Source organism: Apium graveolens, chromosome 4, assembly GCF_009905375.1.
Source record: "Apium graveolens cultivar Ventura chromosome 4, ASM990537v1, whole genome shotgun sequence".
NCBI lineage: Eukaryota > Viridiplantae > Streptophyta > Magnoliopsida > Apiales > Apiaceae > Apium > Apium graveolens.
Genome location: NC_133650.1, coordinates 16,566,229 through 16,638,317, shown reverse-complemented (window position 1 = coordinate 16,638,317; position 72,089 = coordinate 16,566,229). Strand labels below are relative to the sequence as shown.

At 33.4% G+C, this 72,089-nt stretch overlaps 5 protein-coding genes across 9 annotated transcripts; 4 read left to right on the top strand and 1 right to left on the bottom strand.

Moving 5' to 3' along the window:
• The first annotated feature begins 26,749 nt into the window (after window positions 1-26,749).
• On the top strand, window positions 26,750-27,765 carry LOC141716682 (major strawberry allergen Fra a 1-2-like). Its single transcript, XM_074518879.1, has 2 exons — window positions 26,750-27,036; window positions 27,149-27,765. The coding sequence occupies exons 1-2, from the start codon at window positions 26,853-26,855 to the stop codon at window positions 27,445-27,447; spliced, it is 483 nt and encodes a 160-aa protein (XP_074374980.1). The 5' UTR covers window positions 26,750-26,852; the 3' UTR covers window positions 27,448-27,765.
• Window positions 27,766-35,099: 7,334 nt separating this feature from the next.
• LOC141718371 (major strawberry allergen Fra a 1.07-like) lies at window positions 35,100-35,695 on the top strand. The gene is made up of 2 exons (XM_074520754.1): window positions 35,100-35,283; window positions 35,418-35,695. The coding sequence occupies exons 1-2, from the start codon at window positions 35,100-35,102 to the stop codon at window positions 35,693-35,695; spliced, it is 462 nt and encodes a 153-aa protein (XP_074376855.1).
• Window positions 35,696-40,232: 4,537 nt separating this feature from the next.
• LOC141717835 (zinc finger protein GAI-ASSOCIATED FACTOR 1-like) lies at window positions 40,233-43,708 on the top strand. Of its 2 annotated transcripts, none has more exons than XM_074520042.1 (5): window positions 40,233-40,590; window positions 40,691-40,844; window positions 41,054-41,450; window positions 41,535-41,740; window positions 42,122-43,708. In XM_074520042.1, the coding sequence occupies exons 2-5, from the start codon at window positions 40,709-40,711 to the stop codon at window positions 42,895-42,897; spliced, it is 1,515 nt and encodes a 504-aa protein (XP_074376143.1). In that variant the 5' UTR covers window positions 40,233-40,590; window positions 40,691-40,708; the 3' UTR covers window positions 42,898-43,708. The 2 variants fall into 2 exon arrangements, with proteins under 2 accessions (XP_074376143.1, XP_074376144.1); XM_074520043.1 differs by having other exon boundaries at window positions 40,235-40,590; window positions 42,137-43,708.
• Window positions 43,709-49,386: 5,678 nt separating this feature from the next.
• LOC141717834 (putative protein phosphatase 2C 55) lies at window positions 49,387-54,390 on the top strand. Of its 4 annotated transcripts, none has more exons than XM_074520038.1 (5): window positions 49,387-49,537; window positions 50,503-50,995; window positions 51,991-52,315; window positions 53,062-53,211; window positions 53,946-54,390. In XM_074520038.1, exons 2-5 carry the CDS (start codon window positions 50,619-50,621, stop codon window positions 54,237-54,239), a joined length of 1,146 nt encoding a protein of 381 aa, XP_074376139.1. In that variant the 5' UTR covers window positions 49,387-49,537; window positions 50,503-50,618; the 3' UTR covers window positions 54,240-54,390. The 4 variants fall into 4 exon arrangements, with proteins under 4 accessions (XP_074376139.1, XP_074376140.1, XP_074376141.1 ...); XM_074520039.1 differs by having other exon boundaries at window positions 49,452-49,537; window positions 50,446-50,995; XM_074520040.1 differs by lacking the exon at window positions 49,387-49,537 and having other exon boundaries at window positions 50,679-50,815; window positions 50,917-50,995.
• An 870-nt stretch (window positions 54,391-55,260) lies between these two features.
• On the bottom strand, window positions 55,261-65,703 carry LOC141716681 (transcription initiation factor IIB-2-like). The gene is made up of 7 exons (XM_074518878.1): window positions 65,272-65,703; window positions 58,294-58,318; window positions 56,766-56,895; window positions 56,543-56,673; window positions 56,355-56,443; window positions 56,132-56,208; window positions 55,261-55,910 (listed from the first exon to the last, which is right to left on the bottom strand). The coding sequence occupies exons 1-7, from the start codon at window positions 65,280-65,282 to the stop codon at window positions 55,777-55,779; spliced, it is 597 nt and encodes a 198-aa protein (XP_074374979.1). The 5' UTR covers window positions 65,283-65,703; the 3' UTR covers window positions 55,261-55,776.
• Window positions 65,704-72,089: the final 6,386 nt, after the last annotated feature.

Sequence of the window (72,089 nt, the reverse complement as noted above, 5' to 3'; positions counted from 1 at the left end):
TTTAGTATATTAGAGACTACTAGGTCTGCATCTAGCACAGTTATCCTCATTGGATTGAATAGTCACAGAAACATTCATATCACTATCAGAGTTTAGAAATTCACATCAGACAACAATCAACACTTAGGTAAATTTCAATTTAAGCACAGATTATATAAAGATAGTAATATCTGTTAATACTGATCATAAAGTCTGATGTATCATAACATAAACTAAATAGATTTAGAGAAAAAACCTGAAACCATTCCAAGTTCATTTACCAATCTTGTAAAAGTAGCTTCACATAGTGGTTTTGTGAAGATATCTGCTAGTTGTTGATCTGTTTGAACAAAATACAATTCCACTGTACCTTCCATCACATGTTCCCTTATGAAGTGGTACCTAATGCTGATGTGCTTTGTCATTGAGTGCTGAACTGGATTACCTGTCATAGCAATAACACTTTGATTATCACAGTAAATAGGGATTTTAGAAAATTCTAACCCATAATACAGTAACTGATTCTTCATCCAAAGAATTTATGCACAACAGCGTTCTGCAGCAATGTACTCTGCCTCTGCAGTTGATGTGGAAATTGACTTTTGTTTCTTGCTAAACCAAGAAACTAATATGCCTCCAAGAAATTGGCAGCTTCCACTTGTGCTTTTCCTGTCAATTTTGCACCCTGCAAAATCTGCATCTGAGTAACCTATTAACTTGAAGTCTGATTCCCTAGGATACCATAATCCTAGATCAGATGTACCCTTAAGGTACTTGAAAATTCATTTCACAGCTGTTAAGTGAGGTTCTCTTGGATCTGCTTGAAATCTTGTACAAAGACAGGTGGCATACATAATATCATGTCTACTTGCAGTTAGATAGAGTAGTGAGCCAATCATACCTCTATAATCAGTAATATCTACTGATGTACCAGTATCCTTATCCAATTTTGTTGCAGTGGCCGTAGAAACTCTGGGATATGGCAATATCAATCTTGGGAATGTCATCATTGAAAAAGTAGCTCTAGTCTCAGGACTTAAACACAACCTGCTGAGTGTTAGTCAAATCTGTGACAGAGGTTATCATGTGGATTTTTTTGAAGAACACTGTAAAGTTGTAAGCAAATCTACAGGCAAAGTTGTTCTAAAGGGATACAGGCATGGTAACATTTATGAAGCCAAGCTTTCAACAAGTTCTGATGGTTCCGCAATCTGTCTGTTAAGTAGAGCATCAATTGAAGAAAGCTGGGATTGGCACAAGAAACTCTCTCATTTAAATTTTAACAATATAAATGAACTAGTCAAGAAAGATCTTGTGAGAGGACTGCCAAAATCAATATTTACTCCTGATGGCCTTTGTGATTCATGTCAAAAGGCAAAACAAAGAAAATTTTCATTCAAGAGCAAAACTGAATCTTCAATTCTTGAGCTTTATCACCTACTACGTGTTGATCTATTTGGTCCAGTGAATGTCATGTCTATTGTAAAGAAGAAATATGTTATGGTCATAGTAGATGAGTTTACCAGATATACATGGGTGTATTTCTTGCACACAAAAAGTGAAACTCCATCTATCTTGATTGACCATGTCAAACAACTGGATAAATTGGTCAAAGATTCTGTGAAAATCATAAGAAGTGATAATGGCACTGAGTTCAAGAATATGATTATGGTAGAGTTCTGCAAAGACCATGGAATAAAGCAGGAATTCTCTACTCCTGGAACTCCACAGCAAAATGGAGTTGTTGAAAGAAAGAATAGAACTCTTATTGAAGCTGCACGAACTATGCTTGATGAACTAAAGTTACCAACCTACTTTTGGGCTGAAGCTGTGCAGACTGCTTGTTTTACTCAGAATGCAACACTTATCAACAAGCATGGAAAGACACCATATGAGATGATGAAGAAAAATAAGCCAAATCTGAAGTACTTTCATGTATTTGGATGCAAGTGTTTTGTTCTTAAGATTCATCCTGAACGGCTATCCAAATTTGATCTAAAAGCTGATGGAGGAATTTTTGTTGGATATCCACTTTCCACAAAAGCCTTCAGAGTCTACAATTTAAGAACAAGGGTTGTCATGGAATCTATCAATGTCTCTTTTGATGATAAGAAGATTACTGGACTTGAAGATTTCAATGATCATGATCAGCTGAGATTTGAGAATGAAGTTTTAAATTCTGATTCTGTAAATTCTGATAGTCTAAATCCTGATGCTACAAACTTTGATGGGTTAAACTCTGATGTTATTAAAACTGTGGTGATTACGCCAAAGGAAAATGCACCTATGCAGGGGGAGCATATTGAAGATCTAACCATATCTCAAGAAGCATCAGAACCTAGAACAGGCTCTTCAAGTTCTGATTCATCAAGTTCTGATGGGCCAAGTTCTGATAATTCTGGAAACTCAAATTCTGATTCATCAAGTTCTGATGGGCCAAATTCTGAAGGATCCAACTCAAAGAGCATAATTTCAGGGGGAGTATCAGAAAATGTTGATGGACATAGCATGGATCATGGGGGAGCATCCAGTTCTAGAGATAACCTTCCATCTGCAAGGAAGTGGACTAAAGCACATACACCTGACTTGATTATTGGAGATCCTGAAGCAGGTATTAGAACTAGAACAGCAACATCAAATGAATGTCTCTATCATTCTTTTCTTTCTCAGGCTAAACCAAAGAAAGTGGAAGAAGCTCTTCAAGATGCTGATTGGGTGCAAGCAATGCAGGAAGAGTTAAATGAATTTGAAAGAAATAAAGTCTGGACCCTAGTGCCAAGATCAAAGAACAGTTCAGTTGTTGGTACAAAATGGGTGTTCAGAAATAAAACTGATAGTGATGGCATAATTACAAGAAATAAAGCAAGGCTGATTGCAAAAGGATATTCTCAACATGAGGGAATTGATTATGATGAAACATTTGCACCAGTTGCTAGATTAAAATCCATAAGGATATTTCTGACTTATGCTGCTCACAAAAAGTTTACAGTCTTTCAAATGGATGTAAAAAGTGCTTTTCTTAATGGAGAATTGGAAGAAGAAGTATATGTTGAACAATCTCCGGGTTTTGTAGATTGAAAATTTCCTAATCATGTCTGCAGACTTGATAAAGCACTTTATGGCCTTAAGCAAGCTTCAAGAGTATAGTATGAGACATTAGCTCAGTTTCTTCTGGAAAGTGGATTTAATAGAGGGACTATTGACAAAACTTTATTCTATCTCAACCATGGAAAAGACTTACTTTTGGTGCAGATATATGTTGATGATATCATTTTTGGTTCTACAAATGACAGACTTTGTAAAAGGTTTTCCAAGCTAATGCAGTCAAGATATCAAATGTGAAAGAGATATGTCCTAAGTCCAATCATGTATGAGGATTTAGGAATAACTTTTATGTAATCTGTTTTGATTTCATTGATATTAATAAAAGACTTGTTTTGTTTTTATTGCGGGCTCTATCTATTTTAAGTGTTTAAATAAGATGCATCACAGTTTAGAGTAAAGCTTTTTATGGATTATGATGAGATCATAATAATGAGACCTAAAAGATGATAACTCTAAACTTAAATAGTTCCTGGTCATAGGATTATTAACTGGTAATTAGTAATCTGCAAAGATCGGTACATACTATGCTTGCTTCATTATGAAGGATGTTTGTTCTCATAGACATTTATGTGGTGACACTATAGCTAGTATGTAGGTGCTTATTATAGAATAAGTTCACTGAGCATGACTCACACAGCTGAACAACTGATGGAGTTCACTCACGTGTCAGCAGTTGTTCACATAGTGATAGTTGTACAAGTATCCTTAGACTTGAGGTCATCATAGTCATCTTGTGTACACCGAACTATGCTTTGGTTTAGTTCTTAGTCTCCAGGGACAATTATAAGGGCTCTACTAGGTATAAGAATTTGTACACGAAGATAGTATATGATCAATAAAGGATCTACCCCTTCCAGTGAAGGAAGAGAATGTTCAATGCTGATCCACTTATGCTAGTTCAGGAATCTCTAGCCAGAGTGAATGAAATTAGAAAGGAGTTTCTAATTTACATTAAATAGAACTAAGCATAGTGAATGGGAAAGCAAGTGATTAAATAAGATAGGCTTGACACAAGTTCCATGCCTTGTATTTAATCATGATATTGCAGGGTAGAAGGAATTAATTGTACGATAACTATTCACTGAATAGGTTCTTGGTATTCTAAGCAGTGAATTCGTATTATCCAGATAGTCGCGATATGCTGAGAAGTATCCCTCACGATGTAGAATAAATATGATTAATTAGTTAATCATATTTAATGAATTAGAGAATTTATATAAATAATGATAAAATAGTTTTATTATTATTTATTTCTGCTATCGGCTTAATATTGAACCTACAGGGTCACACCATAAAAGAGAATGATTTAATGGTGGAGGAATTAATTAATAATGGCTGATAATTATTTATTTATGAAATAATTAATTAATTGGAAAATTTAATAATTGATTAAATGAGATTTAATTGATTATAAATTAATTAAGAAAAGTTCTTAATATTATTAATTAAGAATTTAATTTTTGGAAATTAAATCAAGAGAGAGAATTATTTCTAAAGTGTTTAGAAAAAGAATTAATAATTAAAAGGTATTTTAATTATTAGTGAGAATAATAAAGGGTTAATAATAATAATATTTTATGGGAAATTTTCAGCTGAAAATTTTGCCTATAAATATACCATTATAAACCCTATTTTTGCCTTAACCCAAAAAGATTTACAAAACCCTAATTCTCTCCACCTCCTCATACTTCATTACATCGTTTTCTTGGTGGATATCGGTGGAGTGCTTCACACTTGAGGAGCAGCTGCTAAGGATCTCCGCTCGTGGTTCTTGGATCGCTTTTAAAGGTTAGAAATCGATCCCTCGATTTTAATCACGATTTATATGCTTTTATTTGGATTTTATATGTGTAAAATTGTTTTACCATGCTTCCGTGATAGATAAAATCCTACAATGGTATCAGAGCATAGGTTGTATGCATATAGATCTGTGGTAAAAATTTTAGAATTTTATGTGCTTGTATGAATTAATTATGATTTTTACAAGTTATATCATAGATTAATTATGACTGATTAGAAATCGTTTCTCAGAATTATTTTGACTATAGATCTGGGTTCTACAAGTGTTGTAGATCGTCTGGTTATTTTTTTCATAATTTTATGATGTATAGATTAATTGTTATGAATTTTTGAAGTTGTTTCAATTAAATTCGTAATTAAATATATGTATATGTATAATCTGTTGTATATATATATATATATATATTATATACTCTGTTGTGGCACTGCTGTAATCAGTAAAGGTCTGCTGTACTGAAGTTGAGGGCGGCACGGTTTTCCGTGCAAGAGACTGCGGCGGCTGCTGTTTCAATTAAAAAAATAGGGTGTCACGCATTCCGGGAATGCGTTGCACCCTGTGGCGCATTCATGGACTGCGTTACACCTTTTAATGGCTTAAAAGGGTTGTAACGCATTACCGGAATGCGTTACAGGGCTTGTAACGCGTTCATGTAATGCGTACAGCCCATCTGTTTTATTTTAATTTGATTTCTGGGAGTTTCGTAACTCCGTTTTGGGCGTACAATATATCATTGGATTCGTTTTTCTGAGACGGATCTAATGGAGTTGTCGAATATTTTTTATATAATAGTTTTGAACTATTTATATTCCCGATAGTGTTTTAAAGCATGTTTTAATTGTTTTAATTGCTTTTAAATGCTATAATAAATTAGTACATCATTATATCAATGTGTGACATGACAATTGCTTGCATGCTTACTTGTTTATTTATTTTTATATATGAGATATATGCCTATGTTTACCATGCGATGATAGATTTAGGTGAACTTAAATCAATATAAGGCGTGCTCTAGAAAATCTAGAATAGGAATCGTTTCTTGCCTTAATATAAATATTATGAATACGATCATGAGATTCTTGTGTTTATGAAACACGTAATTGAATATGAATTTTCAATATTGAGAGAAAGGATGATTCTGTCAACAACAGATATCTATCTGTAAGAAAGGGTTATTAAGTGACGCCTCTTGACAATGCTCCACCCGATCTGGCAATCATCTGATTATCGATTATTGATTTGAAATATTTAATTTAAAAGGAAGAATCTCTTTATAATATGATTATGATTGTAACGTAATATAATCCCTCTAAAATTAAATAATATCAAGTAGTAATTGGCCAATGACACAACGGGCTTGTATCGGTCATAGCCTTCCAACATGATAGAAAGTGGTTCTTATTTTTAAATCATTGTCGTTTCGTGCCACAGACGAGGGCTTTGATTTCAAAATAAGAAATACTTGTCTATTACATAGAGATGTGTACATTGAATTAGAATCTAAAGGTCGTTACGTGCCACAGTCGTGGGCCGTTGGAGCCTGATTCAATTGTACGAAATGTTGGGTTAGACTTGACTTAGAATATTGAGTTTGTCGTGCCACAGCCGTGACTTAATTATTCAAGAGGCAAAAGTTATATTAGGGAATAACATAAGATGTAATTGACAAGAGTTGTCTGCCTATTGAACATCACATGACGTTTCGTGCTACAGCCGAGGTTGTGTGATGGAATGTAGGATCCCTATTCCCACTAGCATTATGAATGCTTAATTTTCACTTAGGGGGTTGAATAAATTAGATGAACTAGTGGGAGACACTTATGAATAAAGACCCGATTCATATAGTGTTTTGAAATGAAATTGAATATTTGCTAAGTGTTGTTTATCATTTACAGATTTACTATATTCGTCATGTCTTCTACACTATCACTCCGGAGCATGCTAGATGCTCACAAGTTGACTGGTCTTAATTTAGTTGTTTGTTTTCACTGTAACAAGTTGGGGCACTAGAAGAGGAACTGCAAGGTTTACCTTGCAGAATTGAAGAAGAAGAAGGGTAGTAAGACTACCGCTTCTGATTCAGGCATGTTCATGATCGAAGTTAATATGTCACTAGGTCAAATTTCAACTTGGGTATTAGATACCGCCTGTGGTTCTCATATTTGCAATTCGTTGCAAGGACTAAATGGAAGTAGGACTCTTGAAAAAGATGAGGTGATTCTACGTATGGGCAATGGAGCAAGGGTCGCGGCCATATTTGTAGGATCATTTAGTTTACATATGCCTACGGGCAAGACTATTATTTTGAATAATTGTTATTACGTTCCCTCTATTGTGAGGAATATTGTTTCTATTTCTATGTTGGATTTGGATGGTTTTTCATTTATTATTAAGAATAATGAATGTTCTATCCTTAGAGATAATGTTCTTTATGGACGTGGTATTTTAAATAATGGTCTGTATGTATGTGACGTAGAGCATGATTTACTTCAGATTGAACAAACTCACAAAAGAAAATGAGATGATGAAAATCTGACCTATTTATGGCATTGTAGGCTAGGTCATATTAGTGAAAATAGACTGCGGACATTGCATAAGGAAGGGTTACTTGACCCCTTTGATTTTGAATCATATCCTACATGCGAGTCTTGTCTATTGGGTAAAATGACCAAATCTCCATTTAGTGGACATGGAGAGAGGGCTGCAGATTTGCTAGGATTGGTACACACGGATGTATGTGGACCAATGTCTACGCAAGCCATGGGTGGATTTTTGTACTTCTTTACTTTCATAGATGATAGATCTAGATTCGGATATGTGTATTTGATGAAACACAAGTCTGAAGCCTTTGAAAAGTTCAAAGAATATAAATATGAAGTGGAGAAACTAACCAAACACAGTATTATAACTCTTCGATCAGATCGAGGTGGTGAATACTTGAATAGAGAGTTTCTAGATTATCTCAAAGAAAATGGTATAGTCTCCCAGTGGACTCCTCCATATACTCCACAGTTAAATGGGGTATCTGAAAGGAGAAATCGAACTTTGTTAAACATGGTTCGGTCCATGATGAGCTATGCGAATCTTCCAGTATTCTTATGGGGTTATGCATCGGAAACCTCGGCATATTTACTGAATAAGGTGCCTTCCAAATCTGTTCCTCAAGCTCCATATGAGATATGGAAAGAAAGGAAACCGAGTTTTAAACACGTTAAGATTTGGGGATGTCCAGCTTATGTCAAGAAAGTTGACCCAGATAAGCTGGAATCTCGATCCATAAAATATAATTTTGTGGGATATCCTAAAGAGACTTTGGGGTATTACTTTTACACCGATCATCGGGTGTTTGTCTCCAGACATGCTACCTTCTTGGAAAAGGAGTTTATCCTTGAAGGAAACAGTGGGAGCAAAATTAAACTTGATGAAGTTCAAGAAGCATAAACTACTATGGATCAAGTGGAAACACCTGTTCAGACTGAACAACCTTCTGTGGAACAGCCCATTCGTAGGACAGTGAGAGTGTCTCGCCAACCTGAGAGGTATTATGGCCTTGTCATTGAGAATGGCAATGAGTTGCCAATCATTGATGATGACGACCCTGTGACCTATAATGAGGCTATAAGTAGTGTTGACTCAGAGAAATGGCATAGTGCCATGAAATCCGAAATGGAATCTATGTATACCAACCAAGTATGGACTCTGGTTGAGGCGCCTGAAGGTGTTAAGCCTATTGGGTGCAAGTGGGTATGCAAAAGAAAGATTGGAGCAGATGGCCAGGTGGAGACCTATAAGGCCAGGCTCGTGGCAAAAGGATTCAAACAAAGGCAAGGGATTAACTTTGATGAAACTTTTTTGCCTGTAGCCCTGTTAAAATCAATTCGGATTTTGCTTGCGATTGCTGCTTACTACGACTATGAGATCTGGAAAATGGACGTGAAAACGGCCTTCCTCAATGGGGAACTTGAGGAGGAAGTTTATATGACACAGCCAGAGGGTTTTCTTTCCAAGAGAAATGAACACCTAGTGTGTAAGCTGCTGCGAACCATATATGGTTTAAGGCAAGCTTCTCGTAGATGGAACATCCGTTTTGATGAGACAATCAAAGAGTTTGGTTTTATCAAAAACATAGATGAACCATGTGTCTACAAGAAGGTTAGTGGGAGCGCGGTAACATTTCTTGTATTGTATGTGGATGACATACTTCTTATAGGAAATGATATACCGATGCTACAATCAGTCAAAGTATGGCTATCAAAGAACTTCACCATGAAGGACTTGGGAGAAGCATCCTACATTCTCGATATGAAGATCTATAGAGATAGATCTAGAAGAATGATAGGTCTTACCCAAGGTACATACATCCAGAAAGTGCTTAAAAGGTTTAGCATGGAAAACTCCAAAAGAGGTCTCATACCGATGAGCCATGGAGTGTCCCTTTCCGAAAAAATGTCTCCTAAGACACCTGAGGAAAGAGAGCTTGTAACACCCCCAAATCCGGGGTCGGGGATTCGGGTTGTCACGAGTTCCATTTCCCTTAATAATACTTAACCTTAACAATCAACCAATTGCTGCGTACAATGACCCCACAATATACACACACACCACAAGTTATAGCCTCAGAGATGAATACCAAAAATAACACAAGTCATTTTACTCCACAATTATAAACCATTTCACCTTAAAAGGGTTTCTGAATAATTTACATATTCTTTTCCATTATTAAAATTCATAATATACATAAGTCTGGTTCATCAATAGTTGAAAGCCTAGCCTATTGGTAGTTCCTACCTCAGCTACGGCGGTATCAACGCTTCCAAAAAAACTGCGGAACGTTTCCTAACCGCTTGCGAATTGGAAGCTTGGTCATGTTCATCTTTTCTATCTGTTGTTGTGTGATGAAAGAAGAAAGCAAGGGTGAGCAACAAGCCCCCCGAAATAATATGTATAATAATTAACAATATATGAGCATTCTCATAGTACTCATGAAAGTCTTGGTCAAGAAGAATTGAACCAAGTTGATATCTTAACGCGACCAAGTCGCAAAATATTCAGTATATATATACATATATACTTTTCACAATCTTTGAAATCCTCTGACATGTATAATATACACAGAGTTCCAGTTTATAACTGTATAAAAATATCGTTGCAAGGTGATCTCATATATCTAACCTTGTCTCAACATTTTTCTGAAAACCTTTGTCATTCATAAGATAATCATTAAAGCGAACCACATATCAAAACGAAGCTTAGGAGATAATCTAACTAAACATGTAAAAGTCACAGATTCAATAGTTAGCTCTCTGTCCCGAACACTAAGAACAAGCAGTTGTATGAAATTGGCCATTACGACGGTTATGTTTACGCGATTACCAAGTTTTAAACCACTCCAAACAACCACCATTCAACTCACAACCAACAATACAACCAACCCTCATCCAAACCTTACTACATCAGTCCCCAAACCTCAAGATTTTCCAATTTATACAACCCCACACATGAACTACTAGCTATACTTAAGTTTCATTAACTATAAACAAGATTTTAACATCCAAATCACTACAAATCCAATCCAAACTCTAAACACACAAGCATCATGCTTCTCATTTACTATAACCATCAAAACCATCTTAATAATCAAAGTAAAGTTAGGGTTTGGAGGTGTTATACCTTTCTTGGAGAGATTAGAGTATCTAGGAAGTCTTAGGGAGCCTCCTACAAGCTTGATATTTCCAAAGAAATCAAGAACACAAAGTTAGGCTTTGAAGTTTCTAAAAGTCCGATTTAAAGAACTGTAAAAATAAGGGTCTTACCATGCTTATTTGGAAGAGACTTTTGAACAAGAGTTGTAGGCCATCTCAATACCTTTCCAAAGAGCTATAGAACATACCATTTGAGTGAGAAATGAAGGAGATACAGCAGTTTTAATGTGCTGGTTCTGTTTTGGCCGAGAGCAATGGAAATGGGGGAGGAAGATGAGAGCTTGTGTTGACTTGAACTTGTGGTGGAAATGAAATGATTTTAGGATATTTACTTGACTAGTTGTTTTGTTTAAATTAGTGGAAAGTGACATAAGCATGGTGATGTCATCAAGCTTACATAATTCTTGCCACTTGTCTCATCCTTATGGTGGAAGCATCTTTTTAAGCTTAATCCTTATATTAAGATGTTAACTAAGTGCATTAATCTTGCACTAATTGACCCTCCTCCTTGCCTCTTGCATTACTTAGTCGTTTAATTATTTTACGACTCGTTTATTGTTCATTCTCGTTGATCATTTGAGGGATCATATCCGGGATCTCATTACTTGGGTTCCCCTAAACCTTTCTCAATATTTCATATTCCTTTTATGGTCCTCTCTTATAATCCTTGAATTTAAATCATTTTAATCATGTTACCTTATACTCAATTCTTTCGGTATCTGGTGGATTTTCGGGAAAAATCAAAGTGTTCGAATTTGGATTCTGACGATCTTTACATACACTTATATACCATATGGAGTACTAATAAGATCTCAGAATATCAATAAAAGAACTCCTACATAGTGTGGCATGAAAAGTTTTCTTAATCAGCAAAATCACTATTCATCAGTGTTTCAAAGATTCCAAAAATTGGGGTTATTACAGAGCTTATGAGTAAGATTCCTTATGCTTCAGCAATAGGATCTATCATGTATGTGATTTTGTGTACTAGGCCTGATGTTGCTTATTCAATTAGTGTGACGAGCAGATATCAGTCCAATCCAGGTGAAGACCACTGGAAAGCAGTGAAAAACATCCTTAAGTACTTGCGAAGGACTCAGGACATTTTTCTTGTTTTTGGTGGTGAATCTGAGTTAAAAATAGAGGGTCATACTGACTCTAGTTTTCAATCAGAGAGTGATAGCAAATCCATATCAGGGTACGTGTTTACTCTGAATGGTGGTGCGATTAGTTGGAAGAGTTCCAAACAGTCTACAACGGCTGACTCCACAACGGAAGCAGAATATATAGTTGCAAGTGAGGCTGCAAAAGAAGCCGTTTGGATGAGGAAATTTGTTTCTGAGTTGGGAGTTCTTCCTAGAGTTGAAGAGCCTATTGTGTTGTATTGTGATAACAACGCAGCAATAGCACAAGCCAAGGAACCTAGGTCTCATAAAAATTCCAAACATGTCCTGCGGCGCTTTCATCTGATTAGGGAGATTGTTGAAAGAGGAGATGTCAACGTCGAGAGAGTTGACACACATAACAACTTAGCAGACCCACTCACAAAGCCACTTTCTCAAAGTCACTTTGATCGTCATTAAGACAAGATGGGTATTAGATACTAGAGTGATTGGCTTTAGTACAAGTGGGAGATTGAAAGAGATATGTCCTAAGTCCAATCATGTATAAGGATTTAGGAATAACTTTTATGTAATCTGTTTTGATTTCATTGATATTAATAAAAGACTTATTTTGTTTTTATTGCGGGCTCTATCTATTTTAAGTGTTTAAATAAGATGTACCACAGTTTAGAGTAAAGCTTTTTATGGATTGTGATGAGATCATAATAATGAGACCTAAAAGATGATAACTCTAAACTTAAATAGTTCCTGGTCTTAGGATTACTAACTGGTAATTAGTAATCCGCAAAGATCGGTACATACTATGCTTGCTTCATTATGAAGGATGTTTGTTCTCGTAGACATTTGTGTGGTGACACTATAGCTAGTATGTAGGTACTTATTATAGAATAAGTTCACTGAACATGACTCACACAGTTGAACAACTGATGGAGTTCACTCACGTGTCAGCAGTTGTTCACATACTGATAGTTGTACAAGTATCCTTAGACTTGAGGTCATCATAGTCATCTTGTGTACACTGAACTATGCTTTGGTTTAGTTCTTAGTCTCCAGGGACAATTATAAGGGCTCTACTGGGTATAGGAATTTGTACACGAAGATAGTGTATGATCAATAAAGGATCTACCCCTTCCCGTGAAGGAAGAGAATGTTCAATGCTGATCCACTTATGCTAGTTCAGGAATCTCTGGTCAGAGTGAATGAAATTAGAAAGGAGTTTCTAATTTACATTAAAAAATAACTAAGCATAGTGAATGGGAAAGCAAGTGATTAAATAAGATAGGCTTGACACAAGTTCCATGCCTTGTATTTAATCGTGACATTGCAGGGTAGAAGGAATTAATTGTACGGTAACTATTCACTGAATAGGTTCTTGGTATTCTAAGCAGTGAATTCATATTATCCGGATAACCGCGATATGCTGAGAAGTATCCCTCATGATGTAGAATAAATATGATTAATTAGTTAATCATATTTAATGAATTAGAGAATTTATATAAATAATGATAAAATAGTTTTATTATTATTTATTTCTACTACCGGCTTAATATTGAACCTACAGGGTCACACCATAAAAGAGAATGATTTAATGGTGGAGGAATTAATTAATAATGGCTGATAATTATTTATTTATGAAATAAATAATTAATTGGCAAATTTAATAATTGATTAAATGAGATTTAATTGATTATAAATTAATTAAGAAAAGTTCTTAATATTATTAATTAAGAATTTAATTTTTGGAAATTAAATCAAGAGAGAGAATTATTTCTAAAGTGTTTAGAAAAAGAATTAATAATTAAAAGGTGTTTTAATTATTAGTGATAATAATAAAGGGTTAATAATAATAATATTTTATGGGAAATTTTCAGCTGAAAATTTTGCCTATAAATATACCATTATAAACCCTATTTTTGCCTCAACCCAAAAAGATTTACAAAACCCTAATTCTCTCCACCTCCTCCTACTTCATTACATCGTTTTCTTGGTGGATACCGATGGAGTGCTTCACACTTGAGGAGCAGCTGCTAAGGATCTCCGCTCGTGGTTCTTGGATCGCTTTTAAAGGTTAGAAATCGATCCCTCGATTTTAATCACAATTTATATGCTTTTATTTGGATTTTATATGTGTAAAATTGTTTTACCATGCTTCCGTGATAGATAAAATCCTACAAAATGAGTATGATAGGAGAACTTAGCTATTTTTTGAGCCTTCAAGTCAAGCAGAATGAAGAAGGAACTTTTATTTGTCAATCTAAGTACACCAGAAATTTGTTGAAGAAATTTGGAATGCAAGACTGTTCAAGTGCATCCACCCCTATGGCCACTGCAACAAAATTGGATAAGGATACTGGTACATCAGTAGATATTACTGATTACAGAGGTATGATTGGCTCACTACTCTATTTAACTGCAAGTAAAACTGATATTATGTATACTACCTGTCTTTGTGCAAGATTTTAAGCAGATCCAAGAGAGCCTCACTTAACAGCTGTGAAAAGAATTTTCAAGTACCTTAAGGGTACAACTGATCTGGGATTGTGGTATCGTAGGGAATCAGACTTTAAGCTAATAGGTTACTCAGATGCAGATTTTGCAGGATGCAAAATTGACAGGAAAAGCACAAGTGGAAGCTGCCAATTTCTTGGAGGCAGATTAGTTTCTTAGTTTAGCAAGAAACAAAAGTTAATTTCCACATCAACTGCAGAGGCAGAGTACATTGCTGCAGGAAGCTATTGTGCACAAATTCTTTGGATGAAGAATCAGTTACTGGATTATGGGTTAGAATTTTCTAAAATCCCTATTTACTGTGATAATCAAAGTGCTATTGCTATGACAGGTAATCCAGTTCAGCACTCAATGACAAAGCACATCAGCATTAGGTACCACTTCATAAGGGAACATGTGATGGAAGGTACAGTGGAATTGCATTTTGTTCCAACAGATCAATAACTAGAAGATATCTTCACAAAACCACTGTGTGAAGTTACTTTTACAAGATTGGTAAATGAACTTGGAATGGTTTCAGGTTCTTTCTCTAAATCTGTTTAGTTTATGTTCTGATACATCAGACTTTATAATCAGTATTTACAGATAATTACTATTTTTATGTAATTTGTGCTTAAATTGAAATTTAACTAAGTGATGATTGTTGTCTGATGTGAATTTCTAAACTCTGATAGTGATATGAATGTTTCTGTGACCATTTAATCCAATGAGGATAACTGTGCTAGATGTTGACCTAGTAGTCTCTAATATACTAAAGATCCCATGTTTGAAGTAATTGTTTATGTGGAAATATTTTAACACAAGCAAATTCTGATATTGAGCTTGGTTAGGTTTACTTTGTGTATCTTATTACTAAGTCAAAAACTAGAATAGTGCTTCTTATCTGTTAAGTTCTGATGTTGGTAAATCTTATGGATGTACTAAGTGTTGATAAGCCTCACTTATCAAAAGAAAAAGTAAAGAAAAGAATTAAATATCAGGTACTCCTTTGAGATCTAGAGAAAAATGTATGTGGAAGGGAAGACCCAAGTGCATTGCTGGTATTAAGTAAAATGCATTAGAAAAGCAAAATAAAATTTTCTTGGTAACTTTTCCCATTCTCTGATTACTGGAGAAATACTCTGATAACAGCATAAATTCTGATAAGCAGTCGTGACTCACTTACACTGAGAAGCCACTGTAAAAAGGAATTTCAAAAGATGCATAAAATGAGCACAAAACAGTTGATGTGGACTCATGCATGAACTCATTCTATAGTAGACTTCAGACTAATGACAGATTTTGAGCAAAGTTCTTAGTTATGCCTTATTTCTAAGATATACCGAAGTGAATTAGACTTTTCTCTTTATCTGATATTTAGCTTAACGTACACACTTACACTCCATATGAATGATGAAAATTATTGTGGTGACCAATGTTGTTTTAGATGAACAGTTTAAGTGTTTGTTGCATAAATTCTGAGGACAAGTTCTGATGGAAGTTCTGATGATTAAGTTCTGAGGAAACCATATCAGTATTTGTGTGAGGAATTACAGAAATAAACATTCACTTTTTGAGTACATAAGCCATATTTTGATGACCTTTAAATTCTGATAATAATCAAGTTCTGATGCTGACGTGGCAGTATTTATTTACTTGATTTATTTTTGGTCAATACTTGAACGGTTATATTTTATCAGAATATTGGTTTAAGTGAGATAAAGACAGTAATAATTATTTATTTAGTGGGAACGGTTTTTTTTGAAAGCTGCATGTGCATAGTAATCATTACTTATTTCCCGTGTCCATTAACTTATGTCTTAACTACTGCATGGCTGATAGGTGTAACGTCTGTTCTACTTCTCAATAACTATTGTCAAGTAAAGTGTATAAGTAAAAGAGATTAAAGATTTTAAAATCTTTTATTTATATTTCTTTCTATCCTCTCTTTCTTTTCTCTTAATCTCTCTCTGAAGGTTTTCTATACAAACATTTTATCAAACACCTTTCAGGCACTCTTCTTTCTCACTTATTTCTCAATGGCACCCAAGGATATAATCTTTAATGGAGCAAATTTCATCCCCAACAACTATGCTGCCATTCTCACTAAGAGTGAAGCTCCTTCGGAACTTCATTTTATACATGATTTCTTATCTAATAGTGAAATTGGGTTCGCTTTTACGCAGCCATCGTCTTTATCTGGAACTCAAGTTCTGACGTTTTGGCATACAGGACTTTATGATGATGGTGGTAAGAATGGGACTCCACGCATCATGTTTACAAAAAAGGAGGTTGAGTATGTTGTTACTCCGGCAACAGTTCGAAAAGCTTTACACCTACCTGAAAACTGTCAATTCAGTTCTGCTGTTGAGGAGCCATTGTTATAGCAAATGATGGCTAATCTTGGGTATGAACAGAGTTTGGCTAAGTTGGGTCAACTCAAACACCCATATATTTGAAAGGAATGGAGCTTCTTCTTCTGACATAACAAATTGGGTATGCACTCCTAAACCAGTCTCATTTTGATTATGCAAAGACTGTGTTATGTTTTATAGGAGATAGAATGAAAGAGGACAGGAATGTAGTTTACTTTGCTAGGTTCTGTCAGTTAATTTATAGCTACTGTACATCTGATGAACCACAACCAGCAAGTGAACAAATAGAACCTTTTAGGTTAGCTAAGAGGGCTTTTACTGATCTTTTAACTGCTGACAACAAGAAGGGAGTTTTGAGACCCCTTAGGATTCCTTTATCAGTAAAGCAAGCTCTGGTAAATGATGATTATAATACCTATTCATGGCTATATCCTGATGTCTAACCCACCAACACACAACAGCCATCAGAACCAATCATTAATCAAACACGGCAACCACAACCATCAGCACATAATCAAGTGAAGCCTTCTCCTTCTAGAGCAAAGAGGACTAAGATAGTACCTCAGTCACAACAGAAAAGAAGGAAGATGATTTTAAGAGATGAGTCTGATGATGAGGTACAGGTTCAATCATCAGAACCTGTTACTGAAGCAGCTGAGGAAGTGTCTCCTCAGAAAACAAAGGAAACTGGGAGTTCTAGGCCCCTCAAAAGGCTTAGAAAGATAAATTCTGATGACAAAGCTCCCAAAGTCTCTCCACCCTTGAAGAGATTGAGGAAACAAAGAGCTAACAAGGACATAGCTGAGTCAGATTCAGAGCATGTGGAAGCAGCAGCTAAGGAAGGGGATCAGGAATCTCTGATCCCAAAAGAGCCAATTATGATTGAATCCCTTCCATCTACTCAACCAGAATTTACTGAAGCCACTGAATCTACACCTCCACTGTCGCCAATTCAAGCTGAAGAAACTGCTCAAGACAGAGTGCCTACACCTTCTATGTCTCCACTTAATTATCCATTACATACAGATGCACCAGGTACAAGTACTAAAGGTGATATCCATAATCTAAATGTGCCTGAGGTTCTGTACTTGGAAGCTCCAACCATTCCTCAGCAAACTCCACCAGCAACTCCACTGCTAGATGCTGATGTTCATGCATATGACCCTTCTATTGCTTCACATATAGTTATTCTATCACAAGATGCTGATACTGAAGATTCTGCAAGTTCTGTTGAAGTAAATGCTGATAATACTAGTGCAGCAACTACAAATATAAATGCTGATGCAGCTGGTCCTTCAGGACATGCACCTCTACAAATAGTTAATAAAGCTGATTTGATTAAAAAGTTTGTGAGAGAGGATGCACCAGTACCTTGGAGTGAAACTAACAGAGGAAGGGAATGGATCAAGGAGTGGAACAAGGTTGATTTTGTTCCTACTGCAAATATTCTTGCGGAGCACCTGGCTAAAGCTGATGAGATGCTAATGAATGATGACTTTAAAGCACAGCTCAGAGTTACTGTATTGAGTACCAGGAACCTTCAAGGTCAATACTCAAAAACTCAAGCCAAGGTGAACAAAATTCAAGAAACACTGATTCAACAAGACATGAACTTTAAACTGGATAAAAACAGATTTTTCAAGCCTGCCTTTAACAGAGTTGAGGCTATTGGGGAAGCTCAGGAGAAACAATAAGCTCAGATTGCTAAAGTACTAAAGAATCAAGCTTCTCAACAAGTTCAACTAAATGAAATCCAATCTCCAATCTTCAGTGGAACTACTTCTCTTTCTCCTACTACATGATGATGCCAAAAAGTGGGGAGAAGGTGGTTAAGTCCAAATGCTCTACTGATTTAGCACTGAAGAAAAATGATGATAGAAATGATGACCAGGGAAACTCTGAAGAAGGTAGAGGTCATGGTCAAGGCAAAGACTCTTCATCCAAGAAAGCAGGAACTTCTACACAGAAGTCAAGCTCTGATGCTGATAAAAGAATAAGTTCTGATAAACAAGTTCTGACTAAGCCTGATATTCTGATAAAGGGTGAAAGTCAAGAATCACAGAAGTTTATACAGACACTGAAGCTCAAGGGGAAGGAAACAACAGTCTACTATCAAGACCCCAAGATACAGAAGCTGGACGAAGAAATTTCAAAAAGACTATTTCTCAAAGACAATCCAGGAATGGACTTTGAAAGTTTGAAGGAAGAAGAAGCCAGACTTAAAGCAGAAAATGTCAAATCCAAGTCTAAAGCTTCTATTAGTGCAAAGAAACCTCCAAAGCATAAGGGCATTATGATTAAAGAGAAGACAAACTCTGAGGCAACCAAATCCGAATCCAAAGCCAAATCCCAAGTAGAGGTAGATCCAAGGTTCAAGAGAAAAGCTAAAGTTGATGATTCTGTAAAAATCTATCTGCCAATCATGGATCTGGAAGTAAAATCTGATGAAGATAATAGTCTAATTTTGAAAAAGGAGAAGAATATTCAAACAACCTCTAACAGAGCTCATGTTGTTCAAGATTAGGACTTAGTAAGTTCTGATATGACAATGAAGCAAGCAACCTCTGACAGAGCTCAAGTTGTCTTGATATCAGAAGATAAAGGAAAGGAAACCTCTGACATTGCTCATGTTAAACCTTCAAAAATTCTACTACCCGGGTTTACTAAAGCTCAACAATCTGCTCAACCAATGAAGACTTTAACAAATTTTTTAAGGGTAGATTGCTTCAAGGGAAGGAAGCTAGAGATAAAACAGGACTGGGTAATGCTGATGAGAAGAGAGTAAACAACTCTACTTTAGATCCTACATCTCTTTCTAAATCGGGAATAGGGACACCTCTAGAAAGCCTAAATCAATTGGAGTCTGTACAGATGATTTACAATTCCAAGCTGAAAGAAGACATAATGCTTTATTTTATGACAGATGGAAGAGTATTCCAGATAAAAAAAGGATGATATTCGTTTGAAGTACTTTGAAGAATTGCAACATGTTTTATTTCTACTTCAAGTGAAGAACAGGTCAACAGATGGTGTTGTCAGTTACTTAAAATCTAATACTCAAAGGAAGAAGAAATTATACTCTGTAAAGTCTGACAGACCATAATATCCTAAGTACAGAACTCACAATGGAGAACTAGTTGAGATGAAGCCTAATACTGCTAAAATCACTACATTTTTTGGTATTAAGGGTGTTGAATTTAATCTGGAGTCTGACAAAGCTTATCTGATCAGATTGGATCAGAAAATAAGGAAAGCAAAGATTAATGATCTCAGGGCAGCTATCTTTCAGACAGGGGAAGATACAGTTGAACGTAAAGATGCTAAAAGAAGGATGATAAATGAACTTGAATATGCTGAAAGAACTCTTTTGAAGAACTATCACAGAACAACTCCTGACATTCAAGAGATCATAAACTGAAGCCAAGTCAAGGACTACAACTATTAAATTTTGAAGGATATACAGGCTAAAGCTGATATCAGACTTTAAGGATGGTAAAAGTTACAAGGACGGTGAGTTGTAGTTATCTAGTCAAATTCTCATATGCATTTGTACTTAATGTTTTTGACATCATCAAATATCTATTGAACTTGTATATTATGTTAATTTACAAGTTGAGGGAGATTGTTATATATATTTGTGATGTCATGTCTAATAGTTATTTGTGTTTAGTTTTCAGATCTTGACTAACAGGACAAATCAGGACTTAACTGAAAATCAGTACTTATACTGAAGTCAGAACTTAAGATATCAGAACTTAAGTTATCAGAACTTAAGATATCAGAAGATATTCATCAGGAGATAATATCAGGACTTAAGAAGACTTTCAGATAAGGAAGGCGGCTGATTGAAAGAACAGAAGATTGAGTCTAAGACAAGAAGGGATATGCATGGAGAAGAATTCTATGAAGAATAGAAGACTTGGAGGAAAAGATAACTAATTGATATATTTTAGGATGCAGACTTATATTCGATATCAATTAGAAGATTATCTTGTAACTGTGTAGTATATAAACACAGCATAGGGTTTACACTGGATGTATTATCTTAATCGAGAATATTATTCACTGTAACCCTAGCAGTTCTCATGATATTTGTTCATCACTGAGAGAGAACGGTTCCATTGCAATACTGTTTTATTAATAAGATTATTATGTGTTTCATACTTGTGTTCTTAATTCGATTTGATTATAGTATACACTATATTCAACCCCCTTCTACAGTGTGTGTGACTTAACATCTTCAGTTGTATATTCACTTTTCTCCTTTGGTACAGTCATTGTTGGCTGGTCTGTAACTATAACAGAGAGCTTGGTTGGCTTATGTGGTCCTTCATTAATTCTGTCAAGGTATTCTGGATCTGCAGCTTCCAGAAATATAGTCATCCTCACTTTTCATATGGGATACTCAGAAGGTCTCAGTATGGGAACCCTAATAGTCTCATATTGACTATGGATTTGAGTCTTTGGAGTTTCTTCAGTTTTGGTGGGCTTGGTTGGAGTTTGTTCTTCTTCAGACATGATTGTTTTGGATCTTTACTGTATATGTGTTAACAGATTGGCTCTGATACCACTTGTTAGGTCACACACACTGTAGAAGGGGGTTGAATACAGTGTGTACTACAATCAAATCGAATTAAGAACACAAGTATGAAATACAGAATAATCTTATAATAAAACAGTATTACAATGGAACCGTTCTCTCTCAGTGATGAACAAATATCACGAGAGCTGTTAGGGTTACAATGAATAATATTCTCGATTATTATAACACTTCTAGTGTAAACCCTATGTTGTGTTTATATACCACACAGTTACAAGATAATCTTCTAATTGATATCGAATATAAGTCTGCATCTTAAAATATATCAATTAGTTATCTTTTCCTCCAAGTCTTCTATTCTTCATAGAATTTTCTCCATGCATATCTCTTCTTGTTTTAGTCTTGATCTTCTTTCCTTTCAATCAGCCGCCTTCCTTATCTGAAAGTCTTCTTAAGTCCTGATATTATCTCCTGATGAATATCTTCTGATATCTTAAGTTCTCATAACTTAAGTTCTGATATCTTAAGTTCTGACTTCGGTATAAGTACTGATTTCTAGTTAAGTCCTGATTTGTCACGTTAGTCAAGATCTGAAAACTAAAGACAAATTGTTATTAGACATGACATCACAAATATATCTAACAGAGAGATTCAAGATGAATATCAGTTACTCAATACCCGATGTAACGTCTGGGAAATATTATGTAATTATTTTTATCAATAAATAATTATTATGTGATTATTATGTGAATTTTGGTGAATTATTTGATGATTGATATTGAAATATGGGTATGGATATCTGATAAAATTAGGATATTTTAATTTTTAATTATCCTGAATAAAATATAGATAATTTTGGTATTTTCTGGGAATTTTTGGATTGTTATGTGATTTTATAAGGATTTATAGAATTAATAATGATTATTTTTATGTAATTATAAAATTACTTTTAGAATCAGAAATCGTCCCACTACAATCATTTTTGCGTTTTTACAACCCAAAACTCTTCTGAAATTTCTTTCCTAACCTAATCTGATAATTCCGAATACTTTCCATATTTTGACTTTTTCGATCCGGGGTACAGTTTGATCCGTACGAGTACCAGCGTGAAATTTTCGATACGCTAATCATTTTATAGATCGGTAAAACCCATATTCTTGAAAGGCGAGGTATTATTACCCTATTGTTGTATAAAATATTTTATAAGAGGCTCCGTTTTGATAATTATCCAAATCTGGTATTAAAATCATATCGTATTTTTAGTTACTTAGCGGCTAAGTAACCTATTTTCGGATCTGATATGTAAATGTAATTATCGGATTATTAAACAAATAAAATATGTGATGAGGCTGTTAGCTGTGTTTTACTTTATTGTTAATTTTGGGTAATTGTTGGATACGAAACTTATTGGTATAATTAATTATTGAACTGTATGGCATTATTTTGTTCTTAAAATGATTTTATTGAATATTTATTCTCATAAATGCTAAAATTATTTCTAAAATTATTATTGTCATTTTATAATTTTATTTATTATTTTTAGGAGTTTATAAAATTTAGAAATCAATATTTTATTGATTATTTAATTTCAAATGATTTTATGATCTCATTTAATTGTAAAATACGGGTTGGTGCGCTTTCCAAAAATGATTTAAAAATTTCGAAAACCTTTATCTTATCGGGTTTAAATTATTTTGAGGATTTTGGAAATTTATTTGGTAACTTTTCAAGGTATATTTACCTGTAAATTTACGTGTTAAATTATTAATTACGGGATAAAAATCAGGTTTCGGGCAGTGGCTAAAAAGATAACAAATAAAAATCGGATAAATATAAACTTGGATCCCTGTTTGTTCACCTCTCACGCGCCCCTTTTTCCCCTCTCTCGACTGTCTTCTCTCTCTCAATTCTCACGCTCTCTCTCTCTCTCTCTCTCTCTCTCTCTCTATCTCTCTCTTAATCCTCTCTTCTCTTACCTCTGTCCATCGATTCTCTCTTATTCTGTTCCATTTTGGGTAAGTTTCCCTTGTTCTTCTGCCGTGTTTTTCGGTCGCCGCCTCTGTGTTCCGTCGCCGCCTGCCTTGCTTTCGCGGTGGGTATGGTGGCGCGCATATGTGGAGTATCGATTAGGTGTTGTGTGTTTAAGTGTGTGTCTGTGTGCGTCTGTATATATACCTGTTGTGTGTGTGTATTCGTGTATCTATGTGTGTGTGTGTGTGAACCGTGTGTGTATGTGTGAATTGGGTGCGTGCGTTTGTGTGTTTTCCGGCCACATGGTATTTCCGGCCACCTGTTACTCCGGTTGAGTTGTTCCTGTTGATTTCTGTTGGACTGTATTGCTTGCTGTTGCCATTTGTTAATTGTGTCCCTTTCGAATTCCATGATTCAATATATTTCATTAATTTTGCAGGAATTATTTGATTAACATTTCGTGAAATAAAAAGATTTTCGTGCGAATAATATTATAATTAATCGATGGAATTTACGTAGGATGCCCGATATAACTGGAACCCGTAAATTTTATCGCCGTCGGCGATGAGTTTGGGCGAGCCGATGGTGGGCGATGATGATTTTTATATGAGTCCTATGTTTATTAATTAAATAAATTTAGTTCGCTAAAAATTAATTGCGAAAAGAAAAATATAAATAAATATATAAAAGTACGAATAATAATAATAAATAAATAAAATTGTACCGGCGTTTGGGATTGCAAATTGGATTGGATGTTGTTGTTGTGGATTTGACGTCGGATTGACTCGACGGGCAGGCCAATAAACAAAGGAGACGCTGCCCGATTTTCGGGAAATTAATTCCGAAAATACGGGAACATAACCTATAATTATCGGAGATGTTGAACAAAAGTATATAATTATATTATACGAATTTAGTTATGTGATGTGACAAAATGTTTTATAATCATCATACTATTTTCAAAACAACGAATAGACATACTTTCTGAAAATAAGCCCTGAACCAAAATTCGAAGATGTGAACCTTAAATATGATGTGTATTTCAATAATACATATAAATACGGGTCTAAATATGAAACCATATGTGTAGAAGTGATAGCGATTTGATGTTAAGCTTAAGCAATTATCTGAATTAGGGTATTTCAGATACCCTAGACGGAAAACCCGAGTATCGACATCGGACTAGGAATGATCTAGTGATTAATCGTTGAGATCAACGAAGTTTCAATTGAAGGGCCTAAGTGTTGGGATCATATCCAAAATGGGATAATAGTTTGACGATAAAGCCGAACGTTCAAGTCAAACCAAAGTCAACCAATAATAGAGATTAAAGCTTATTAAGGCAAGTATTCCTGAACTTTTTTTTTAAAATACTGCAAATATTTCTTCGTTCATATTCTAAGTTCAGAATAGTTAACTGTTTTATATTTCGCTGCAAGTACTCTTATTATGCAAATTCCTTTCATTATTGTTCTTATATTATCGATTGCACTCTTGAGCAAATACCCATTCTTTCGGGTTATTTGCGAACCCTGAGTTGGGATGTTTTGGCATCAAAATGATTTGACATCAAAATACTCTACGGGCTAGATGATTACTGTGAGGGCCAGTGATAAGCTGGATCCTATGGGTCGGAGATGGACCGGACCCTTGGGCGATAATGCCTGAGTATTCGAATGGATATATACGGTTGGGTATAGATCTACACTATATCCTGACTGATCAGCAGGGTATAAGTGTGAACTAGTGTCCAGTCTAATTTGTTGTTGATCTCCATTAACGACATTCTCTCTCGAAAAGTTTATTATTTCAAAACCGGACAAAACCCTGATTCTGGAGAAGAATCTGGGAATCGCTTGTCACTTTTAAATTTATAATTAAAGGCGGGTGATAACCAATGTTTATTCGCTCAATCTCTTAAAATAGAATTGTTTAAAATTGTTTAAAGCTTTTGTCCGGAAAATTTCTTTTAATACTAATGCTTGAAACTCAAATTATATACTTGCTGGGCATTTTTGGCTCACTCTTACTTTGTAAATTCTTATTTCTTTCAGAAGCAGATAAAGATAAAAGTGAATAGTTTTCGTTAGACAACAGAATTTAGAGAGATCTCCGCTGCGAGAAGACAAAGATGTTAGAAAAATAAGATAAGGACATTGGCGTAAAGGTATTTAAACTTGTATTGTAGTTATTGTGAATTGTAGAAGGTTAGATTCTTATTTCATACCATAACCTGTAAACGATCCGGATTTTAAGGGGTTATTTATTTATTACTTTATTTTATGTAAAGATTTTTTTAGTGACAACAAATCTTGACCCCGGATTTGGGCTGTTACACCCGACCAAGGTGAACTCCATTTAGAGCAAAGGCGATATAGGGTTTTCTCCCCTAATTGAGCTTATGTCGATGATGGTATAAATAAATTATTTTTTCATCTTTTAATTTCACGTGGCTAAGGTTAAATCTGATTATTTTAATTTAACTGAGGTTAACCTAACAGACGTTAAAAATATGTTGCCGCGTCGGATTATTCTAAACACATCAGCATCTATCGTAAAATACCGTTTAATAAAATTAGTCAATTATACTCATAGTTCAATTAATCACGTGAGTCACTAAAAGGGGCGCGATGTATCAAATTGATCACGAAACATCTGTCTTGCTCATGCCAACTATAACTCGCCTATAAACACACTTTTCTCTAATTTGGCTTTCCTTTTACATTTCAGGCACTAATGTTAATCTTTAGAAGCAATGTTGTAACCATCAAGGACGATCAGTTAAGCTACTGATTTGGGATTAATTGAAAATTGGGGAGTAATCGGAGTAAAAATCGGATATATTATGATATTAAATTATATTTAATCTATTATTATAATTATATTAATTATTTATTAACAAATATATATATATATATATATTATCATAATTTATATAATTATTCATATTTAAATTAATACAGTATTTTAATTTTAATAAATAATTATATATACTCCAGTAAAGAAAAATTCGCAAGGATTAATCGGTTCAAAAATTGAATCGATTAGATAATTTGTAGTGAATTAATCAGGAATTAATCAGTTAAATCGGGAATTTTTAGAATGGTGTTTAGAAGTCATTCACTCTCGATTCTGATGGGAATTTGTTGCATGTGCTTTTTATGTTTTTGTTTATAATTTATCATTATACATACTCTATTTGTTTTCTTTTACATGTCGTTTGACTTTTTAACACACAATTCTAAGTGTTTTGACCGTATATATAAAATAATAATTTTTAAATTTTTTTTTTTGTAAATTAAAGTTTTAGATATATACTTTTATTCAGAAAAAGAAAATTTTAAAAATTATTATTTTAACTATATGATCAAATATGTGCACAAAATTAGACATCATATAAAAAAACCTAGGGAGTATCATAGATGCATGCTTCTTTTTAACACGTCGGGATCCAAAATTTTGTCTTGTGCATTTGAATAAACAAATCATTACTGGGCAAACATTCTATTAGGAACCAAATGGTTGATCGATTTGACAGAGTTGTTATAGTATTACTTTATGTGAATAATCTCGTAATGTTGTCATAATGGACAAACACTGGGATATTTGTTCTCATTTTCTTCTGATAACCGGTCACTGTATACTTTGAAGAAGAGCTCTGTCTCTCCTATAAATACCATCCTCATGCCATGTCTTCAAACCAACCCATAACAGCTCTTCACCGATCATATCTAACATCCTCAGTTGCACCAATATCATCTATTAGAAAGCATGGGTTTTGCTAGCTTCACTGATGAGTACAGTTCCCCTGTTGGTCCATCAAGGCTCTTCAAGGCATCCATCATTGACTCTCACAACTTGATTCCTAAACTCTTGCCACAAGGTATTAAAAGCATTGAGTTGGTTCAAGGTAATGGAGGAGCTGGAAGCATCAAGCAGGTCAACTTTATTGATGGTTAGTTCTTTAATTCTTAAAAATTTCTCATGATTTATGAACATTCATATGAGTTCTCGTAAAACATGAATAATTATCATTTACTGATTGACATACAACATTCCTCATGTAGGCCGCAACTTCAATAGTGTTAAGTACCATATCGACGAGCTGAGTGAAGACAAGTTCACGTATAACTATACATTATTGGAAGGAGATGCCTTGGTGGACAAGCTTATAAAAATAACTTACGAGGTTAAGTTTGAGTCCGCATCTAATGGCGGTACTGTCTCTAAGGTGACCAGCAAGTATTACACTGATGGAGATTTCATGCTCAAGGAAGAGGACATCAAAGCGGGAAAGGAAAAGGTGCTGATGATGTACAAAGTTGTGGAAGCCTACCTTCTCCAGAACCCCGATGCCTACGCCTAGATTGTCGTTGCTTGACAAGTCTTCTGTTCTCCCCAGAGGGTTCACATGTATGCTATTCTGTTCTGGATTGATGAAATAGTCGTTCTATGGTTTCTTGTGTTCTTATAAAGTTTGGGTTTTGGTTTTTTGTTTTTGAATAAAGAGAGCGAGTGGTTTTTTGAGACTATTGTATTCCGTTTATGTTTCAAATTCTGTATTTGCATCCTAAAAAAGAATGAAAATTGTCTTTATACAATTGCTGGTGTTCTAGTTTGTGCAATTTTGGCTTCTACACTAGTAATCTTGATAGCTACTCTGCAGTTTAGTTTGGTGCAGCCAGCATATGGTCTGTAATGCTCATTGGTTTTTTGAACTCTACAAAAGGTATGTTATTAGTTGTATGTTCATGTGGCCTGAAAGTTTCTTCTGTTTGACATTGTATCCGTATTTTGTATAGTGCAATCGTCAACCTATCACCTTGATCATTAGAAACGTTATGAGGTATAGAAAACAAAATTGCTTCCTAAAATTACTTGAAACTACGGGTCTGGAATAGTTCAATATTACTGCATTTTATGAAGGAGCTTGTAGTTCCTCAAAGGGCTCCTAATTTATTTGTTTCCAAGAATTTTTCTTATTATTTGATCACATTTCAGAATTCCAAATATTTTAAGACCAGTGTCTTCACGGAATCAACAATTCTGTATGCTCCAGCTTTTCCATTTATCGCTACTGAAGAGCTCAAATAAAACATTTTTTTTGTCAAATCTTGTTTCATTTTACCATTTCAGGCAGTTTAGGTGAAATTGAAGAGTTGTTAATCCAAGTGCGGATGGATACTTTTAGTCTGCAATCGTTGTCCGTACTTGTTAAAATTAACTCCAGTGTGTACTTGTTAACCTCTAATGTCTAAGCCTGTCAAATTAGATTAAATTTTACCTTCTTATGAAACATCAACTTCTAGTTTAGTGACCATGTGTGTATGTGTGTGATTATCAGGATGAGAGTTTTCATGAACTGTTATCAATCTTGTACGATAAAGACATTGTTATATATATATATATTGAATATATAACTACTTCACAAAAACATTGTTAATTCTTAAATCACATAAGCATATGAGAATTAACAATTAAATTAGGAGAAGGGTTTGAGAAAACAAACAGAGATTGGATTTAATCTCGAGTCCAGAAAACTGTCTCCTTAAAGCAGTTTCGCCCCGCACCATCCGTGTTTAGCGACCTGCTTCCCAGGATAAAACGAGATACTAGTATAATCGATAGATCGAATATACTCTCAGCGAACTTGAACTGAGCCCGAGAACTATCACCGGAATATTGGAAAAATTTAATACTAAAGAGACCGAGAATGAAAGAGATGACTCTTATTTCCTCGACTTAATAAAACTGGTGCCCTAAGACTCTATTTATAAAGAGAGGCTTGAAAGGACTTGTTTTTCTTTTCGATGTGGTACATGGTATTTATAAGAAAAACTAAGGAATAGGTTTGTGCTACTCTCGATGTGGTACAAAACCACTTTTCATATTAAAAGGTAAAACTTTGGAACATCAGTTCTCATTCACCTTTTACTCATTTTGAGCGTGTTAATATGCGTTGGAATCCCCTCGAAGAGAAGAATACGTTCCAATAAATACACACCACTAACACATAATGTGTCTCACTCATATAGAGTCTCAAAATGATTCACAACTTAGTCTAAAATACTAAGTTTGTCCAACAATCCCCCACAAATGAGATTGATGGTCCAGTAGCACGCACCACATAGACACCACATAGACAGACAGACGCGGAGCTTGACTTGGTGATAGTTCCGGCGGTCGGATATAGCATACGATAGGTAGAGAATGCTCCTTGAACCTTCGCTCGAATAAGTATATCGACTTTACTGGTAGACAGTATGACGCGATGTCCTTGAACTGTTCGACCGTTTGTGTAAACGATGACATACTCATCACTATATCTTTCCTGACTCATTCAGTTCTCATGATTATGTCCATTTTGGCCCTGGAACATCGTCCTGGTTCTGCAAGAGTTTCTAAAGAATTGTGCCTCGCAATTCTCCTTTGAAGCGGTCATACTTCTCTCTTACATAGGTGATCTTTATCTTATAGAGTAACCCGCGTTTACTTAACCGAATATTATGTATTCAAACTTGAAATCCCTGTATTCGTCAAAGATCATTAAAAGCATAAAGCTTAGCCTCGTACCTTACGGGTCTCACTGTTTCATCATCATAGAAATAGGCCAGGGGTTACCCCCACAGTGATTTGGTCATCATGATTTAGTTGTCCCATTGAACCAAGTTCTTGGGATCTCCAGTCAGCAAGGTTGGGTGTCCACCATGACGCCGTTAAGCAATAGGCAAGGCCCATTCCTCTCAATGATTTGACAACTATCTCTCGGTCTAACTAGATTCCCTTGACTTAAACAGATTCGCTCAGTTTAACCATCTGGTTAGTGGATCCAAACATTATCATTTAACTTTACATAGTCAATCATGATAATTCTCGTTGAGAATAGTTGTTTAATGGTATTATGTCCTCATCATAGATGTGAGACATACCATTTCATACACAATAATGTGATCTCCCAATTTGCATATTGATTACACGATATATGCATATTGAAGACACATTTTCCTTGTCATTTAGGAATATCCTTACAAAGTGGCTACTCGGCCTTTTAACTGCATTTATTTTATGCACCAGACTCGTATTCCATCATGAATCGAGCTAAGTTTAGGATTTCCATGACACGACTGCTAAGTGTGAAATGTATTCTCGAATGACTTTTAAGTTCTTAAAGTCAAATATCTAATTTACATACTATATTCACATAGTACAATTAGATATCTTTCGTATTGAAGTCCAAGCTCACGAGCACATATCATACACCTTAAATCTCATTGCAATCACTTCCAAGTGACCAATTTCCATTGTACTCGTGCATCTACCCAGTTTACCAACTGTGTAGCCTATGTCTAATTTTGTACAATTTTAAAAAGTACAACAGACTTGCAATCCTTCTTGAGAGATCATTGTTCATCTACGCTTGGATATATATAAATCCATTCCAGCTATGACAACTTTAGCTTCGTTGACCTCTTCAAAATTCACATCACCAACATGTGACATGTATCATCTAAAACTTTTAAAGTCACGAAGATTGTAATCTTCAAATCAAAACTTTTCAATCTCATCAAGATTTTCAGAGATGATCATGTTGTCATTACTTCTCGTAATGATCAGATCACTCACATGCAATCAATTATGACTTGCATATCATGTGTAAATAACACATGCACACTTGTCAATTCTCTGATTTTGAATCAGTTTGACATCTCATATTGACATATTTCATATTTATGAAATAACTTTACTAGTTATTACTTAAGGCTTCACTTGTTATTGATATTACCAGCTTTTAGCGTCCCAAAAAACCAGCAATTTCAGTTTGCATCATTACCGAGTTTAAGCGTCCTTAAACTGGCAATCCTTATTCACATAGCAACCAATATTGAGCGTCCTCAAAATGGCAACCATGTCATTTATTTGAAGCCATTGCTTATCATAGCAATATCAAATTTAATATGCCATTATTTCGTGTCAATGTTGTTTCACTCAACATGATCACCGAAAATACAGATTTTCTACTCTTGCTTTATCTAGAGCAACCCTCGGGTTCATGTAAATAGATATTTCTCCAAATATCTATTTAGAAAGACCATCTCAATGTTCATTGATGCACTTTTAAATTTCACTATACGATAATTTTAGTATCATCTTAATGAACCTTATTCTCAAAACTCGAGAATATTTCATAAATTATATAAGGTCATCACTTTCGACTGTAATATTTTTTTGTATCAGTCTGACCTTATACTTCCTTCAGACCCAGATATATTTTCCCAATTTAAAAATTCATCTGGGTCCTAATGCTTCTATCTCGTAAGAAGATCTATATATTTTTTTTTAAACAAGATTCTGTCAAACAGAACCACTCTCTCTATTTCTTAACGTCCTTTCCCCCACAAAGGACATAGAGAGAACATGCACAATCCATTTTCTAGTACACGTGCTAGAAAATCTTGATTTATTGACTCTCAGTAATAGTCAAATTTTCTCTTGATATATTCACTTATCAAGAAATTATACGTGAAGCGCATTGCTTCTATTAAATTTACGAGTTCACCTTCAAGCAAATTATCAAGACATTCGGGACTAGCAATTATCCAAGTCTTTTGCTCTCTGCAGGTTCATCCTCACATTCATCCAATAACTCGTAAGTTCATTTAGATGACTTTTAATTACAGATCTACTAGGATCTACTAGCTTATCGCATAAGCATTCCTAAACTCTGTAATAGTATTCTTACGAATCTCAAAAATTAGATTCATATATCGGATATTATTAGACTCAACCATTGTCTATGTATCCATCCAAAATATCTCAATTGATTTTGGATCTCATGCTACCAACAGAGGTATTGGTATCAAGTTTCGAGATACCCCCACATTTCAATTATTTTCAAGAATGTTTCATTACATTCCACTATTCATAGAAAATTCAATAATTTTCTATTTTAGATACCCCCACAATTTTAATATTTTACAGAATGTCAGAAAATATTCCAAAACTAATAGGAAATTTAATTATTTCCTTCTGTGGTATCATGTTTAAGGAACGATTAGCCCTTCGTAACTAATATCCTCAAATTCAGTGATAGTCTGAGCTGATCACAATCGTTTTGCATCTCTCTCACAGCGCAACTCAAGCCTGCATCTACTCCATTTATATAATGCGAGTAAGGTGCAACGACCTCATGAATATTCACGTTGCAAACAGAATTTGCCCGGTGATTATTCATCATCAAATTTATTCACAACCATCTTAATTATCTGTATTAAGTTGGATTTACCCTTGAGTTTATAGAGCACACATCTCTCTATTTAGCTTCAATATTGACTCGACTACGAGTACGAGTGACAAATGTTTTACTATCAAACTAGACAGTAAACACGTATCGTGTCACTACCTCTCATCTGAGCAGGTTTTACGTTATTCATTAAAACCTATAAGATTTTAATATCATGTTAAAAGAACTTCCCGTAGTTCTTATCATTAAAAATTCAATTACCGAATTTCTCGAAAATATTTACATGGTTCACACGAACCTACATTTATGGCTCACCTACTGGTACAACCAGAAAAGGCCCAAGGAAGAACATAAATCTTCAATAAACCCACATTCAGTGATCCTTGATCAACTGATGCGTTAGGGTTAACAACTTTTCGGATTCTCTCCGAAGTTCAGCATAAATACTGATATCAATATTCGCCGTATTAAGTATCACATGGATCACTATAATAGGCTCGTGTGTCACTGCCGCAGCAGACCGACACCAACACGTGAAATTACTATTTAACTGGAGGAAAAATCCAACCAGAAAAATATAATTTATGTGCCGACCCATAACCTGTACTCCAGGCCCATTAGGTTTTTTAATGTGGAGAATCCTGAGCAATTGTAAATCTGGTTCACTTCAGCTGCCCACCTCGTCACATTATTTAACAACAAACATGTTACTGCATTCTATCCAGTATTACAAGTTTGTGATATAACTCCATTATTAAAGATTAAACAATAATAATTGATGCCTTATCATCACTCAACAATGATTAAAAAATTAATCACCAAATAATCAAGTTCCATCATGAAGGGTCACATTTATGTAGCCATATCATTTAATTGCATAGCAATATCATGTTATGAACTTGCAAACATGCATGTAAACTATAGCATATATGATTCTTGTATCAGTGTACTAATAATTCCAAAATCAATTCAGAATTAAGAAATCAATCACCATGTTAACAAAACATAATAAGCTATCCATTAATAGCAAAAACATGGACGAATTATAAATTTGGATTTAATCTACCAATTTATAATGATCAACCCGAAAGAGATGTCACCAAATATGTCCACTTGAATATAAGTTGATCATAAATCAATAACCATTAAAGCATCAATAGCCTTATAAGAAACCAATTATCCAACAACTTTGTGCTTACTTTTGCCTCGTACCTGTTATGCTTAAACAAAGCACCACTTAAAATCAAATTTATATTAATTTCAAGCACATGGCAACAAGTGATCAAAGAAATTAACGCACTAAATTTAATTTAATTAATGAGGCAAATATTGGCCACTCATATACCCATAAATAAATCCAATTTAAACAATCAAATTGACTTTTGCGTCTACTCACAAGAAAGTATGAAAATTGAAGATAACTGCTTTAAGATTGTTATCAATCTTGTACGATAAAGACATTGTTATATATATATATATATTGAATATATAACTACTTCACAAAAACATTGTTAATTCTTAAATCACATAAGCATATGAGAATTAACAATTAAATTAGGAGAAGGGTTTGAGAAAACAAACAGAGATTGGATTTAATCTCGAGTCCAGAAAACTGTCTCCTTAAAGCAGTTTCGCCCCGCACCATCCGTGTTTAGCGACCTGCTTCCCAGGATAAAACGAGATACTAGTATAATCGATAGATCGAATATACTCTCAGCGAACTTGAACTGAGCCCGAGAACTATCACCGGAATATTGGAAAAATTTAATACTAAAGAGACCGAGAATGAAAGAGATGACTCTTATTTCCTCGACTTAATAAAACTGGTGCCCTAAGACTCTATTTATAAAGAGAGGCTTGAAAGGACTTGTTTTTCTTTTCGATGTGGTACATGGTATTTATAAGAAAAACTAAGGAATATGTTTGTGCTACTCTCGATGTGGTACAAAACCACTTTTCATATTAAAAGGTAAAACTTTGGAACATCAGTTCTCATTCACCTTTTACTCATTTTGAGCGTGTTAATATGCGTTGGAATCCCCTCGAAGAGAAGAATACGTTCCAATAAATACACACCACTAACATATAATGTGTCCCACTCATATAGAGTCTCAAAATGATTCACAACTTAGTCTAAAATACTAAGTTTGTCCAACATGAACTACATAATCTCTTAGCTTCTGAGTGACTGCATAAATACATGTCAATAGTTGCACAGACCACTGTTAAAACAGGAGGGCGTAAAAGTTCAGGGGTACGCCAATAGGCATGACTACAACGGGACAGAAATTAGATTATTGTTGACATTCTTGTAAGAGTGTAAGATGTTGTAACCACTTCTTCCAAGTGAGAGTACTAAATATCGAACGAGTATTTTGAAATCTTTAAACTCTTTTGTACGTTATATTTTTTGTTTATGTATATGCTTCTCTCAATTTGCTGAGATCCAGAAGTTTGTCTTGCACATTCAATTAACAAATAAATGTAAGATAAACAATCTTAATAGGAACCAATATGTGTCTTTACTCTTTACCTCAATGCTCTTGTGGCATGATCTCTAGATACTTCAGAGAGATCATAGTATTGCTTAATGTGTTTGGAGAAATGGACAATGCCCAGAATATTTCATGTTCTCATTTTTCGTGTTAACTACTGGTCTATTCTATAAATACCATCCTCTTCCCATACATTCTAACCAACCTACAAGAGTTCTTCTTCTTCACTAACACTAATCCAATCTAATATACTCTCTTTCACCAATATTTTCGAATAAAATCATGGGTTTTGCTAGCTTCACTGATGAGTACAGTTCCCCTGTAGCTCCATCAAGGCTCTTCAAGGCATCCATCCTTGACTCTCACAACTTGATTCCGAAACTCTTGCGACAAGGTATCAAGAGCATTGAGCTTGTTCAAGGTGATGGTGGAGCTGGAAGCATCAAGCAAGTCAACTTTATTGATGGTTAGTCCATTAACTCTTATTGATCACTGCATTCTTGCAAATTCTGATCATGATTCTACACATACATATAGGTACTTATAAAACATTGTGAATAGATCATATATACTAGTTGACATACATCAATATTCTTGCAGGCCGCGATTTTAGCAGTGTGAAGTACCATATTGACGAGATGAGTGAAGACAAGTACACGTATAACTATACGTTATTGGAAGGAGATGCCTTGGTGGAAAAGCTTCAAAAAATAACTTACGAGGTTAAGTTTGAGTTGTCACCAAGTGGTGGCACTATCTCTAAGGTGACAAGCAAGTACTACAGTGATGGGGATTTTATGCTCGGACATCAAAGCAGGCAAAGAAAAGGTACTGATGATGTACAAAGTTGTGGAAGCCCGCCTTCTCCAAAACCCTGATGCCTACATCTAGATTTTCATGTCTTGACAAGTCTTCTGTTCACCCTGATGCCTACATCTAGTTTCCACCTTTATGTTCTGGAATAAGGAGCTAGTGGTTTTGACTATATGTCTCATCCATATGCAGTCCAATAAAATTATGTATTTGCATCTTGTGAAATAATGGAAGTACTTCTGTTTACGGTTTAAGTCTTTCCTGAACTTGAAGACTAGTGATTCCAAATGCTGCCGGGTACTTGTAGCCTAGAATTATCCCACACACTTGATTAAAACTTTGTTCTAGTTTAGTTGGCATCCTCTTGTGTGTAAGCTTGTCAATTTTGATCAATCCTGTTGATGATTCTGCGCCAGAGTGACTGTTTCTGCGCCTGGGGTGAATTTATTGATACTATTACTGATTAGGTCGGTTTAGAAATTTACTTTTTATGGGAACTCAGATGTTATCTCAGTACTGTGACCTCCAGAACATGACATCCTCACCTATATACTATGACTACTATGATGTAAGTTCTGAGTTCTGATATCATATCAGGTAATCGGTCCTACTAAAACTTTAAGTTTACAGAGCTCCAATAAAACATACTATTTGGACCTTTGCTTAACAGGCTAATCTCGATTCCAACAATAAAACTAACTTATGAGAGAAAATGGTAAACTTTTTTAAAATATGACAGAATATTAACCTCCAACTTCATTTCTTTACAAAATCTAGAACCTGTCCCAGAAGATTTGATAATGTATTTACCAACACTTTTGTCTATGTCAGGCAGGGGCGAACCAGAAATCTAACATCGGGGACCAAAATAAATAAAACTAGAAAACATACCGATTTATTTGAGATGTGCACGCCTTTCTTTGATCAAATAAAAAGAATTAATGATCTTCTCGGCAGAAATGGTCTCCGCAATCTCCAAATAAATCTTGCAAATGTTCTCTATGTTGAAAGACCTTTTTGGATAAAACTTTTCAGCTAACTTGCAAATGTTCTCTATGTTGAAAGACCTGTAACCATCCCTAGGATTTAGTGATGCACTTAAAATGAGAAGCTCCGTCATTTGTTCACCGAATCTATTGTTTAGCTCCTGTAATTGTTGATCTATGACAGCTGTAAAGATTTCTACTCGGTAATGATGTTCCATTGTCACCATTTGCTTTTATTTTCCTTGTCGACGAAGAGATTTAAGCACATCAAAGTAGGGAGCATTCATATCTGGAATCAAGATAGTATGTCGTTCACAAAATGATCTCACATTTTCTAAGAGACTCTCCCGACCATCACTTCTCAATTTTTGAATCAACATCTTTGTAGTAGAAACCAGATGCATGGCATTTAAAATATGTTGAGACTTTTGTTGTAATGCTCGACAAAATAGATCAGTAATAGCCATATTGATAATAAAGACCATATTTTGAAAGAAAGTGTGAATCTGAGGTACTTCTCTTGTTGCAGCCACAAGTGCTAATTGTAATTGATGTGCTACACAATCAATGTAATATGCATAAGGACAATTTTTAAGAAACAAGGCTTGCAGCCCATTTCACTCATATAATCTGAGGTACTTCTCTTGTGACATTTTTGGGGGCTTTATCTAAAATTATTTCTTCCACTCGAGGATTGTAAGAAGCCAAAAGTTTTAACATCTCAAGAAAATTAGCCTGATTTTTCGAGTTGCAGCTTTCATCATGTCTTGTGAATGCACAAGCTTGGAATTCTGTTTTTAGACTTTAGTTTTAAGCATTTTTTTTGTTTCAAATTGTACTATCTTTATCTTATATATTTATTTATTAATTATTAAGATTAATCAACAAATTCCATGATTTCCATCTAATCAATATTATTTTGAATGAAATAATTAACAAAATCAATAAAATTTTGTAGAATCAATTCTCAATTTTAATTTTTTTTTAAATCTAGGGACCAAAATAATTTTTGATAAAAATTTTAAAATTTTATATTAAAATTTTGGGGTTATTCCGAGTTGGCGGGACCGGAGCTCCCATGGGTCCCCTGTAGGTACCCCATTGCCACCCTAATACCAAATGCCTCTGCAGAAAACACAAAAAAAGGGTAAGGGAGTGTTTGTAGTCGGCAAGATCTAAGGAGGGGTCCTTATCATGTTAACCACTTTGAAAGCACAAGAATCTGATGATTTAAGTGAAGTTTCAGGTCCCCTTATTAGCAATTCTCTTGCTTTAAAATAAACTTTCAACAGGATCAAGTCATTAACAACCATTAGTTAATTAATTAAACTAAGTTAGAATCCAAGTCAATGCATGTGATGGTAAAGGGTGGGTGGGACATGGATTGCCGGCTAGCTTTTTTTCTAATTTCTTAATTGTATTTTTTTTCCTGTTTCAATCTGATATGTGATATTCCTAAATTACTAATGCTGAAATTTGTTAGTAAGCAAAGTCAACTAAACTAACTTAAGTTTCGAATTAAAACTTATTCCATCACCTTCGTTTTCTTAATCCTTTCCATTTGAATATCGGGGTTAACTGTAATAAATTTCAATACTTTTTCTATTTTTCTCTCTGTCTGATTTTCATGTTCAATTCAAAATTTTAATAAATACATATTTAAAGTTTTTATACTCTAATTCAAGTTTTAATAATGGAATAAGAAGTCGAGAATATATATATATATATTTAAATTATAATAAAATATATGGCTCTTGCAGGCTGCAGCTCTTGAATGTGTTTTGGAATAATGATGTTTTATTATGTAAATCTTGTATGTGTTTTACAATAATGAATGTTTTATTATGTAAATGTTCGGGAACATTTTACATTCCCTTCGATTAGATATTAAACTTTCTTTAATGGAAAAATATCATTCATGATGGACATTATATTTCGGTACAATTTATATTTACGTGAAAATATTCTTGACAAAAAACAAAGAAAAAGCATAGACTATATATATAGTAACAAAAAAAGGACTTCGTATGAATTATGTTCTCGTTTGTTTCGTCAATTATGTGGTTATATAAAAATTTTAATTTTTTAGTAATTAAGTTACAATTACAAATTTAAAATTAATTAGAAAAATCGTATTTGGTTAATTACTATGCGCAGTTAAATTTGATAAATAATTCATGTTTTTATATTGCTATGTAACATGTGATGATGATGATAGACCTTTATAACTAAGTTTTAATATTTTTTGTGTTAATTACGAAAATCTTGGAACTTAAAATTCTCTTAACTAATCTAAAATACAACAAATCAAACACAATAATAACTTGTTTTGTTTCCAAAACATTTCAACTTATATAATTGAATTATATCGAAACAAACGAAGCCTATAATAATTAGAGCGAACAATTTGATACACGACACGTGAATACGAAACGAAACGACACAAAAAATATGGATATGGGTTTTAATTTTTGGTACACGAAACACCAATGTACACGAACACGAAATTACACGATAGATTTAGTGTCGGATATGAGTTTCAATTTATGTACACGAAAGCACACAAAATTACACAAGATAAATATATTTATAAATTAATATATATAACACATGCATATATTTATGTATATAATATAAATATTTACAAGTTTTTATAAAATACTATGTAAAAATATATATATTCATATATACACTTTCCATATTTCATTAAATTATACATTAAAATAGTTTTTTTAATATTATATGTATATATATATTATATTAATTTTTTGTTTAATATACACAGAAAGTACACGACACGATTCGAATCGGATATGGATTTCACATAAGGGTACACGAAATCATTTCGCGTCGAATATGGGTTTTATGTTTACGTACACAAAACACGAAATTACACGACACGACCCGATTGCCCGCTCTAATAATAATACATAAGTAATTTTAAGATTTATTACGAGATCCCTGCCATTGCTCTTACATTTTACTTCTAACATATAGATTTATTTGTTTAGATTAACGTTCAGTTATGTTATATCAAAACTTTTTTACCAAATAGTTACATTTCTCGCTCTTTTCTCACACGGCTCATTCACTCTGTTCTAAAAATCACCGATTTTATCGATTAATTACCTAATTAATTATTTCAATATATTCCGCCGATTCGATTTTATAATCCGATTAATCACTATATTTTTTTCTTAAATTTATATATTTAGTTTAATTAATTAATTATTTTTATATTTTATTAAAATATATCCGATTAATACTTCGATTAATCAATCTGATTAATCACCAATTATCCGATTAATCGATTAATCACTAAAAAATTATTATACCGAATAATGCTAATTCCCGTTTTTTAGAACAATGCTAATGATAACTTTTCTACTACTAACACTTCCCAAGCTCCCATTTTAATTTAAATAATACTTCTAACTAGTTTACCAAAAGTCCAAAAAACATAGTAACATTTTTAAATAAAAAAAGACAATGTAAATCAACACAAAAGATAAGATTCAATTCAACCGGTGATTATAAAACAGTAAATCTGTATTAGAAGCTGAGCCGTGGACCATATCAACTTTTCAACTTTATTTATTGCTTAGCAGACAAATTAGAAAAAAATTTAATATTATGCTCAAAACACCATCTCTCCATTTTTGAGCTTCCACATTCACTAAGCTTTCCTATTCTAATCTCCACTGTTTGGATCACCAAAACATACTCTATCTTGCCATATAATTATCTGGGAAAGTCAAAATCTCCTTCAATTAAACTTTACTTCATTTTTAGTGCTCGCCGGAGATTAAATTCCGGCTAATCGGAATTGGTCTGAGCTTTAAAGTTAAGAAAGAAGAGATTTTGAGATATGGGTATTGTTTAAAATCGTGTTTCTTTATCTGGGTTTGAGTCTGAACATGATTATTGATAGCTGTTAGGTGGGGTCACAGAAAATTCAAGATTGACTGGTGGATGTAAGTTAAAGCTTTGAAACCCTAGATATTTATTTAATTTTTTGTTGTTTTTACTTACAATTATTGTTGAACTTAAATGCTATTTGCTTTTTCTTGGTAGCTTTCAAGAATACTTGTCATGCCAGAAATTATGGATAGCTCCACTGCTGTGAATGATTCCACTGTTTCCGGTGATGCTAGTGTTTCCTCTTCCGGTAATCAAATGCCTCCCCCGAAAGCGGAGAAGAAGAAGCGTAATTTACCCGGAATGCCTGGTGAGATTTTTAATCCAGCTTGATGATTTGTGTTTATGTTATGTTTATGTGAGTTGTGTAGATATTGTATGTTTGAATTGTGTGGTAAATACTAAATAGTGGTTATTATAGAGATCTGTTAAGTTTGAAGTTAATTGAGCTTGGGAGGTATGGGAATTGCGAGAAGGGGAGTAGAATGTGATTTATTTGATTTTTGTTTATACGAGCAGATCCAGATGCAGAGGTTATTGCTTTGTCCCCAAAGACTTTGATGGCTACGAATCGGTTTGTTTGTGAAATTTGTAATAAAGGGTTTCAGCGTGATCAGAATTTGCAGCTTCATAGAAGAGGACATAATTTGCCATGGAAGTTAAGGCAGAGGACAAGTAAAGAGATACGTAAGCGAGTGTATGTCTGTCCTGAGGAATCGTGTGTTCATCATGATCCTTCTAGAGCATTGGGCGATCTTACGGGGATAAAGAAGCATTATTTTAGGAAACACGGTGAGAAGAAGTGGAAATGTGAAAAGTGCTCGAAGAAATATGCTGTTCAATCTGATTGGAAAGCTCACTCAAAGATTTGCGGCACTAGAGAGTATAAGTGTGATTGTGGGACTTTGTTTTCTAGGTCAATTCTTTATCTCTGTTTTTTTGTTTATGTTTCTGTATTTTGTTTTTTCTGAAGTAGAAGCTATCTTGTCATCAAGTGCAGAAGAGATAGTTTTATCACACACAGGGCATTCTGCGATGCTTTAGCTGTGGAGAGTGCCAAAGAACCAGTTGCACCTCCCAGCGTGGAAGAAGAACCGGACCCTCAAACTGTCGATCCATCCCCGCCATCGCCGCCTGTGCAATCCCCTCCTTCAGTTCCGACATCTAGTCCTACGATATCTCTCATTTTGCCTGATCAAACTCCAGGTTATTTATCTGGAACCTTTAATTTTTGTGATGGCATATTGCTAATTTGTTGCTATATTTTTAGAATAGAGTTTTGTTGGGTCTAAGTTTGGTTAGTGACCAACAAATTCTGTTTCGATTTTTTGGAGCTTGTTGGAGTGCTATTTTGTCTGCTACCTATTTTGTCTTCATATGTTAATGTTTGACACCAACTTGTTGAAATTTGGGGGAAGCAAATATACTGAGAAATACGGTTTCCCACATGGGTTTTACATAATATCTTTGATATAAGCTAAGCTATTGAACTATCATGAACTCTCCGTTTCCTTCATATCATTCAATTATTAATGACAATTTTTTCTTGCTGGTGTTAACTAACCCACTTGCCTAATTCTTTTTTAGCTTTTGATTCAACAGAGTCACAAGATGATCCTATTCCCCAATCAACACAGGCTATAGATGACACACCGACACCAGTCCAGGTAGCTAGTTTGACTGCAAGCAGTAGCAGTTCAAGCAACAATGGGAGTACAAGAAGTACCGTTTTTGCCAGCTTGTTTGCTTCATCTACAGCGTCTGGAAGCATGCATTCTCAACCAAGTGGATTTACTGATTTTGTTCATGCTACGGCTCAAGCTGATCCAATGCATGACCTGGGACCATCGTTATCAATAGAACCAACTTCCCTTTGCCTCGCAACCAATCACGGGTCTTCAATCTTTGGAACTGCGGGGCATGAGTGTAGGCAATATGCCCTTCCACCACAGCCAGCAATGTCTGCAACTGCGTTACTGCAAAAAGCAGCTCAAATGGGTGCAGCTGCAACAAATGCATCCTTACTCAGAGGGCTTGGAGTTGTTTCTTCTACATCTTCCACTGGGCAGCAACACTGGAATGCACAACAATTTGAGTCAGGGAGTGCATCATTGGCTGCAGGGCTAGGACTTGGTCTGCCGTATGATGGGGGTTCAGGTTTGAAAGAATTAATGATGGGAACTCCATCTGTATTTGATCCGAAGTATACTACTCTTGATCTACTGGGATTGGGGATGGCAGCTGGTGGTGGACCAACGGGTGAACTATCGGCTCTGATGACATCAATTGGTAGCAGCCTTGATCCTGCATCTACATATGGAAATGCAGAATTTTCAGGAGAAAAATATGGGAGGAGTTCGTGACAAAACTGAGAAGTGATCGGAGTGGCAAAATGCATCAGTGATTTGCACTTTTGGACACACAAAAAAAGAAGCTAGACTCCACGGAGGATCATGGAATAGCACAAATAGATTTGGTAAGATATTTCATATATGCTAATGCCTTAAATCAAAGCAAGCACATAGCCGGTTGAGTCATTTTAAGTTCTCTGCCCGTGAATTATGTTATTGTAGAAGTTAATTCCTATTAGGTTCTTCCTTTATTTATGTAAACATCGTGTCACTTGATGTAGTTCTTCTATACAAAATTTGTTGTGAGCTTTAGATACTACCATAGACATAAGCATTACTTATGTATGATCTGTAATTTGTATATGCAATTTCTGTCTGTATATACAAAATCTCTGATGCTGCCATTAGTAAGTAAAGCAGTTATCGGGGCTGGTCTTCGGTTCAGGGATGATCAGTAGGACGTTGAACAAAAGTAACACATGTTAGGGAAGTTTGGCCCAGCACAACTAGACAAATGGTTTCCAGATACCACAACTCCGAATCGGCCCCTTAAATACAACATCTGGTATGCTGCATAATGTGTTTTTTTTTAACTACAAGCAGAAGAAGTGCAATGTTTTAGATCCTGACTGTGGTGGAGGCACCTTAAAAAGAAGAAGATTAGGGAATGGTAAGGTCAACTAATTTGTTTGAAACATGGCAATGCTTTTAATTTTTAGTTATTTACTTTTAGGAGCAAACAATGTAGGATGTTGTTTCCTCCTCTCTGTTTTTTGGACCATGGTACTGCGTTCTTATTAGCACAGCCAAAATTCGGGATCAATGCTTACAACCGTATTGATATTTTTATACGCATTATAGAAATTTTAACTTTTCCGCATAATCCATCGAATTATAAGTCAATTTTTTTTAAAAAAATTATGAGCACAATAAGAATACATGCATGATGCAGCACTGTCTACAAACACGGAGTCACGGAGACGTTCATGTAAGAATATATATGAGAATAAATTTTCTCATCCCCATTTGTATATAAATTGAAATTATATCCCCCGTTAATCAAGTGTAGACACCGTAATTAAATATTGTTCCAAAAATCCTCCCTCTACTTTTAGAATAAAGGTTCTAATTGTCAGTTTTTGGGATAGAATGATCCTTAATGTTATTTTCTAAAAACATGGCAATGTCAGTGTATAACATAATCTCGTTTTGAAACGTTTTCAAGTAAATGAAAAATGCAATAAGTGTTTCACTTTTTCTAACTATTTCTCTTTTTTGTTTCTTTGGCTTATTTCATTATTTTAAGTCATTTTTGAAGACCTTAAACAATGTTTAATATTACGTTTTTAACAATAAAACACAATTTAAAAATACGTTTTTAATTATTTTTAATTAATATTTTTTATTTGCATATATTTTTATTGGCTTTCAAAACCTTTAAAATTAAAATAAATTTTGTTAAAATTCAATCGTGGGCCCTATTTCAACAATTTTTAACATATCAGGTTTAACAATTCTCATTTGAATTTTAGAAATATTAAAAAATAAATTAATAAAAGATAAACCCTAATTTATGCCTAAAACCTAAGAACCAAACTCTAATTATTTACCGTTTTTATATTTTTAGATTCTCCAATTTTCAATCTGGATTTTAAAAATATTAAAATAAATATAAACCCGAATAAAATATGAAATAAAATATTTGTTAAAATAAAGTTTAAATTTGAAAATATAATACTATCTAGCATTTTGAGTAAAAAAGAAAAAAAAACAAAAACACAAATCACACATGCGCTAACCTAAATCCAAATTTGAGGTTGCATTTTACCTCCCCTAAATAAAAATTGAAGTTGCGTTTTCAATTCAAAAAAAAAAATTAAAAAATTAAAAACGAAACATGAAATTCTGTTTTTGCTTAAAAAGCAAAATAGAACACAAAACTCCATTTTCGAGTGACATTTGGGGTCAAGTTTTTTTTTAAGTGACATTGAGGGTCATTCTCCCCCAAATAGTGATATTTGGGGCCGACATACCTTATAAATATAACTAGGTGTCATGCACAGATTGTTTTAAATATTATTTAATTTTTAAATTGAATTTGAATTGAAATTTTAAACTCTGAATTTTTTTTATTAGAAAATTTTAATTATTTAATTTGATGCTAATTTAAATATACACGTGGATAAGTTACTGATATTTTAGTTTTTAATGAAATATCATTGATTGAAAGATATAGTTTTACTGCTATTTATAAGTGTGTTTATAAAAGATAATTATATTTTAATTAAAGGGTAAATTTTATCTCGCATCGGTAGTATACGAATTATTTTTAATTTGATATACCGACCAAATCTAACTAATTATATTCATATTTATTTTATTTTAATTTGTTCAAGCACCAATCAGTTGTAAACAAAATTGCATCCATGGTAAAAAAATTATGTTAACCCGCATAAAAGTATATATTATTTTATTTTATATGGTTTAATTATTTTCTTATTTTGATTTTTCAACAATCAATTGTATAATTTTTTAGCCTGAATAAATAACATATATTGATTTATTTTAGTTCGTCGCAATTATACTGACTAATAAATTATCTCTATTTTCGTGGATTTTTAAATAGTATGAATATTATAGAAATAGAATAAAACCTATATTTATATAAACCCAAACATAGTAAACACAGATCTACTGTCAAATTTTTAAAATTTCGGTTGTTACGACCAGATCCCGGTTATCCCACACTTCAAAACCTACATTAAACTTACCGACAAATTAAGTAGATTTTAATTTTATTTTAACACGGTTTAATAATACTAGTTTAAAACCCGTGCGATGCACGGATCACACATAATTTTTTGATATTATATAATTTTTTTAAATTTTTTTGAATTCAATTCTTAATTTTGTTCATTTAAATTTTTTAATAATATGACTTCATAATAATTATATTAGTAAATGTATATGTTCATAACTTTTTAGAACATTTAAACTTATTTAAAGTTATAGCATCGGTAAGGGGGAAATGTTATTATAACGAAATTATTATTTTATTGAGGGTAAAAATATAATTTCTCTATGATGTTCGGACCTTACAAATATTATTTTAGCATGATGATTACTTAATCGATTTACTAAAATTTTATTAAAAATATTTGAAAAAAACAATATTATTGATTGAACGATATAGTTTTATTGATAATTTTATGTGTATTTTTTTTAAAAAAAATATTAATGTTTTAATTTAAATTTGATTTTTTAGTTCACATCAATAGGATACGAATTATACTTAATCTGCCAGAAAGAGTTGGCTAAGTTGGTTAAAGAGGGGATAACTATCCTCTTGGTCACATGTTTGAATCTCACGGGAGGAGAATTTATGATTATGCCTGATGAGTCAGAGCATGTGCCTTAAATGCGGTTTACCTTGGTTCGTGTGGTTTGCAGGCTATTACGTGAACCTGTAGGGTTTACCCAGTGCGCTCCCGAATGGTAGCGGCTACGGGTTATCTACGATAAAAATAATAAATAATAAATAAATTATAAATTATACTTAGTCTATTATTAATTTGATTTATATCGGATCAGTGGTTTATATTATTTTATTTTAGCTCGATACCCAAGTTCATTATTATAATTTTTGTTTATCCAAGTTCATTAGTATATTTTTTTTAGGAAGATGGATAATATTATTATTTTATCTTAACCCGATTCACATTATATATCAACTAAATCTTAATAATTATACTTAGTTTTTTTGTTAATCCAAGTTCATTAGTATAATTTTTTAGAAGGATAGATAGTATTATTATTTTATTTTAACTCGATTCACATGATATATCAACTAAATCTTAATAATTATATTTAGTTTGCTTTAATTTAATTTAGCCTGAAGTAACAAATTAGAATAATATAGAACTCGAAATGAATTAAAATATGAATTAGTAAAATAAGTTAAATTTAATATAAATTATAATTATATAGTGTTCGATATAAAATAGAATTGAAATTGGTAAAGTAATAGAGGAAATTAACTTCAATATCAATTAGAATTAGAATTGATCGACATAATAATTAGAATTAGAATAATTAAATAAGGGTAATTAAGTAATTTCAGCAAGTACCGACCGACGGACTACCAAAATTTTAATGATTCGTCTATTATAATATAGTATAGATAAAAATTATATTTAGTTCAATAATATAAATTATTTTATTTTAGTCTCAAACCCGTTATATCAACGGGCTAATTATATTAAGTTTGTATTTAATTTTATTTTAGTTTCAGGTGAATCTCATTTTGTTTTAAACGGAATAGATAATAAATTATGTTTTAATCTAATGACATTATGCGGACCAACATATTATGTTTCAAATTTTATTTTCGTTTTAACGAGGTTCAATATTTTTTTTAGGGAGATCAATAGCATTTATTATTTTGTTTTTGAATGAGCCATGAGGTAGCAAATGCTGGTTTTAGACTAAGCCCGTTATATCAAACAAATCCAGCTAATTATTTTTAATTTTCTGTTTCAATTTATTTTACCCCGTGTGAATATTGTTTTGGTTTGAATGGAATGGATGATATATAATATTTTGTATTAGCCTCATTATATTATATCGATTAAACGTTTTTTTAATTTTATAATATTTTTAGATGATGCAATTATACCGATCAAACGAATTATTTTTTAAATTTTTATTAATCTTCCTTATTTTGTTTAAGTTCGAGATTGCAAATCTGACTAACTATATGTAATTTTTTTATATAAGACTGGATCAATAATATAGTTTTGTTTAAATCGGCCCGATATTTTGTTTAAACCAAAGCCTTTAGACATATTATAATTTTATTTGTATTAAATAATATATTTTGTGAATATTAATCAATTTATGAGACTATTGCATTTTAAATATTATCATAATTACGGTGACCAGACCGATTAACAATCAAAATTTTATTATTTCATGTTTAATATAATGGTATAGATTTTTTAATTTTTCTTTTGTGTATTAAAAATATATTATCTACTTTTATTCTTAAAAAGAATTTAAAAATTATATTTTTAACCACTCCATCAAAATATATTAAAATACTTAACAGAGGAAGTAAGTGATCATATACCATTGAGTAGAAAATGAACATTTTAATATATTGTCCTTTCCCGTTGAAATCCTTCTATCCTTATTATTTTTAATAAATATATATTATATCCGTTCTGTTTCGTTCAATTATATATATATATATATATATATATATATATATATATATATTTTTTTAAATATCTAACTGGTCACAGATTCGAATCTCACGGAGGAGAATTTATGATTATACTCCTGAGTCAGAGCCTGTCGCTTAAATGCGGTTTTACCTTGGTTCACGTGGTTTGCATGCTATTGCGTGAGCCCGTAGGGTTTACCCAGTGCGCACCCGAAAGTAGCTGCTGCGGGTTACCTACGATAAAAAAAATAAAATAAATTATTTACATATCAAAATTTATCAAAAAATAATAAAATTTTATAATATAAAAATATGTTTAATTCCATTACACTCACTCATTTTATATTGATTAATCTACTACTTTATCCAATTTTTTACCCTTTTCCCCTAAATTATTATATTTTGTATTCCGCACCCAAATGTTCGAGGACAGATGGAGTAGTAAAATAAATAAATTTCTATTCTAAAAAAATACCAAGACATAATATATGATATTTTCTAATAAAAAATTGTAATTTTAAATTATTAGTTAACTTAATAATAAATATTTTAAGAAAAATGTTAGAGAAAGCGTATTGATAATTTTTTTACAAAATATCACTTGTCATATAATTGAAGTGCATTCACACTAATATTATCAAAAAAATACAATATTATTGAATTAGCAATATTAGGAGTTGTTTCAAAACGGATCCCAATTTTATCCATGAATTAAATTTGGTATATTTTAATTTATTGGGCTCATATTATAATACATGCATGGTTCAATTAATTTATAAAAAATAACCAGTAATTAATTGATACATTATAATTTTAGAAATCATTTCAGGAATGATTATAAAAATTCTAATATTTCTCTTATTTTATAACAATTTTTGGTATAACAATTTGAAAATAAATCATATTCTAAGCCCCAAGTGCCTGAAATATTAAATTGCAAGTTAATCTATTCTACTAGAGAACTTTTATCCGAATAATTAAAAAGGGGAGTTTTTTAAAGAGCTGTCAAGTCAACTACTATTATCACTGTTTCATTATCTTGCTCACATAATACTTCTACATCATTAAAAAATGGTAATACCGATTTATTAAGTTAGCATAAAATAATTATTAAACTAAAAAGGGTAAAACAGTAAAAACAACTGCAAGAAAAATAATGACATGGCATGTTTGGACCGAATTTTGAGGAGCGGTAAACATGAAGGATTGAAGCCAAGTTGAGAAGAAGCCGAAAGTGACTTGAACTTGTGTTCCTATTACGACAACTTAAATATACATACACGTACGTGTGTATCTATATAACTTATATTTTTTATTCTTAAATAGAAATATTAAGAATTTTACCTGGTAGATAAACAAACCATTAGCTTCATTCTTGTTTTGCCTGTCATTACAAAGACACAGATAAGGTTCTTCAAGCCCCTACAGGTATTTTCTCAAACCCCTTTTTTATTTAAGCTCTTTTTACTTCAAATTATGTGCTTTTTTTGTCACATTTATTCTGTATTTATGCATATTTATTTTGAATTTCTACCAGTTTATCTTGTTTGTGAGTATAGTATGATTATAGGGCAATTTGAATTTCCATCTGTTTATCTTGTTTGCGAGTATAGTCCATACTATTAGTTTACATGTTCAAGACAGGGATATGTTTGCCTACAAAGTTATGAATTTTGTGCTTCTATTCTATGTAGTTGTATTAGTTTTTTTTTTATAATTTGATTTTTCATGCTTATTCCGGGGTGTGCACGGAAATAGCATCCGTATAGGTCTGCGTATATCTTACTCTGTGATACCTGCTCCTGAGTGGAATGGGATAAAAGTATATAATGTGCATGTTTTGGTTTTCTTTTTGGTTTAGACCGTAAGAGCATGTCCAATGGTGTGCTATATCTTGTGCTATAGCTATAATATAGAACAAAAATTAAAAAATCTATTGGATTGCTAAACTTTGTGCTAAAATAGCACAATGCTATAGTTTGTGCTAAATTTAGCACAAAATATAGCATTGTGCTATAATTGCCAACTCATCAAAAAGTGAAAAAAGAGGAGAAATAGATGAAGTAGGAAATTAAAAGGGTGGGGGTACTAGGAAGGTAGTTAAATTTGTAATCAAAAGTGTAGTATATTTTGGAAGTTTTTTAATTTTAAACAAGATTTAGAGCAAACCATTGGAGACATGGTGCCATTTTAGCACCAACATGTACTTTTTGGTGCTAAATTATAGCAATAGCTACACTTATATTGAGCACACCATTGACTTTGCTCTAAGGCAATGAAATTACTTACTGAAATGTTTGTAAACTGATTACTGTATTCATTTTGGGATTTGGAAGAAGGGTAGGATTGCAACTTGGTCAGCGTCGTGATTAGTGTAATCTTTGATTGGACAGGGCAAGGTTGCAGTTTGGCTATTACCGATTCTGGTGCGAGACTTGAGTTTCAAAGGTGCTTGGGGATATTCATTTCCACATAATTTAAGACGACACTCGCATTGGATATTTTTGTAATGGCTGCTTCCGGCTCCACTACTGCATCAGGGGATCTCGTGGTGGATAGCTTAGTATCAAGTTGTGGGAATGTTGCAAATTTTGTGAAGCCGATTGGGGTTTGTTTCAATGATAGAGTTGGTTGCAGGAGTTTCCGACGATCAAGCATGAGACTGAGAAGTCGAGAACCATACAGTAACCGTCAGATTGTTCATGGGTACTTTATATTTGATATTACACAGAAGTCTTTTAGCTTCAATTCAGCTTTTGATATTTCTCCGAAGAATTGTCATGCCTCCTCTTCACCTTATTACTCAGATGGATTTGTTCCGGATTTGACAGTGAATGGATTGTCATGTGATGAACAACTTGCAACTACTACAGTATCAGCTGACCAGTATGTCACTTTTTTGAAGCATTACTGTATAATGTGTTTTCTAATTGTGGCACAAATAGTCATAATGAAATTTGAATATTTTAAATTCAACGCAGATCTGGTCTAATTGAATGTATCTGTTAGCAATACAAATATAGGTACTACTAATTAGCATGTTGTTTTCCAGTTTAATGTTTGCTTACATGGTACACGATGTCCTAGATCCTAGTCTCTAATTAGTAATATTGCTATACATTTTCTTGGCAGGCTCTCTTAATTAGTAAATGCAAAAGGATTTGTCTGTAACAGTATCCCTTCAAAATGTCAGAATTGTCGACTTTTTAAAGTGTCTGCCAATATCACAGAACTTATTTTTCTTTATAGCATTCTGGAATCCTAAAAATAAGTTATATTGGCCATGTCAAAGGACACTTATAGACCAAGTTATAATCTGTTCATGCTTTATGTTTAGTACTGTATTGATCCTTAAGATGCAAACTGCAATTCTTTCTCGAGGCCGGTTGTTACTTATTTTGGTGATAACTGATTCGTTTATTTAAGTTAAAATTACAATCTACGTTGGCTTATCTTAGGTTTTCTAGTCAAATTGACTATTTATGTAATGCAATATATATATATATATATGTATGTATATGTAATAGTGTGCAAACACATAAAATATTTGCAAGAAACCACACATATTTTGTCATAATATTTGATTTATAGACTGAAAAAATAATATAATAATTATAACCTTTTGATTAATTTGACCATAAAAGGTTAATGAAACCAGCTTATTTTTATTTATTATTGGACTAGAAAATGGTGGAGTACATCTATTTAAATGTAATGCAGTCTGTATCTTTATGCTTTTTATATATGGATTTTTCATTTGGAACTTTCTCCTGTTATAAACTTTACTGGTGATATACTTTATGATATGACAACTGAAGCCTTTCTTTATGTGATAACTATATTTATGTTGTTTATTTATCAAAGACTTATTCTAAATGCAGATACGATCTAGCGGAGAGAAAATTGAAACTGCTTTCTGGATCATGTTACCTGCCGCATCCTGACAAGGAAGCAACAGGTGGAGAGGATGCTCATTTTATTTGTGTAAATGAGCAAGTGATTGGTGTTGCGGATGGTGTTGGTGGCTGGGCAGATGTTGGAGTTAATGCCGGATTATATGCACGTGAACTAATGTCTAATTCAGTGCGAGCAATCCTAGATGAGCCTAAGGATAGCATCGACCCTGCTAGGGTTTTGACTACTGCGCATTCTGCTACAAAGGCCAAGGGATCCTCTACAGCCTGCATCATATACCTCAAAGACGAGGTTATTCTATTATCTCTTACTAACCCAACATGCAAGACTCCTTCAACAACTCAGAAGAAACTGTAGATTCAACTACTTAGTAGGCTCGCATGTAGCTTGGTGCACCTCTTCTTATTTTTCCCGTTTCTCCTTAATTTCTTCTCATCATTTTCTTTTTCCATCCTAAGCTCATCCCGTTTAAGATATTTCAGTGGGTCAAATTTTCCACTATCAGTCAAAGGATCGGACACAAAATATGTTGCTTGGGAATAAATGTTGTGTCTGATTGTCCGAGTATCTGATATACGTACGGGTACGGCCGAAACTAATGAGTCCAAGGAACAAAATGCTACCCTCAAAATGAAAGAAAATAATCAAACATAGATGGAAGAAATTTTTTCTTAATCTGAACTTGGTTTCGATTCAATTTTAGAATGTAGATATTGCTCTAGCCTCTGGGCCATCAGTAGTGTCAACCTTAATGCTTAATTTCATCAAATTTTTTTTTGAGGGGAAATTCGGTTTACCCCTATTTGTATATGTTAAAACAAAAGAGAAAAATAGGTGCCATCTAATGAAGGATTAATGATCCCACTCAATTTAATTTGTATTTTATAAGCTTTTGTTCAAAATGTATTACCAGGTTTAAGCTGTCTACGACTACAAGGCCAACCCTACCATACATTTAGTTTCAATGTGTTCGAATGTGCAATCATTGATTCTTCTTACCAAGTTTAGTTCATGTTTTTGTCCTTGTTTTTAAGCAGGGTATACATGCTATTAATCTTGGGGACAGTGGATTCATCATAGTTAGAGATGGCTGCACCGTCTTTGAGTCCCCTGTGCAGCAGCATGGTTTTAATTTCACATATCAGCTGGAATGTAGTACCAGGGGTGATCAACCAAGTTCTGGTCAGGTCAGTAAACAAAGCTTTGCTCCTAGTGTTTAATACTCGTGTCTCTCACCTAGTTCTAGATGGGTAAAATATTTGTCAGTCGCTGCTTCTCTGCAATCCTGTAACAAACTATCTAGCCAACTTACCCACAGCCCACAGAATATCGAATTTAAAGTTAAAAACATTCTGGTTATATAATTATTTGAAGGCTAAAAATATATTCAGCAATTTCGTGGTTAATCATTGTATCTCTAGCACGCAACGCTTACCTTTATTTTATATTTCTAGCAGTTCTATGTTTGTTTATTTTTACTTCTAGCATTCTTTCTATGTGAATTCAACAAAAAATATCATATGCGGATTATAGGAAATGTATAAATTGCAGTCTTATATATCAGAGGAAGATGCTAGAAGCAAATGTGCAATTTACATATATTGTCTAAGAATTAGGATGAATTAGACTGAGAAGGTGCTACAGCCAGCCTACAGGTAGAAATGAGCAAGCAGTAGAGTACTAGAGGCACAAATTTGATCTCCTAAAGTATGTTCATTCTAGCATCTTTAAAGGTATAAGGAGATTTATAAATTCTTTTGTTAGAAAGGACCGAAGAAAATGCAGAATAAAATTGAATCCCCATTGATATATAAATTCTTTTTTAAAAAATGACGGGAGAAAGTTAAGAATAAATTTGATATACAATGGAATTGAATTGAGGTATGTAAAGCCTCATGTATCTACTGATAATTTTTGCCAGGTGTTTATGATTCCTGTGGTACCTGGTGATGTGATTGTTGCTGGGACAGATGGTTTATTTGACAATTTATTCAACAATGAGGTAACATCTATTGTTCTTCAAGGGATGAGAGAAGGTTTAAATCCTGAGGCTTTATCTGAGAAATTGGCAGCTTCAGCAAGAGAGAGGGCTCTAGACAGACATAGGCAGACCCCATTCTCAACAGCAGCTCAGGAAGCAGGGTTTCGATATTATGGTGGGAAGCTTGATGATATTACAGTGGTGGTCTCTTATATAAGCAACTCAACCAACTAATGGAGTAACTGTAGCAACTAGCAAGATTTAATAAAGCTGTAGTTGTAGTTTCTAATACTAGTGGTTCTTTTTGTCATTTCATTGCGGAATAATCTATTACAAGTGGTAAAGAGCTTCTCCTGTTGGTAAAATCTTTCATGGTTCTTGATTATATTTTACTTTCCTGATCACGAAGACTTAATATACAATGTGTCAAATAGCTTGAGCTTCTTTTTGGGGGAGCAGCATTATGTGCAGAGATGAAGATTGCCTAACTGCAGCTCCAATCTCCACGGCTTTCGCAATCTCTGAAAATCCTACCGCCTCACTTCTCTTCTCTCATCACAAGTTTACCAATCTTTTTATCAACAGCAAGCATTACATTAATTCCTAGGCTGATCAGAATGCATCGGCCATGAGCTACGGACTGGCACTCCCGTAGTTGGACTATCCAAGCATGGACGAATTCTGTTCAATATATGACACATACATTTACCTGAAGATGGGTGTCCCAAAATCTCTAGTTGAGGAGTTCAAAATATAATATTTGTCCCTAAAATCTTCATTCCCACTTTGAAAAGATTTAGAATGAGAAAATAACCCATTTTCTATTTCTTTTCTTTTTTTTTTTTGAAAAAAATAATAATTCAATAATAAAAAGTTATACGGTATCTACACGTATAATTGAAATTGAAGAAACGCATAACTATATCGCCGTTGAATCCTTTCTTTTTGAATAGACAACCAAGCGATTTTTTGAATAAATATGTACATGTTGTAATTCTCGAATTGTTATTTTGAGCAATCGACCATAATCATAGATGCATCAACATAAAAATCCTTATCACTGACTCAATATTATATAAATTCTGCAGATCTACAATGCCGGACATGATAAATAACAAGATAAATCAAAATAAAAATCAAACTCTCACAATTAAGCAGAGATCAAACAAAACCCCAAATATATTAGAAACTTATGAATGAAATACTTGATCAAGAAATAAATGAAAAATAAATGGGGTTTTTCACCGATGAAAATGGATGAAAGCTCTCCAAATTTTTTGAGACTACTCAATGGAGAGAGAGAAGGGGCTAGGGGTTTGGTATAGATTATTGATTCTGTACACAGACGCCTGGCTCCCTCCCTCTTGATTGGTAAGAAAAAACCTGCTACTTAATTGTGAAAGAATACTGCAAACATGAAAATCTTATCATGTGCAATCATCACAAAAATACGAGACCATCATTTTATATCTTTGCATATTTTCATGTTCAGTAATCATTCATGAAAACCAAAGATTATAAAAATAGCCAACCGCCAAGTAAGAAGCATCCAAGAATGTAAATAAAACCAAAAGCAAAATACTGTTAATGTACAAGTCTAGAATTTTTAACAAATCTTGGCATGCTTTGCTACCTCATCTACAGGAGTTCACCGAAATGGTCATATATAGGTTATTAAATTTCCATTACAACCCTCAAAATGACCAGAAAATACTTCAACTAATCAAGTTTCAAAATGTTTTTATGTTCCTTGGGCTCACTGCTCACCATTTCATGGAGTGCAGAGATCCTTAAGGTCCTCTTCTTGGGCATACCAGCTAGGTATGATCTTTACAAGATGAGGGTAGATATCCTTGAACGAATTTTTGATTGTGCCTGCTGCAACTCCAGTTGCAAGCGAAACATCTGCATTCACATAAAAATAATGTTGAGTAACCAGCTCATCTAAAACCTTAAGGTGTTAGAGGAAGACCCCAATAGGATCATATATTTAACAAATAATTATATTTCGAGTACATGTAACAAGAACGCAGCAATAAGGAGTTATGCAAGCAGAGGTTACACAGATCACTGGTCTGAACCACACAGTGAAAATACCATGTAGAGGTTATTACGCAGAAAATTACCTTTCAGGGGTTTCTTCTCGTCTGAAAGCTGAGTTACAGTATATATAATTGCTGCAGCAATTGATATTGGGCTCCTCCTATAATAAAAAATAAATAATATTTTCGGTGAATGATGCCAAGAGTACTCGTAAAATATCGTGTTACTGAACATTTGATGATAGGTGCATATATATCTTGATTCAGTAAATGCATGGAGCACACTTGCTACAAAATTAGACACTACCTTATATCAAATTCTTCAGACTTTTGAACTGCTTCTTGGGCGGCTTTAACAGTTTGATCTGTCATACCAAGATTTGAGCAAAACCTCCACTGCAGAGCAAAGAAGCAAAAAACTCCATGATAAAATTACAATCTGATATTATGAGGCAATCGGAGACACGGATATATTTTGAAGGAAGCTCAGCTCACCATGAAATCCCCAGCATGTACGGTTCCCATCTCCACAGACTCACCCTTTTCTAGCTCCAGTTGCTTCAGTATGTATTCCTTTGCTCGCCCCATTTCCTTCTTTGTCACTCCATTGGCAGCGGAGCAAATTTCTAGTTTGAAATCCAAAGCCTTAGGCAAGATCATTCACATAAATAAATTGAAAAGCATACATATTGTCCAAAAAGATGTTATTAGTTTGTACCCTTCACAGTACGTGGCTTGTCTTCTTGCCTACAAGCGATGTACAGGCAAGCGGCCACCATAGCGTCCTGGTTTCTTCCTCGACTAGTTTTTTGATCTTCTACCTTCTTGTATATCTCATTAGCTCGGTCCTTATAAATACAATGGATTAATCATATCAAGAAGCCATCAATGTTGGTTAGGCGCTTATCAAAAATAGTGCAAATATATTATACTGAAACAAGAAAGCATTTGTTTATTATCTCACCATGCAAAGACAAGGATTGGATATTGGATAAGGAAAGCTGCATGTGATGATAACTTTTGGCTTCATTATATTAATACGCTTAGGACGAGAGCAATTCGAACTAATGTATTTATTTATATTGGGGCAAATTCATCCCAGAAAATTAATTTCGTTCGTCCTTTAATTTTATACTATTTTTGATATATATCCTTGTTCTATAAAAATAAATATTCCAATCTCTATATTTTTAAATTTTTTGATTAACGTCCCTTGTCTAAATTTAACTAACGGATGTTAGTTTTTGCTGATGTGAAAAATGAATTTTTTTAAAAAAATAAATAAAGAAAAGCTGATTCAGAATTTCTTGTGGCAAATACATACATCTATATATACACATTATATCATAACTTTCATCTATTTCTTTAAATCATAGATCTCTCAAAATAATAATTTTAATGCTAAATATAAAGACATGATTGAATGACTCATATAATTCTCTACAAATTAAGACTAATTTCTTCAAAATTCGGTGAAAGAAATTGGGAGATTTTGAACTGTAAAGCCTTTAAAAGAATATGGCTGACTGATTTTCTTTTAGAATCGGTGTTTTATTGTAAATATTTGGTCGAATTAGCCTTTAATTAAGGTAATTTAATGATAGAATGAGAATCCCCAATTTGATGTTGAACCATAATTGTCACATAAGATACTGTACCACCTTTTTTTTATTTTTATTTTATTCTTTCATTTCCACATCAGCAAAGACTAACGTCAGTTAGTCAAATTTTGAAAGAGACTTAATCAGAAAATTTAAAAATATAGAGATCAGAATATTTGTTTTCATAGAATTGAGACCTATACCAAAAAAGCCTATAATTAAAGGACGAATGAATTGATTTTGTCAAACCATTATAGGTAAAGAGAAACAAAATATAAAAGGTAAGAGAGAAAAAATAAGAGAAATATTAACATCTATATTTAAGAAAAAAATGTAATTATTTAGATATGCATTTCAAAAAAATAAATAAAAAATGATTTCACAGAGAACCTATTCATTCATCGAACCTCATTTCCTTCAATTTAATATGTGTGTGTGACATTTTAAGATGATATGGTCAGGGGAAAGCAAATAATACGACTAAAAAAAGATTTAATAGGATAAAAAAAAACATAGAATGGTTAAAACTTATATCTATAGTAACATGACCAGTTCTTTGATTCATATTTATTATTCAAAAATTAACTTGAAGCATGCCTAAATTTTTACACAATCAGATACGTCAATGTTGAGATGCGATCATACCTTAATAGTCGTAACAATACCCAACCTGAAAAGGTACATAAGCTCGATTAGCATTTTAAATATATTAAACTTTGATGACATATAGGAACCAAAGCATAAAAGATGTCATATAAATAGTTGCATTGCATAACATAACCAATAGAATTACAGTATCAAAGAAAAATCGTTGATGTTCAAAAGCCTCAAAAAGTAATTTCTGTACAATAATTGACCGGTGTTCGAAGATACCATATAAATAGGTGCATAACATGATCAATAGAATTAGAGTATGAAAGCAAAGTCTTTGGTGTTCAAAAGCCTACTAACTACTCTGAAAGTCTGACATACATAAGATTTGTGAACATGTCAGGGCGGCAGTATCATATAACTTCCAAAAACTGAAAGGAAAAGAAAATACTGAATGCACATACTTCCACCTCCCGCCAAAAGAGTTGGAACACAAGACAAAACCATAACATCAGTTGAGACTTATGAGCAAGGTGAACACACCCACCCCCAGCCTATAGCCCATACACAATACAAGTAAATCTAATGCCCAATGCATAATTGCACATCCTTCTTCCACTAAATGTTCAATATTCTCTATAACAACAAGTCTCTTAGCTATATTTTACCATATTTTAGAGAGTATGACTTAGTTAAAGAGCTTCGTTAGCTTCATGTTATAACATCCCGCACTTTCGGACTATTAAATCTAAATCAAAACTAAAATAAATTATAATTTCTTGATAAAAAAATCCTATTACAAAATTGACTATTACAAAAGTGGAGCTAACGGAAGTCCACAAGTCAATCTACTCCAATACTAAGTTCTCGAACTTTAATGCTATCCAACTCGAATCCTTAAACAAAATCTGAAATATTATAATAATGAGCTACGAAACTCAGCAAGCAACTACCGTACAACGGCTCAAAGTAAGATTTTTGATTTTTCGAAAATAAACTTTATACAAATAACACATTAACAAATCACGTAGAATCACACAAGTTTTCGATAACAATTAGCATATGACTTACACGATTATCCTACAATAATTATCAAAACAAAGCGCACAACATAATTTATAATCCATATCATCAAAATTCTTAATCAATCAATAAATCTTAATCACAAATTCTTATCTTTAGTTCCACAGTCCTAAATCACACTTTAAGCCACACTTTGTCGGTGACCGGCATCTTATACTTTATGCCACACTTCCCAAGTGACTGGGTTCTTATTTTTATTTGATGGTGGCTAATTTACGTCCCTCGTCAAGTGAAACCGAAGTTTGACAAGATATCGATGTGTTCCGGAACGTGCACAAACTAATTCTATGTTCTATGCATCACACTAGCCAGTGATTGAGTTCTAATTCTTATACATGACTAAGACTGAGGATTTCCGAAAAAATTGTTATCTTATTAATCACATATCAATATCACACTTATAACAACTAAATAAATATTGGAGAACATGTAATAACACATAATATGAAATGTTTACACAATATACATAGCAACGAATATTCACTTACAGAACACGTAGACAAACAAATAAAACAGAGTAACGGAAAGTTACTTACCTCAATCTCGCAAAAAAATAATTCATATTAGATAACATAGTCAATCCTTATTAACCCATCAACCAAGAAACATCTTGAATCTCGAACATCTCCATGATTCAAAATCTGATCAGATTCTAATTTAGCCATTTTGACCATTTAAATGACGTTTTCTTGAAAAATACGAAACACAAAAGTTGTAGAGAACGAAAAGTCCTTTCCAAAAAGTCCAGAATCAACGAATTCAGATTTTCGGTGAATTTTCTATGAATTTTACAATATTGCTGATTTTTATGAATAAAATTCCTACGAATTTTGATATTAAAAACGAGAAAGACGAATATGACGTATTTATAACGATGCAAAACCCTTGTTCTTAACCTACAAGTTATCTACATTAGAATCTGATCTAAATTTTAAGCCCATTCGTCCAATTATATTTTAATATCCCAATCTTAATCAAATTTTAATTTTTTCTATTATTCTTTTATTACTATTACTCTAAAAATTACGGGGTATTACATACTAAGCTCCTTAAAAAGAATTTGGTCCCCAAATTCACAACAATATTAAAGTTCATGACACGACTACCCCCGATCTCCTATAGGCCAAACTTAAACTATGGTCCACGGAAACACATCCTAGAGAATGTACTAGTCCCATAACTAATACACTCCGAAGGATAGCCTGGCTCTGATACCAACTATAACAGTCTGCACTTTCAGACTATTAAATCTAAACTAAAATAAAATATAATTTCTTGATAAAAAATTCTATTACAAAGGTGACTATTACAAAAGTGCAGCTAACGGAAGTCCAAAAGTCAATCTACTCCAATACTAAGTCCTCGAACTTGAATGCTATCCAACTTGAACTCTTAGACAAAATCTGAAATATTAAAAGAATGAGCTGTGAAGCCCAACAAGCAACTACTGTCCAACGACTCAAAATATATTTTTTTAATTTTTTGAAAATAGACTTTATACAAATAACACATTAATAGATCACATAGAATCACAAAAGTATTTGATAATAATTAGCATAAGGTTCACACGATATATCCTACAACAATTATAAAAACAAAGCGCACAACATAGTTTATAATTCACATCATCAAAATTCCTAATCAATCAAAAAATCTTAATAACAAATTCTTATCTTTAGTCCCACAATCCTAAATCACACCTTATGCCCCACTTTGCCAGTAACCGACATCTTATACTTTATGCCACACTTCCCAAGTGACTGAGTTCTTATTCTTATTCGATGAGGGCTAGTTTACGTCCCTCGTTACGTGAAACCAAAGCTCGATAAGGTATCGATGTGTTCCGAAACGTGTGCAAACTAGTTTTATTAACTATATATCACACTAGCCAGTGATCGGGTTCTAACTCTTATACATGACTAAGACTAGGGATTTTCAAAGAAATTTATTATCTTATTAATCACATATCAATATCACACTTATAACAACTAAATAAATATTGGAGAACATGTAATCACACATAATATGAAACGGTTACATAATATACAGAGCAACGAATATTCACTTACAGAACACGTAGGCAAACAAATAATACAGAGCAACGTAAAGTTACTTATCTCAATCACGTAAACAAATAATTTACATTAGAGCACATAGTCAATCCTTATTAACCCATCAAACAAGAAACATCTTAAATCTCGAACAAATCCACGATTCCAATTCTGATCAGGTTCTAATTTAAGCCATATTACCATCTAAACGCCGTTTTCTTGAAAAATACGAAGCACGAAAATTGTATAGAACGAAAAGTCCTTTTCAAAAAGTCCTGAATCAACGAATTCAGACTTATGGTGAATTTTCTACGAATTTTACAAGATTTCTCATTTTTATGAATAAAACCCTACGAATTTTGATATTAAAAAGGAGAAAGACGAATAAGATGTATTTATAACGATACAAAACCCTTTTTCTTAACCTACAAGTTATCTATATTAGAATCTGATCCAAATTTTAAGCACATTCGTCCAATTCAATTTTAATATCCCAATCTTAATCAAATTTCAATTTTTTTTTCTATTATACTTTTATTACTATTACTCTAAAAATTACGAGATATTACACATGTTCTGCAAGTGCTCAAGGGATTTTTTGGTTCCCATAAGCATGTTTCACTACAAACATATGGTTTAAGAACGAGCTACTTTAATACTGGGCATTGGCAAGCTTATGAATATAAGAAAATAAATCTTCCAAGGAAATGCTACCCAATATGTCACAACGCACAAAAATAAACAAACGCATAAGTGAAATAAGCATCAATCACAAGTGAAGTCAAAATCCTTAAAATAAATGACATATCATACTATCTAGGCAATAAAAATACAAGAACAACGTGGAACACATATATCTCACAAGAAAACACAACACAAAGTTGGCATCCATACAACATATTTTCACAAAAAAGTATGTGCATGTTCTAAGACACAGAAAAACTAATGACCCGATTTATTTTTATTTTTCTAAATATATCAACCCAAACCTACTCAAACTGGTTAAAAAAATAAACTTTGTAGTATATGCACTAGAATACAATTTAGTGCATATGTGATGTAGAATGACTTTAAACAGAATATGGTGAAGTTAGCATGGATGCACAAACTGTCGGTTCCAAATGAAATATTTTAAAACCAAATTTAGGTTTATTTATTCTTCTGAATCAAACCAACCGGAAAAATTTAGTTATTTTAGTTGATCAAATATCAAACCGAATTTTCCCAAATTTTACTGACCTGTTTAAAATCTTTTAAATAAATTCTAAAAACTGTAGCACATACATAATTTATGAATGAAATATTAAGAACTTGATTTCTTTCTAAAAATTAAGTAACCAATCTATTTGCGCTAAATCATGGAACAATTGTTCAAAGAATACTAAAAGCCCTAAAGAATCTATCACAAATCGTGTTGATGAGCCAATTAGGATGCACAGAGCTAAACTAATATATCAAAAAAATCACCATAAAAGACCCAAGTTGAAATCTACCAATCAAAAAATACTACTAAAAATAATAGAGCTTAGTAGGATGCTGGAAGGATAAAAGCAATGTACTTGATGTATCAGAAATCAATTAAAATAAAAAACTTGCAAGAGGACATGAGAAATAAGCAATTCACACATACAATCACCTGCAATCAAATAAAATTAACCTCAGCCAACATTCACAACTCGACACAAGAAATGTTGCAAAGCAAAGAAAAACTCTGCTTAAATAAGCAAAATCCAGTATCAATTCAAATCAAATTATCGATCAAAGCATCAAATAAATATAGTAACACACATAAACTGTACACTTTATATTTATACACAACGGACACTAACAAAACTCAGATATATACAAATTACGATTACCTTTAAGATCCAAATATTCCAAACCCAAAAATATACAATCACACACACATACATAAATTCAAATACCTATCAGACATGACATCAATGACGTTAGAAGCAACAAAAAGCGGCTGATCTGGTTTTAATCCTCGATTCTTCTTCCGGACGAGAGACGAGGAGAGAAAATCACTAGTAACCCCATTAGATTTAGAAATCACGGTAGAAAATTTACCTCCAGCAAGCACCGTATAATTGGGATCACTTACACGGACCGGGTCATTATCACCTGATTGGTCAGGATTAGCGCTCCACTCAGGTGTCTCATCAATTGAACGAGACTCCAAAACGAGTCCGCACTCGGAACACGTGGTGTCTCCAATTAAGTGATTGACCACTATCTCTGTGTTCGTCTTGCAATCGGAGCAATAATTGTCGACCATTGGGGAATCTAATTTTATTCAGATTTTAGGATTTGATTTTTTTGATGTATGTATTGGGTAGAATAAATATGCGGCAAGAGAGTTTACAAATATTTTATGTGCTATATATATAGGCATTACAAATAGGAGCGGTATATATGCGTTACGTTTATTTTGCTAAATGACTATGATGCATTTAAATTGTTGAACGTTGTTATTGACGTGTCATACTTTTTGACATCTACATTATGGTAGATATGCTCTTTTACGTTTGAAAGTCAAGACTAAGGACAAACAAAATCAAACAAAAAACAGTTCCGGATCGAAACCGCCAAACTCGCACCGTTGGTTTTTGGTTCAGTTATGATTTTTGAATTTTGAAACTGAATTTAATTATATCTATTTTGGTCCTTGTACAAAACCGAAACGCACCAACTTAATATATATAATTACAATTAATTAAAATTATTTCACAAATTATAGAAATTTATAATAACATAATAAATATATATTATACAAGTCAAATAGATATAATATATAATCATAATACAACAATAATTTATATGCATTGTAACTGAAATGGATATGAGTAGCGGAATGATTACTTTTTGTTGTGGGTGAGTATTTAGTAATAGGACGCAAGGTCTTTTACATTCAGAAGGTATTATTATACTAGTGTAAATTTTTATTATTTCTTGTGGTGTGATCACTCGATGTTCAACTAGGATACCTATAAAAACTGCAACATATTTTATTACTTTCAAATGAGCATAATATATATAAAAATATATCTATTTGGTTTTGAAACCGAAACACACCATTTAAATGAATCAGTTGAAATGAAAATCTTACAACCAAAGGCTTTAAAAAAATAAGCAATTCACTCCCTCTTTAATTTCAACATCTCATTTGAAACTAAAAATGATTAACCTGTCACCACCATTCACAACTCAACATGATAAATATGTGTGTAAAGCAAATAAAAAGCAAAGCTTAAATCAACAAAAATCCAGAAATCATCCATTCATATCAAATTACTAATCCAAACATCAAACACATTAGTAACACACATCATTGTACATTCTACACACGCACACACGCACACACACACATAACTAACAATAACAAACTCTACACATCAGAAACATGAAAATAAACACATATGTATTATGTACATAACAACGTTCATTCCACATATATACATAACCGACACAAGCAAGCTCATAAATCAGAATTATAAAAATCAATTAAAATGACCTCAAGTAATCTCCACACATTAAAAACACGAAAAAAACAAATATGTACATAAGAACTTGCATCCTACATATATACATAAAACACTAACAATCTCAGATATACCAAAATCCAATACAGTTACCTCATCCAAGCTCCAAATACATGTAAACACGAAACAAACGCATATATACATAATAATGTGCATTTTACATATATACATAAAAATCAATAACAATCTTACATATATCTAAATCAAATACAATTACCTCGGCTAATCTCCGAATACATGAAAATAAAAGCATATGTACATAATAATGTGCATTCTACATATATACAAATCAATTACAATTACCTTAGATAAGCTCCAAAAACACAAAAACACAAGCATGAGTAAAAATAAAATACCTATCATACATGGTAGCAATGGTCTTAAAAGCCAAAATAAGCGAGCCATCCGGATTCAAGCCTCGATTTTTTCAGCGGCCGAGAGAGGAGAGAAAATCACTAATAACACCATTAGGTTTGGAAATGACAGTTGACAATCCACCATCAGCAAGTAAAGGATTAGTAGGACCACTGACACGGACCAGGTCATTATCACTTGACTCGTTAACGAATGTGTGCCACTCGAATATCTCGTCAATGGAATGAAACTAAAACGAGTCCGCACTCGAAACACACCGTGTCGCCAGCTGAGTGATCAAACACTACCTCAGTGTTTTTCTTGCAATCGAAACAGTAAGCGTTGACTATTTTGATTTTGATTTTAGGGTTTGATTTTGTTTGGGAATTGATGTTGAAATAAAATTTATGTGACAGGCTTGTTGTTTTAGGATATTTTTGGGGGATATATATAGGCGATAACTTGATGTGCGTATTTGAGTTATGTTTATATTTTTATTATAATGAGTTGTTGTTGGGGAAATTCATGTGGGCTTGAAGTCATATGGGCTCGAAAAATTGTGATATTGGAGTTTGCTGTTTTTTGTCAGGGGGAGTTTGTTGTTTTAGCAACAAATTTTTTTTTGGGTTGAAATATAATTTGTCCAAATCTCACTTCGGTTGCTATCTTGGTTGGGATTTTCAGTAGCCATTTGTAGTATTTAATCTTAGTTTTTCAAAATATTAATATTTGGTATGTATAATTTTAGTAAATTATTTTTATTTACCATTTATTGTACAAGTTGGTGGTTAAATCACAGGCTGATTTGCACTAATCGTAGAGTCACGATTGAAAATATTATGATTAATCGCAATCACAGTTGCGATTATATTTGTAAATTTCAGAAAAACGCTATACGTGATTTTATGCGATTTTGACCTCACAACTAGGGATGTAATTCGAGTCGAGTCGAGTCGAGTTTGGCTTATTAAATTCGAGTTCGAGCTTTTTTTAATGGAGTCGAGTCGAGCCAAAAAAAAAAAATCGAGCCTGAAAACTATGTCCGAGCTCGACCCGTATAATAAACGAGTCGAGTTCGAGCTACTCACGAGTTTTCGAGCTTTTCGAGTTTTTTAATTGAGTTTTCGAGTTTGTAAACGAGTTTTTAAGTTTATTCCATTTTAACAAGTTTGATCTGATCAAGTTTTTTAATCGAGTTTTCGAGTTTTTGAGATTTTAAACGAGCTTTCGAGCTTATCCCATTTTAACGAGTTCGATCTTATCGAGTTTTTTACCGGGTCGTCGAGTTTATCGAGTTTTCGAGCTTAAATAGATTATTATCGAGTTTTCAAGATTATTGAGGTTATTATCGAGTTTTCGAGTTTTTACTTTGATTTCATGAAAATTATCCGATAACGTTATTTTATTTTCAAGTTCAACCTAAAAATATTCATTTTCTATTTAAAATGACATTAAAATACGAGGAGAATAACAATAAAACACTTAATATTTTCATTACTCAACTTTTTCAATCAGTTAAACAATATTTCAATCTCATCTATTCATACATAATTTACAAATACATTTTATCTTCATTTGAAAACATCTTAAATAAAATACGAAGATAATAACAATAATAAAATGTGATTTTTTTGAACAAATTTGATTTTTGCTTGTTCAAAAATTGGCAGCACGGGACATAGACCAAGAATCATAAGTACACCTCGATAAATGAATAACCTCATATAACGAATAACTTTTTGTAGTCCCGACTTGGAAAAATGGGCTTAATGAATATCGTAGCTAAATGCGTTAACAAAAAAATATTTTAAAAGTCTTATACGAACAATGTAAATATAAATGAATAATCACTGTATTTTAAATAATATATTCATATTTTAATACATTTGATTTGCTTAATAATTTTATACACATTAATAAGTCATATGTTCTCGAAAATACTTCTAAAATTGATCGTTTCTCTCCTCAATCAAAATAAATTTAATCCTTATGTGTATTAAATGCAAAAATTCTTGAATATTATGATCATGTTGGAACAAGTGATTTTGTATAATTTTATAATTTTATAAATCTCGAATGAACTCCTCACCTTGACTTTATTGATGAAGACATCAGTTCTGAGGCTATCCTTGATTTTAAAAATGAGAGAGAAACCTGCATGCACCTATTAACTGCAACATCTTCCAAGTTAATGACAACTCTCTTCTCCCTTAGAATGTCATTGGAGACTAGCAGTAGCCTCAACAAATTTAGACTTTTGTCAGTAGGTTTTTTTTAGGTGTAATGCTTGTGAGACACTGAGACTCTCAGGCCTTCTAGAAAGTCTTCAGCTGCCCTCTTGAGTCTCTCATCCATACCAACATCTGTTTGATTTAAAGCTTTTAGCTTAACCTCCATCTCCATCTCCCCTAGTCTTGGTAGCAGGATGACTAGATTTCCGTGAGATCTGATGCCTGACAGTCTTTGGATTTTCTTGTAGAGGAACTTTTAATGCATCCATGACAGCTCCCAATGATACACTTATATATATCTGAAAATAGTTTTGGGAGTTTATCAGTGACTTAATGTCATGTTGTTGGCTTTATATTTGAGTTGTTAATTGATTGAATTGAGAGACAAGAGCAATATTGGAGTTTGTAAGCTCAGCCACTTGATTATGAAGATCATGAATTTGTGTGGATAAAGAAGTAGAAGGTGCACTTACAGAGGCTGCAGTTCTAAAGGCGTCTCATACTACTCTTCTTACTTCTTCCATTGGCAAGGCTGAAGGCTCATATCTAGCGTTGTAAAGTTGATCCACTTTGATCTTGGTGTCATTATTATGAGATATTTGAGTTTGGAGTACATTGTGCAAAGCCACAAAGGATTCCTTGAGTTGCTTAATGCTTGACTCCACACCTTCTGAACTGAAACTGACAATCTTCTCAACAAAAAATATGTTCTTAATTTCAATTTACTAGGGTAGAAGTGCATGACAAATTCCCGATGACCATCCAGAGTCTTTGAAAGAGCTTTTCCCATAAGGTTAAAGGCTTTGAGTTGTGCTTTATTGAACTCTATAATGGAATCATATACTTCCTGAGGAGTAAGCACCTTGGCATTACTACCTAATATGGTGACATACTCCTCCCTAAGTATGGCCAAGGCCTCCTCCATATCAGTAGTAAATGTTAAATATAGCCATGCATCAACATTTCCATCCTGTTATGCTTCATCTATTATCTCAGCTTGCTGATATTCAATCTCCTTCTTGTAAGTGAGTATAATAGCTTTATAATCTTGATTGGTCATATCAGATGTCAGCAACTATTGAGCAATATTGGCTAGTCCTTCAAGTTGTTCTACTAACATATCATCTACAAAGGTTGGTTGAGCTTGAGCATCTTGACGCCATGTGGTTAGAAGGTGTGGAGGGGCATGCGTAGAGGTAATGGAAGAAGGTAGATTTGTGTCTGGTTGTATGGTGGTTGAGGTAGATGGTATGATGTGAAGTGTAGTACATGTGACTGGAGTCACAGTTGAACTCACAGTAGGAGTTATGGTTTTGACAGCATATTGTTCACTTGGTGAGTCAACCTCCATTTTGAATTGGAGGGGAGTTGACCAGGTTACTGTCATGTACTATGGCATCAAACCCTTGTTCTTCTTGCAAAAAACTAGCACTTGAATATGCTATTGTACTTGCCTCCCATTAAGTAGGTCATGGGAAATTAGACTTCTAGCTTCAATTATGAGAGCAATTTTAGCTAGGATTTTGAGGGGAGTTATTTCTTCAAGAGAAACCTCCAATGGAATTGGAGAGGATTTGAGTAGCTCCCCCTCAAGAGTACTACCCTCAAACCTTTGAGCTTGTGAAGGTTGTTGTTGCACACGGTCTTCAATAAAAACTGATGAAATCCCTGTGTTTTTTTATGGTGTCATCAAGGTCCAACTCAACATTTGGCCTCTCACTGTCTAAATGTAGTTCCTGAGTGGTGAGCACAGTTTCAGGAACCGCGTCACTTAATTTTGGCAGGATTTGAGAAGTTGATCCAAGTCTTAATATTGAATGAAGAAGAAATTTGGAGATAAGAGATGTTAGCCCAGATGTGAGTATTTACAACTTCCCCTGAGTAGATGAGGGAGTTTCAAGAGATGTTACCTCAACGTGTGTGTCGGCCATGTGACTTCTTTCACCCTCTTGAGAGTGCTCAAGAGGGGGTGCAGACTCATTACAAGGTGCATGTGAGAGAATGTTTTGTTCAATAGTGACACCTTGTTAAGAAGATGCCACTAGAGTTTGTTTTAGTCCTTTGTTTAAAACAGCTTCTTGTTGAGAAGATATAGAGGTGGTTAATTGAGTGGTCCTCTCTATTTTCTTCTTCCTTGGTTTCCTGACCAAGGGTAAGACATCCTTACCAATATTCTATTCACTCTCACTAATTACAGTAAGGTTAATATGCTTTCTCTTCTTTTTACTCACTCCACCCTTTTAAGAGGATGAAGCAATTGGTTTTCTACTATCTAGAGGTTGTGAAGAAATGGTTGTAGTTGTGGTAGGCTCCTGTGGGAGTTCCTACATTTGTACTACTGCAGGACCATGAGCCATAACTGAACTAGAACTTGAAGTGCTTCTTATGTCAGGCACTGGGTAAAGTTAATTCTTGAATTTCTCCAACATAAAGTTGGTGATATTCATACTTACCTTTACCTAATTTTTGGTATTAAGTTGTCCAAATAGGATTTTGGACACTGACTTACATTTGCCTATTTGACTGGCATCTATCCATTCAGTTAAATGTATGTCATTCACTTTATAATTTAAAGCAGACATAAAAAATCAAGGAAAGAAGAATTTTTACCTCTACTTACCAATGGTAGTATGAGTCTTGTGCTGAGCTCTCCTAGAATGAGGCTTCCATATCAATATGCTTGTCATATTCCATGGAGTAGACAAGCTCCTGCACCATATTTGAGATATTATTAAAATTTGTCTTCCTGCATATGAAAGCTCTAATGATTATTTCAAACACAAATGACCACTCCTTCCTTAAGTGCTTCTTGTTGAGCTTGGCCAAATCAATTTTAGCTGCATAATTGATGGGATTCATGTATTCTGAAATTTCTTCAAGGCTAGGAGCTGAAACCATCTTCTCTGTGGAGATTCCCAGTGCTTTGTTCAAGTCAAGAGCATTGAATTTCACAGCTACCCCTTTGATACTGCAGTTTACCACCATTGTCATTACTTGGTTGTCAGCTTCATGGGTAGTGATAACAACACTGTTCCAGAACTCATTGAGAATGTCCAAGTACAGCTCAGGGTTGGTTGTTAGTGCTCCTTCAAGATAGGAATCAACCACGAACTTCACAAAGCACTTGAAATTTCCAGGTGCCTGTGAAGGGTCAACAAAGGCTAAAAGATTGGTTCCATCCTTGGGGATGGTTGCTCTGACAGTGTTAGTTTTTAATGCCATTAGAAAGTGTTATGAATTTGAGTGGGTAAGTATTTTTGAGAGAGAGAAACCTTAAAAGGTTTGAAAATAGTGAAAATTTGAAGGAACTAGGTCAATTGAGATCTCGAAAGCATAAAGAGGGGTTATGTCGAGATGTCTGGGTATGTATAGTATAGAAATATAACTTATCGATAAGAGAATAATGAACGGTTGAAAAGTTATGTAGAGAAGTCACGTGACTTATAGAGAACTCATATCGAGATGTCATTTTCTTGACTCTTATCGAGAACTAGATAGTACATATCGATATGCTGTACAAATACCCAGTTTGTCCTTTTGGACTAATTTGCTCTAATTTATATTGAAAATATAATATAAAATTAGAATGGATTTTATTTCATAAGTATTTTACTGAAATAATTTATTAAATTAAATTATTCTAGTTCTAAGTTATCAAGAAGTCTAAGATTGACGTGTAGATAACCCCATATCGATAAGTATATCGAGATCTTTACATAGCTTATCGAGAAGTCATGAAAAAGACTTATCGAAAAGTCTATCGATAAGTCATTAAAGACTTATCGATAAGTCATTTAGACTCATCGAGAACTCAGTTCTCGACATAATTTTATTTAATTGATTATGTCTTATATCAATTTCACATATCAACAATGTGAATTAATATTGGGATATTTCATGGAATTAGAAAAATTTCAAGCTAGATTTATTTTTGAGAAATAAATATACAGCAAATTCTGAAATATTTATAAATCATATCCATGTTAATTCCTAACTATATCAAATTAATTTTGATTCATTAAGAATTAATCTGCTGTAACATGTTAGCTGAGTTCTTGCCTCAGAATGAAGAATTTAGCATACCAATTTCACTTACAAGCCTTGTAAGAGTTGCTTCATCCAAAGGTTTAGTAAAATTTCAGCTAAATGTTTCTCTGTTGGAACAAAAACAAGCTCAATAGTACCATTTGCAACATGTTCTCTAATAAAATGGTACCTTACATCAATGTGCTAAGTTCTAGAATGGTTAACGGGATTAGAAATAATGGATATTGCACTAATATTATCACACAAGATAGGAATCTTTTGTAATACTAGACCATAATCCATTAGTTGATTTCGAATTCAAAACACTTGAGCACGTCAACTTCTAGCAGCTATATATTCAGCCACAGCCGTGGAAGTTGATACAGATTGCTGTTTCTTAGTATACCATGATACAAGTCTTTGACCGAGGAATTGACAACTTTCATTAGTATTCTTTCTGTCTATCCTGCATCCAGCAAAATCTGTATTCGTATATCCAACGGCTTCAAAACCAGTTCTCTTAGGATACCACGATCCTAAGTTTGGTGTTCCCTTCAAATATA

Coding starts and splice junctions, on each gene's coding strand:
- LOC141716681 (XM_074518878.1), bottom strand. Junction 56,896..58,293: donor GTATTGTTACGACTATTAAG/GTATGATCGCAT, acceptor TGTATTTATAAG/GACCGAGCTAATGAGATATA. Junction 56,209..56,354: donor TCTGAAGAATTTGATATAAG/GTAGTGTCTAAT, acceptor TTTTTATTATAG/GAGGAGCCCAATATCAATTG.
- LOC141717835 (XM_074520042.1), top strand. CDS start 40,709: ATGCCAGAAATTATGGATAGCTCCACTGCTGTGAATGATTCCACTGTT. Junction 40,845..41,053: donor TAATTTACCCGGAATGCCTG/GTGAGATTTTTA, acceptor TTATACGAGCAG/ATCCAGATGCAGAGGTTATT. Junction 41,741..42,121: donor TTTGCCTGATCAAACTCCAG/GTTATTTATCTG, acceptor ATTCTTTTTTAG/CTTTTGATTCAACAGAGTCA.
- LOC141717834 (XM_074520038.1), top strand. CDS start 50,619: ATGGCTGCTTCCGGCTCCACTACTGCATCAGGGGATCTCGTGGTGGAT. Junction 50,996..51,990: donor ACTACAGTATCAGCTGACCA/GTATGTCACTTT, acceptor TTCTAAATGCAG/ATACGATCTAGCGGAGAGAA. Junction 52,316..53,061: donor TCATATACCTCAAAGACGAG/GTTATTCTATTA, acceptor GTTTTTAAGCAG/GGTATACATGCTATTAATCT.
- LOC141718371 (XM_074520754.1), top strand. CDS start 35,100: ATGGGTTTTGCTAGCTTCACTGATGAGTACAGTTCCCCTGTAGCTCCA. Junction 35,284..35,417: donor GCAAGTCAACTTTATTGATG/GTTAGTCCATTA, acceptor ATATTCTTGCAG/GCCGCGATTTTAGCAGTGTG.
- LOC141716682 (XM_074518879.1), top strand. CDS start 26,853: ATGGGTTTTGCTAGCTTCACTGATGAGTACAGTTCCCCTGTTGGTCCA. Junction 27,037..27,148: donor GCAGGTCAACTTTATTGATG/GTTAGTTCTTTA, acceptor TTCCTCATGTAG/GCCGCAACTTCAATAGTGTT.